This window comes from Malus sylvestris, chromosome 16 (genome assembly GCF_916048215.2).
Source record: "Malus sylvestris chromosome 16, drMalSylv7.2, whole genome shotgun sequence".
Classification (NCBI taxonomy): domain Eukaryota; kingdom Viridiplantae; phylum Streptophyta; class Magnoliopsida; order Rosales; family Rosaceae; genus Malus; species Malus sylvestris.
The window spans coordinates 31687937-31760025 of record NC_062275.1 but is presented as its reverse complement, the minus strand read 5'-3'; the positions used below and the strand labels follow the sequence as shown (position 1 = coordinate 31760025).

Below are 72089 nucleotides of genomic sequence, written 5' to 3'. Positions count from 1 at the left end.
ATGCATAAATAAAATAGGCAGATACTTTGTATGGTATTTCAAAACGTATAATCATTCAAATTCATTTTCTGGGAAAAATCTCAAGTACATAGGTATATACAGAAAAACCAAAAGCCCACTCACTGATATGTCAAAGGGTCGTAGCCCCCGAGCCTCGATTGATGGTACTCGTCCTCAGGATAGGTCTCACCTATATGCGAAATAACTGAATAAACGTTATTTAAGGCATATATACAAAACTAGGAAATAACTTCTCAAACAAAGCTCAAATGGGGTATTTGAATATACCACCATGACCTACTCAACGTTAGGAACATCCCCATATTTTTAGAAAAAAATTTCTTGACCCCACGCACCCTCACGAGCCTGCCAAACTCGAGGTTCACGCGCAAGCACATGCCTGGCACACCAAACTGATTCCCTAATGGCGTTAGGGAATATTCCATCAAAAATCAGAATATACCGTTATGTTTACCTGATGGCGTCAGAATACTACGTCAACTTTGACGGAATATTCTTCTCCTTCTTCCTTAGTTCGTCGAAGTCCGGTGCCGATCACCGCTGTGATCGACGGAAACTGGAAAAAAATTTAAAACTTCATATCATCTTCAATTCTCAACCAAAATTCACGAATTTAGTACCAAAATGAAGCTTAAGATGAGAAGAACATGATCATACCACTTTGGGGACCTAAAACCAAAGGAAAGTCGCCTGAAAAACCTTCAATAGTCCTACCAAGCCTGCAACTCGCTAAACCTGGGCTTCCCGATGTCCAAATCACTTCAAAATTACTCCCCGAGCTTCATGAAGATGTTTTTAGGCTCCCAATGACCTTAAAACTCCTTGAAAACTTCACGATTATGAGTGCATGAACAGTACTCCAAATCGGGGTTCTTGAGTTCCTGGGTTTTTGAGGGTTTCACGTACCAAAGATGGTATAGAACAACTCCTAAGCTTACTAAGAGTTCAAAGGTGCCAACTACAACCTCGATATGTGACTGTAAGTGAAGGTTTGAAGGTTGTCCGTACGTTATATGGAAAATGGATAAAATCCGAGAGAGGGAGGAGAGAGAGAGAGTCAACGAGAGGGTGATAGTGAGGGTGTGTTTGTGTGTGGTCCAGGTTTGGCCAACCAAACGAAAAACAACTAAAACTTTAAGTTCTAATTGGGTCCAAGTACTTAGGAAAGAAAATAATTGGTCCACAACACAACTTAAACCACACAACACCACAAACGTTTAAGGGTAAATTAGACATTTCACACCATCAGAGAAAATCTTTCGGGACGGGCTGTGACACTTAAAGTAGAAGAAGAAGGCTTTCACGTTCAATTTTAAAAGCCTCCCACCCCGTAACGCCATTTGGGAAATTCCCATAAGTCATAAAAATTTAAAGAAAACTAATAAAAATGGCTTGAAAACTTTGAGTTTTAATGATAATGACAAAATAAAGGATAAAGTGAATAGTACCAGGATTGACTTTTTAGTGTAAAAATATTGTTTTTCATTAAAGTGAACAGTACAGGGAGATTTTCGTTCGAGTTCCCAAAAATTTAGTCTTCTATATTTCTGATTTTTTTTTTTCAATTTGGTTTGCATAGGGAGCAAGAAAGAAAGATTAAGAAGCAACCAATTCTGGAATTTCGGTTTACTCAAACAATACAAAGTACACGCTCTCTGCAGTCAAACCTTTTAAAATTTGGTTCATTTGTTTGGTTTTTGTATATTTTTGAATGAATGAATTAATTAATTAAAAAACTGCTTTTTTCTGTATAATATTTTTCCAATTGTGTTCTAAGAGTTTTTCAAAAAAAAACAAAAAAACAAAACTGAAAATAGAAAAACAAAACAAAATGATCGAGACCGGAAGAATCATATAGACCCCTTCAAAAGAGGCTCAGGTTTTTATTTTGTTTTTAATCTTGGACGTTCCCAACCTGTGATCTCATATTGTTTTTGAATTTTGCTTCTCATTTGTCCAATTTTGATTTATTTAAATGTCAGCTGTACAGTTTATTAAGAATTTAATTACACGTTTTTTATTGGGGGAATTTACACGTCTTCTCTCTTGATGTGTTGAGATATGTTCTTAGTTAGTTTGATTTTGCTTCTCATTGTAATTGATATTGTGATTGTAATTATCTCTATCAACGACTACATAATTGTAGTTTAGGAACCATATTTGGTTAATAGCATATTTCTAGGATCTGCGATGTTGTATCTTCATCAGTCCTCCACCATATAAGGACTTAGTAACATTCTGTAAACTATCAAGCAATATTACAATTCACATCAAATTTTATATGATGCAGGTTGGCCTACTTTTCCATTCCATGCAGAATTCAATTTACGATATACCAATTTATTTGTTTTATGAAGTAAATCTTTTGTCAATTCATTTCTTAGTGCTTGCTTCCCTTTCCATGTTTATTTGGTGGCACGGGGTATGCGGTTGGCAGGTGTTTTACTTCTTAGATTATGTCAAGTCTGTGTATTGGATACAAGCCATATTATGATAGAATTGGAATTATTTGTTATTTATTTTACGGTCTCTGCACGTACATATAAGTTCTTCAAAAGAATATGTAATATAATCTTTTTCTTTTATTTAGTATCTACTTATCGTCATATTTATTTATAATGCTTTTTTTATGCTTTCAGTTTTTAGTCTGCAATGTGCATATTCTTAAATCCTAGAAAACAAAAGCTATGGCTCACTCAACTTGTGTTAGGTTCCAATTTGTTCCCTAAAAAAAAAATTCGTTCGGGGCTTTCAAAGTGGTGCGATAAGATATGCTAAATGCCAAATCAATGTTGAAGGAGATTCCAAATTAATTCTACAATTGTGTTTGTATCTTTTGGAATTAGCAAGAGTTGTGTCTTCTAATGTAAAGATGTTATTCGTGCAGTCGTGGGAAGTGCTGCATTTCTTGGCATATTCGTGCAGTCCCGGAAGATATTAAATGGATGGCTTCTTCTTTTGAATCCATAAGTTGGAAGCATATTTTTTTAGATGCGAATTTTGTAACGGATACAGTCACCTCTTGTTGGCATACGTTGCATAATTTTCATGTTTGGTTAGCTTTGTTCCTTTTGCAGCTACCAATGCTTTGTTGTTTGACTTTAAGGGTCTTGGGTGTTCCCGGAATTTTTGTAAAGATGTCTTTATGCATGCAAAAATATTATGGAATGAAAAAAAAAACTCTGTATGCCGTGCGTAGCATGGTGTGATGTAAAAAGGACCCTTCCCAAGGTGCATGCAAAAAAGCTAGTATATATTAAGAGGTATTTGTTGAAATCCCCCCTAAACTTGTGACCTAGTGCCAATTTACACCCTCAACTTTAATTTCAATCAATTACCGCCTAAACTTTTATTTATGGCCAAATTCCCCTTGCCGTTTAAATTTCTCACATTTTATCCATGATTCACAATAAAAATAAGATTTAAAAAAGAAAATAAAAAACCACATCTCTCTTCCTTCCCCTCTTCTACCCGATTGTAACCCTTCTCACCCACCCCAAATCTCAAACCACCAGCCACCCCCAATCTCATATCAAATTCATCCGCCTACCCCTTCCCTCAAATGCAGCCCCAGTACCACCCCGCCATAACCCACTCACCCCACAACCTCCAATGGCAGGTCCCAGATTCCCAATTCAAGCCGTGATCCCCCTTCCCTTCTCCCTGCGAACCCACTTTCTCGCAGCCCACCTATCGCCACACCAATAGCTCCTTGTTGCTCTCTCTCTTTCTCTCTCTCTCTCTGATTGTTTTCGAAGCCCACGCACAGAACCACATCCTCCAATGGCATGCCGCAGGCCCTAGATGTTAATTCAAAAAGGGCAAAATAAATGTTTGCTTCTAAATGACGATTTTGCCCTCCAAACTAACGGAATAATGGATGAAATGTGTGATATTTAACGGAAGATGGGAATTTGGCCATAAATAAAAGTTTAGAAGGATAATTGGCTAAAATTTAAGTTCAAGGGGGTAAATTGGCAGTATGTTACAAGTTGAGGGGGGATTTCAACAAATAGGTCTATATATTAATGCTAAGAGACCAAATATTTATACTATATTATTGTACTATTTCAAGTGTCAAGTAATGCCATTTGACGGTGGTTAGAACAGGTTAAAATGTCTCTAGGCATTCTAAGCCTCACCAAGGATTAGTCCTATCTTTCGAGGTAACCTCAGGCTTGGCTAAAAAAAATGTGGCAAATGATGCATATAACAAACTTCTAATGAGATAAATTCATTAATTGGTGTGATATATATACGTAGACAAACGATGTATAGAGACCATTGGGGATCCAAAGGATTCTCCTAGGACATTACTGCACACTTTCAACTGCACTTCGGTCCAGTGGCTCGTAACTGTGAAAGTGGCGACTTAGGAGGAAGTAAATTAGTAAAAGACAGTCTCAACAAAGAAAAGGAAGGATGGAGTTCTGCTATAGACGAACCACTTGCCAAATAAATTGGGAATGTTGCTCCACGTGGAGATCAAAGTAAAAACAATGGCTTTTCCATTTCTATGCATCAGGGCTTTATCACTTTGGGCTCCGTGAATAAAAATTAGGCCAAACAAGATGGCACTCAACGACATGGCAAAGGTAGGGTATATGTGGTTTCGATTGCGTCAAATCAGTGGATGCGAACCACTTCAAATTAGTGGATGCGAACCACTTTAAATTTTGTGGATGCGGCCCTTTTGCAGCGTTTGCTAACCAATATCAAGTCTCTACGACCATTGGATCAAACACACACACACATCCTCAGAGATCGAATTAGAGGATCATGTTTAGATATTATAATCATAAACATTCATTTAGTACTACTTTCATTTTTTTTACACCTGCTCTTTTGTTATTCGTTGCAGGAAATTTCGTGTTTACAATAACGAAATGGAATAGGCCAAGTATTAAAAGAAGACAACATGTAAGCCGAAGTAGGAATTTTATTAGCAGCAATATTCAATTTGAATTTTCCATCACTAACATATCCCTTTCCTACAAAAAAGCTCATTCTTAGTGAGAGTATCTTCTCCAGCGTTTGAGTAAATCCAATGTTGTTGAAAGCCCGACACTAGATTGTTCTATATTGCCGAGTATCATGGTTTTTCCAAAGGTGAACTTCAACTCTACCTCTCCAGCAACAGGAACATCAGTTGAGTGCGAATCAACAAGCAGCACCTTCCTTCCTTCAACAGCAGAATCGGTCTTGAAAAGGAAACGATCATACCAAACATGCCTTCAAAAGTCGAGTGATCAAGCATTCTAGGGAGAACTCCTCTTCCAGTTCTTGTTCCCTCGCCCCTTCCTTATAGTGAAGTCAAGTGATCAAGCTTTCTAGGGAGAACTCCTTTGTCTTGTGGGGGAAAGAGTTTTTGAAATTTTCCAGGTTGGTGATTATGACAACCTGAAATTGATCAGCTAAAACCATACCTTCAAAAGTAATTTCATGAGCAATTTTATGTAATTCATGAGATTGTGCTTCAACAGATTTATCATCAACCATCTGATATTTCAAATAACGACTAATAGTAAATTTCTTAGCCCCAGTTTGTTCAGTGTCATATTTTTTTTCTTCTGAAGTGTATCCCATAAATCTTTAACAGTGCCATAATCATAATAGTGATAAAAAAGATCGCTAGACAATCCATTTCGAATATAATTCTTAGCAAGAAAATCACTTTCATTCCAAGTTTGTGATGCTTTTGTTTGTGCAGCAATAGGCTTTCAAGGCAAGTTAGTTTGGTAGTGGTGCAAAAGGAAGCCTTTTTTTTTTTTTTGAGAAAAAATAGCATACTGCTTGCAACGCTTAAATTGGAAAAACTCACATTTGGAAGGCTTGTTAAGGTTAGAAGTCGTGTTGTTTTCAAAATCTATGGCAGATTGATTCATGATTCTAAAAAACGTTAGGTACTAGTTAGGCGGCGAGTTGGGGCCTAGCGCCTAGGCGGACTAGGCGGATTTAGATTTATTATATATTATATGACTATATAATTACTTATTTTATGTATATAATATGATAGTCTAAGGAAAAAAACCATATTTAAATAATTCATATAACATATAGATATAGATATAGATATAGATATATATATAGATATATATTTATTTATTTATATCCCCAACTTTTTAAAAGATGACAAGACCATGCAATGCAGTTGGTGGTTTCAAAATTAAAAACTGATTCCCCTCCACCTCTCTCACATTCCCCAATAACAAGACCATGCAGTGTGCCAGTGGGTGGTATCAAAATTAAAAACCGGGTTCCACTCCCCAAGGTGGAGCCCAGATCGAAACCACATTTGACCCATTGGAAAGTGAAAATACCATACCCATTCAACCCTTTCGTTTCTTCTTCTTCATTAGCCATTTCAGAAGCGCAAAACTAAATCTACAAGACTGCAACTCGCGCCGTCGAGGTTCTCTCTCTCTCTCTCTCTCTCTCTCTATTCGCACTCTCTCTTCCCTCATCTGCTCATAGGCAGCAAGCTTCAGAAGCTCTCCGAGGCTCTGCTTCTGCGTACAACATCGAAAGTTGCAGTTTGTTGGGAGAGTTGCAGCGATTTTGGGATTTGCAACCGCCTAGACCGCCTAGAACGCCTAATGAGCGTCTACGCGGCCGCCTAAATCCTCCCCGCCTTGAGTGAACATTTTGGCCGAAATCAAGTCGAGGCACCGCCGCCCAGCGCCTAGGCGGTTGCCTAGGCCGATTTTTAGAACACTTGATTATGTCTTAAACCTATATATATAAAAGGAGAGCCCCATTTTGGTGAAGCATTTAGAAATGCCAAGAAAACCCCTTTGTTTTCTTCACAATCCAAATCCAGAAAATTAGGAAAATGAGGACAAACCCGAAAAAAAACCATAACTAAAAAAATATGTATTAAAAAAATATGTATTAAAAAAATATATCTCTACTTTAGAATTAAAACTAACTATTTTAATTAACAAAAAAAATGATGATAATTATCCATAATGGAGTTTTACGGCTATAGAATGCCCTCATTCGTCCCCCCACGTCCTCTAACTTCTCTTCCATTTTTTAAAGTATTTTTCATGCCAAACCTCTTCTCCATTTTCCTTGGTTTGGTGCAGGGTCCGGGAGGTCAGATCACTCAGGAGGTAAAATGAATTTAACCCAAAAGAAAAAAAATTAGAAAAAAAGGAGATAAAAGTGGAAGACACAAATTCAACCACGTTCGACGTAAATCAGTTTTCAGAGAAAAAAATCCACGGAAGGTCAGATATAATGAATTTAAAAAAAATGAGATAAAATGAATTTAACCCAACCAACCAACACCACTCCTCCTCCATTTTAGGAGAGCGAGAGCGTTTAATATCTCACAGAAAAAAAATCTATATAGATAAAGGGAGAGCCCCTGTTTTGTGAAGCATTCAATAAACCCAATATTATCCTTTGATTCATTCACAATACAAAAACCACAAAAGTTTAGAAAATGAGGACAAAGGCGTAAAAACACCATAACTGAATAGAAAACAAATAAAATAAAAAAAATCTATAACAGACGTGCTTAACAGTTAACCCTCACAAACTGCTAAGCAGTTGTGGGCAATTTAAAAACACAAATTACAAAACAAAAAATTAAAAAAAAAATCTTTACCATATATGTAAAAAAGAAGTATAAAAGGTTATAGTAGAAAGAAAATATAAAAATAAAAAAAAATATCCAAAAAAATATTGGAAAAGAAAACAGAAAATTTTAAAAAAGAAGAAAAACAACCTGCATGCCTCTCAAACTGCTAAGCAGTAGTGGGCAGCTTTCTCCCCCAAAGATTTCCACGCTCTGAGTTTGGTGGGAGGTTGAATACTAACCAGCTGCATACCACCAGTATTTCGAGATGAGTAATCGGAAGGAGACTAATTTTGGTTTTCAAGAGTTTGCTGTGTGGTTTCAGTTCATTCCAAACAAAAAAGGATCGACAAACTCAGTGACAGAAATTAGTAAAAAATTTGAGCTTTCACAACAAATTCTTCTCTCTCTAGCTCTCTTTCTCTCTTTCTCTGTCAGTTTCAGTCGGAGCTCCGGATAACCAATCTGATTCTCATCGGCGTTTGCTATCGGATTTGGATTTGGTGACTGCATCGCCTTTGTGTCGCAGCCGTTTGAAAGTTCGTTATTCTTTAAGAAGTTCATATAATTTGTAATTTGTTTTGTTTTGAATTGAATTGGCTTTGGTTTTGCGTTAATTGATTATAATTGTAGGTAATTTGGTTCAGAAATTTCTAAATTCTGCAGATTGTGTTTAATCTTTAGCTTTATTTGGCGTGTTATTGCATGAATTTTGAAACTTTTGATCGTATTTGCAAGCTCTTTGTGTGAATTTATGGTGCAGTGCATGTTCTGTGGTGGATTTGATTTGATGAATTGTTGGTTGGATTAAACATGTTGTAGTTTTTAATTTTGTGGTAATTTTTGGCTGATTGACTGTCATGTAATTTAGTGGTTTTTGCTAATGACGATAATGGTTATGTTTGGTTTAGCTAATGTTTTAGAGAAATGTGATTCTGGCCCTAGAAAGTTGTGTTTGTAGAAATTGTTAGTCCTGCCCTTGCATGAGATGTTTGTATAGTGATGACATGTGTGTGTGTGTGTGCGCGCGTGTGACTGCTGAGTTTACATTGGCCGATGACATATCCCATTTAAAATTTTATTTGTTTTCATTCTCAGGATATTTACAAGAATACCCACAAAAATGAAGAAGGAACTACCTATTGATAAGATCCCAAATAGACGTGTTTATATTTTTACACCTATTTGGGAGATATCTGTCGGAGTAAAAATTACTGATCTAAGCCAACTGATTCTCAAAGAGTGGAAAAAAGAAGCATGAGCAGTATGTGTAAGATCTCACATTGCCCAGGGAAGTGATCATTATATGTATATTCCCATCCTTACCTAACATGAGGCCTTTTGGGAGCTCACTAGCTTCGGGTTCCATTGGAACTTCGAAGTTAAGCGAGTAGCGCGTGAGAGCAATCCCATGATGGGTGATCCACTTGGAAGTTCTCATGTAAGTTCCTAGAAACAAAACCGTGAGGGCGTAGTTGGGGCCCAAAGCGGACAATATAGTGATACAATGGTGGAGCGGGCCCGGGATGTGGTGGACCTTGGGCCGGGATGTGACAATTTGGTATCAGAGCCTAACCCTGGCCGTGGTGTGCGGACGAGGTCGTCGGACCCCTTGAGAGGGGTGGATTGTAAGATCCCACATCGCACAGGGGAGTGATCCTTATATGTATATTCTCATCCCTACCTAGCACGAGGCATTGGGAGCTCACTGGTTTCGGATTCCATCGAAACTTCGAAGTTAAGCGAGTAGCGCGCGAGAGCAATCCCATGATGGGTGTCTCATTGGGAAGTTCTCGTGTGAGTTCCCAGAAACAAAACCGTGAGAGCGTAGTCGGGGCCCAAAGCGGACAATATCGTGCTAAAATGGTAGAGCGGGCCCGGGATGTGGTGGACCCCGGGCGGGGATGTGACAGTATGTATTCTAAATTCTTTATTAAATTTGTTATAAGAAATCTAACATTATATATACTTTTAATATATAGGTGGCGCATGAAAAAATGTTGTAGAAGAATTAAAACCTTCAAAAACTCCTCACATCATACGCATTTGGAATAAAGTCCAAAAAATTAGGTACAACACCATTTGTTACCTATTTATTTTTAATTGCATTCTCCATATCATTCTACAAATTAATTATCTCAAATTAAAAATATTAAACAAAAAACAATTTATGGGTGCAGGAAAAAGATTAATAGTGATCAAACAACTTTTCTAAATACGGTAACTCTTCTCTTATTTTCATATGAATGTATACTATAAATTCAAATTGCATTCGATTTTCAAATAGATATAAAATTGCATTTTTCTATCAGTTTTACAAGCATCACACCCGTCTCAAAATACAAAGGGTTGAAGTACAAGATTAAGGTAACATTTCTTACTATTTAATTTTGTAAACATGATTACAATTTGTTACCTCAAACTTGACAATATATTTATCATTCACTATTCTAAAAGTAACTGGAGTAAAAGTATTGCTATGGGAAAATTAACAAAGTTAAAGGTATTTACGTTAAATTGCTTACAACCTTTATATTTGGAATTGTGCATTATAGTGCATTATTCACATCTTAATCAGTTAGACTTCTTATTTTATCATCATTGCTTGTAGATTAACCATGAAAATCTAAAGCATAAAGTGCAAGCAAATGGGTGGGAAGCATGGCGGAATGACGAGAATGTGCGTATGGAAGCATTTTGGCAGAAGCAGAGAGAAAATAAAAACCGAAAATAAAGAACATAGGAAAAAAATTGTCAAACTTCAACCTCCAACAATTGAAAACATCGACAAAGTAGGGGCTACAATGAAAATCAATTGATGAAGATTTTGCGAAGGTCCACGATTTGACTGGGTGGAGACTTGGAGGGAGAATTTGTCAACTGTGCTCTTAATCTTAATTTTACATTTAGGTTATAATTTTCTGCTTTCAATTTTTTCCTGTCCTTTTTCAGTTTGAGTTTTTGTTTAACTATTCAATTTTTGCATCTGTGGCCTTTTATCTACATGCTGCTACTTGGTTCAAGCTCTTTGTTTGAATAGTTTAACGTTTTTTTTTTTTGTGTTCATTGGGTCCTGATCTTCCATGATTCAAATGAACTTGATCTCACATATATTGAGTTTGTGTAATGACTATCCCAAATATGTAGCTTGCATAGTTGCATGTCAATTTCATTCAATGCAAGTGAAAAGCAAAAAATAAAATGTCCATGGCAAGTGACCCTTTACCATAATTGACATGCAAATGATTAAAATGGTAATTCATTTCTTAAGTGATTAAACAAAATTGTAAAATTGCAGGTTTTTGCATTTTTGTTTTAATTTTAATTTTGTGGGTGAATCAGAAATATGGGGATTTTGCTCATGTTTCTGAACATGAGGGCAAAAATGCCACTCACACCACCATCAGGAAAATGTAATAATGAAAGCTAAAAAGCATCACAGGGACGCTGAATTATCATTTTGACCATCTTGAAGATATCACTTTCCTCAGCAGCCTTGCCCATGATCAAACCCTTATGCCACTTGCCATTGTCCTTCTTCTTAGCACTATCGGTAAGGGGAGCAAGAGCATTTAGAGCCTTTTGTAAGCTGTCCTCGCGAAATTTTTCCACAGTTCTTATAATTAGGGAAATTGCATCTAAAACTATAAATTTTTCCATATGGAAACATTGGAGCTCATGAGTAAAATCCTTATGAGGGCACTGACAATTATATAAGAACTTGTTGTATCTTTCATCCATTTTTGTTTTATATAATAGCATGGAGAATCAGAAACATGGGTTATGCATGCCATGTCCTGATGGTGGTGTGAGCGGAGAAGGGTAGTCGCGGTCACCGTGTTTGAAGAAGAATATGAGGATTGCAGACGATGATGATTGAGAATTAAAGCTGCATCTAATTGTTTAATTTTAATTGGTTGAGGATTGAGGATTGAGGATTGAAGCTGCATCTAATTGTCAGTGTCCTCATGGGGATTTTATATAAGAACTTAAGAAAAATGGAAACATGCGCCCTCATGAACATTGGATGTTTTTTGTATGTTTTTCAATGGCCATCTCCTTTTCATATCAAGAAATATATAACTAATTAGTTCTAATTGAAATGTAACTAATTAGTTCAGGATACTAATGAACGTAACTTTTTGCACTTTTAGCGATTAACTAGAGATATTCATTGTGTAAAACTAAATTATTGTTCCTATCAGTTGTGTCCATTCTTGATTTGATGAAATCCACTTTATTTTTTTTTTCATACTCCTACATAAACCCAAAAAAGAAAGAGAACGCAATAATTTTTTTGACAAAAGAAAAGATAACATGAGGAAAAAATATATGCAATAACAGTAACTTGCATATTAATATCGGTGCAGAGAAGAGCTACTTAATGTTTTCATCTACTCTTTTTTTATTTACATCTACTTACTATTGTTCATGAACTTTAGGTAAAAACTTGCATCCAAAATCCCATGTTGTTTGACAATTGCATGAATAACATTTAAATCATTACTTTACGCAAAGTGAAAACGAAAAACTTGACAACTTTTTAGGGCATGCCTGATAAAGAAAAAGTTCTTCTTTGCACAATACATTTAAAATATATCTTAACAATTACAATGAAAAAGAATAATACAATACACCTTTAAGGGCGCGTAGTGCCCGTGATGCAAAAATGCCTCTTGCACGCACGTTAGTGCGTGCGGAGAGGCTAGTTTAATGAAAACCGAAAGATAAAGGGACAAAATTTTCCAAAAAATATAGAAGCCTTGAGTGATAAATCATTCTTGGAATGAGTCGTGGACAAAGTTGTTCTCCTTATGACGTTTTGCGGCTCTACCCAAACTATACAAGCAATTCGCAAACACTACGTCGTCCCCAAGATTAAACAGCTGAAAACCTTTTTCTGATTAGATTCTCCCCTGCACAAAGCAAAAACCTATAAACTCACTCTTTCGATATGTTGCTATCAAACTCAATTTCATATAAACTTGTAGCCGTTATATGTTTATTCGATACTAGGGACTTTATCTATATAGAGAGAAAAAAAGACGTTGAGGGGTTGAGAGTTTGGAGGCTACAAAATTTGATAAAAAAAAAAGACAAAAAAAGAAAGAAAAAAACCATCGATGATGGATTGTGAAGGAGGACATGGTCTTCCTCTCTATCCAAAGAAGGCATCTCAATTTTCAAACTGAAGATAAATATATAACATTTAAATAAAAGCAAAACATAAATGTATAACATTTAAATAAAAACATCAAAGGATGCATCATCTGACTAGTTTGTCGGTAAAAATGGTTCAAAAAAGCAAGGGTTCTAAAAAACGCTAGGCTCTAGTCAGGCGGCGGGCTGGCGCTAGTCAGGCGGCGGGCTGGCGCTAGGCGTCCAGGCAGCTATGCGGGGTTTAGGCAGGCACTTAGATAGCCTAAGCGGATTTAGGTAAATTTCTTGTATATCTTGTAAATAAGTGCATATTGACACTTACAAAAAATTATACTTGTATGAAATCCATGGATAAGATAATAAAAGAATGATAAAATGCAAAAAGAGTATCCAACAAGTCCAAAATTTAAAAACACATTAAGCATATAGGCCATATAATCATAGTGAGGAGTATTGTAGGATGACATATGTACAACAAGTTCACAATTTAAAACCACATAAAATGCAAAATAGGAGGAAAATAAGGAAATATAGTAATGTAAGATACCTGTAAAGTTACGAAGCTAGGCATCAAACTCTTCTTCACCATATCCCTCCAAGACTCTCTTTGTGTCAGACTCAAACTCAATTTCGTCATCATCTCCTTCTTCTTCTTCCGTGTCCTCATCCGATATAAAATCTTCTTCATGAAGTTCTCTTACTTCAACATTTTTAGAACTCCCCTTAGGCTCTAGGGAACTACCTACCTCTGATGTCTCTCCAATTCCCGAACCAAGCTCAAGTTCTTCATCAACGCTCTCCACAATCCATCATTGAGCCATACTAGCTTCACTTGCAAGTAGTATGTCCACTTAGGCTTAGCTAGGATTTTTTTTTAATTAAAAAAAAACTGCCTAGCCGCCTAGAGCCCAACGGATTTTTCCAACCGATTTGCAAGAAAACACCTCGGGTCATTATCACCCAGCACCTAGGTCCTTTTTTAGAACATTACAAAAAAGTCGAAGCCTTTTGTACCCAAGGAAGCTTTAGCCTTGCATTGTTTCAATGTGTTTGTTTTTAATAAATAACCAATCTTCCTCGTGCCTCTAACACAATGAGCAAGTCCCCCGACGGTGAAAAATATATGCCTTACATTAAAGGATAAAATTGATATATAAGAAAATGCTCGTAGACCTAAATCAACAGAATTTGAAAATTGGACTAACATTAAACTTTTGGACCGTAAATTAAATTATTTGACCTCACTTTTGGGACAAGTCAACTTATATTCTACGTTAGTTGATGGGTCGTTTTTATATTATATATTTTATCATATTCTTAGTATGCTTTGGTAATTATATTAGTGAGATTTTGATAATTTGATTAATATTTCCAATGTAGAACTTGTGATTTCCTCTTGAGCAAAATGTGATCAACGAATGAATTTTGAAGTAATTCCAATTGGATCGCTTCCACAAGTCTTTCAACTTGTTCTTGTCAAAGTTTCAAATGTTTCTACCAAGCGGTTATTTTATGACGATTAAATAAAGAACAAGCACGCGAAGCTGTCAAAATGACGTTTTGATCTTAATGAGAAGAGAATGCTCTTTTGGAATAATTGTGTATTCTATTCATCTCTCAAGGAGGGTTTTATAAGATGTTACAATCCTATCAATAAAGAAAGAAATAATTTACATAAAAACATATTAAACTAAGAATCCCAAGATTACAAGAATATATACAAAAAAATCAACACTCCCCATCAAGTTGGTGCATATATGTCACACATGCCCAACTTGTGTAGGAAACTTGAAAACTTATGACTTGAAACAATCTTTGTGAGGATAACTGCCAACTGATCTTCCGTTCTTATTTCCGGTACCTCAATTATCTTCCCTTCCAATTTTTCTTTGATGAAGAATCGGTCAACCTCAACATGCTTTCTTCTATCGTGTTGTACTGGATTATGTGCAATGTCACGAGCAGCTTTATTATCACAAAACAATTTCATAGGCTGATCATGTTTTATACCCAAATCCTTTAGCAGAAGCTTAAGCCATAAAATTTCACAAATCCCTAAGGCCATACCTCTGTATTCAGCTTCTGCACTAGACCGGGCAACCACATTTTGTTTCTTACTCCTCCATGTGACCAAGTTACCCCCAATGAATGTAAAGTAACCTGATGTTGAGCGTCTGTCATCCGTTGATCCTGCCCAATCTGCATCAGTGTAACCTTCAACTCTAAGATGATTATTCTTTTTAAACAATATTCCTTTGCCTGGGCTTCCCTTCAAATATCTCAAAATCCTCATCACTGCATTCATATGGTGTTTTCCATAATCATGCATGTATTGACTCACTACACTCAAGGCATATGCAAGGTCTGGTCTTGTGTGTGCTAAGTACATTAAACGGCCTACTAATCTTTGGTATCTCCATTTGTCAACTGGTACTTGATTAGGATCAACACTAAGCTTCAATCCTTCCTCTAATAGTGTAGCTACTAGCTGACATGCCGGTTTTATGTAGCAAATCAATAATATACTTCCTTTGAGATAAGTAAATTCCAAAATTGCTTCTCGACACCTCAATCCTTAGAAAATATTTTAGGGATCCAAGATCTTTCATCTCAAATTCTGTAGACAAGTATCCTTGCAAAGATGCACGTTCTTCTGGATCATCCCCTGTTACAACCATATCATCTACATACACAATAAGTGCAGTAAGCTTCCTATTTCGTCTTTTCAAAAAACAGAGTATGATCGGAATTATTTTGTGTGTAACCAAATGCTCTCATAAATTTTGTGAATCTTCCAAACCATGCTCGAGGGGATTGCTTCAAACCATACAAGGATTTCTTCAACTTGCACACTTTTCTTTTGTATTTATCCAGAGCACTACATCATGGTGGAAGATCCATATAAATTTCTTCTGTCAAATCTCCATGCAAGAAAGCATTCTTACATCAAACTACTCTAAAAGCCAATTAAGATTTGTAGCCAAAGACAACAAAACACGAACTATGTTAATCTTAGCCACAGGGGTAAATGTATCTGCATAATCGATTCCATATTTTTTAGTGTACCCTTTTGCTACCAGTCGTGCCTTGAAACAATCCACTGTCCCATTAGCTTTGTACTTGAGAGTATAGACCCATTTGCATCCCACAGGTTTCTTGCCAGTTGGCAAGTTCGTGATCTTCCAGGTAGCATTCTTCTTCAACGACTTTAATTCTTCATTCATTGCTGCTTGCCAATGTAGATAAGCTAAAGCCTCATGCACACTGTTAGGAATAAATACAGTAGATAATTGAAACACAAATGACTTATTTGATTCTGATAGGTGGTTGGTAGACACATAATTACCTAAAGGGTATAACACATTAGATTCTTGGTTGGGTCTATTCACCAGGTACCTAGTTTTGCATTTAGGGTCAACTTCAAAAAGTAATTTTATGAATACCTCAGTTGACACGGTTAGGGAGACGATGTGGTGGTGGTGTATCCGGGATCGAAGACGATTGATTATGGTTATTGGGGCTCAAAGGTGGTGAGATCGCCTATGAGGTAGCTGGCGATAATAAGTTGTCCAATGATGAGGAGGCTGGAAGTGAGTTGCCCATCAGTGAGGAAGGCAATGAATTTTTCGGCGGTGTCGACTCATCAACATTGTTTTCATGTGAATGATCACCACTTAACTCCAAGGCATTACCACTTAATTCCAAGTCATTCACATCAGGAATAGTATAATCAAGAGTTTGAACTTCTGTCTGATTCTCCCCCTGAAGTGCAGACTTAGAATGGGCAAAGTACATATCGTTTTCATGAAATGCAACATCTACAGTGACAAACAACTTTTTTGTCAGAGGATGATAGTAGCGATATCCTTTCTGATTAGAGGCATACCCCACAAACACGCACCGTAAGGCTCGAGGTTCAAGCTTACATCGCTGTTGTTTATGGAGATGAACGAAAGCCATACATCCAAACATGTGAGGTGGAAAATTTGGAATTGCAAGAGCATCAACATGTGAGGAGAAAACCTAAAAAGGCGTTTGAAAATCAACTGATCGGGATGGAACGCGATTAATGAGATATGTAGCCGAGGTGAGAGCTTCTCCCCAGTAAGATAACGGGAGACGCCCCTCGAGTAAGGAAGCACAGACAACCTCTAGAAGGTGACGGTTCTTGCGCTCGCAACCCCATTTTGTTGTGGAGTGTATGGACATGTAGTTTGATGAACAATACCATGATGATCCAAAAGGCACGAAGTTCAGAGTTCACATACTTGCCACCATTATCACTCCTGAGAACCTGTATTCGGGACTTCCACTGTACTTGCACCATTTTGTGAAATTGCTGGAACAAGGAAGTAACTTCACTTTTTGACTTCATCAAACAAACCCAAGTCATACGTGTGCAATCATCAACAAAAGTAACGAACCAATAAGCACCACCAAATGTAGTAGTTTTAGATGGTCCCCAAACATCAGAATTGATTATCATAAATGGAACATAACTTTTTGTTAAACTGGACATAAACGAAGTACGATGACTTTTAGCTAGTTCATAAACACCACATTTAAAGCTAGAAACATCATTCCTAACAAATAAGCTAGGAAACAACCTTTGTAAATAACCGAAAGAAGCATGTCCAAGTCGACGATGCCACAACCAAACCTCCGAAGCTTTATTCCACTCCCTATGAGATCCTTCCACTGTAAGAGCTTGAGTTAACATCTAGGTATTGTTCGATGTCAGCTCCAAGTAGTAAAGCCTCCCTTTTCTAATACCATAACCAATCGTCATGCGAGTCTGAATATCCTTAAAAACACAAACAGAAAGCCAAAAAAATAACAAGACAATGTAGGGCGACAATTATTTGAGCAACATATAATAAATTATTATCAAGAGAAGGAACAACAAGCACGGTATCAAGATTAAAGGTATCTAAAAGGGAGACAGCACCTTCCCCAATAATGGGGGCAGGATTACCATTGGCAACACTTACAACAGTTTTGGTGGATGGTTTTAGAGTTTGTACCTATCTAGAATCACAAGTCATATGTTCAGTAGTACCGGAATCAATTATCCATGTATTATTCGTAACAGATGCAGAAACCTTTAAAGCCTTACCATCGTTAACTGTATGTTCAGAATGTATCTTAGTTTCAGCAATCAATACACGCGGCTTATTACACCAGGGATCATGAGTCTTGTCCCAATTAACAGGGTAGCCAATAAGTTCGAAACAACGATTTTTGGAATGTCCTCTCAAGCCACAATAAGGACAATTGCTGGGTGGATGATAGCAAGAACCACTGGTTTGAGCAGTAATGATTTCATCGCGAGCCATTTTAATTGTAGCGTGTGGGCCATAAAAAATAAAAAAAACAAACAGCAACTGAAAAACAATGCTTTTCCCCTTTTTTTTTTTTCTCTTTTTTTTTCTTTTTTATTTTTTTTTCTTTTTTGTCCTTTTATCTTTTTCTTTTCTTCTTTTCCAACGTAGCAACGCTTTTGCATTTTCCTTTTTAATTGTTTCCTTTCTTCAGTACGCACAAATACGAAGGGATTGCAGCGGATGGGATTTGTGCAAGCAAAAAAAAACTTGCAGCAAATGGTTCGTGGACTGGTGCAATGGTGGGTGTGAGCAAGTTCAGTGGTGGATCAGACGTGGCTGGTTGGTTTAGGCAAGGAGGTTCGGCAGCGGAAACGATCGTTGGGTTCGGATTTCGGATTACATCAGGCGGCAACCAGCAGCGGCAGCTATGAGGGTCTGAGTTCTAGACTTCAACACAATGCGTATAGACTCCGGTGCGACGAAGCAAATGAACATGAGGGTTCGATCCAGCAACGATGGCGTCGCTCGTTGGTTATACGGTGCACAGCACAACTGGTGGTGCAGCTGATGATCGGACGGCGCGCTGCACAATCTGGCCACGCGGCTTGGTGATCTAGATTTTGCACACAGCAGCAGGGTTTTTTTTCCCTTAACCTAGGCTCTGGTGAGAAGTCTTTTGGAATAATTGTGTATTCTATTCATCTCTCAAGGAGGGTTTTATAAGATGTTACAATCCTATCAATAAGGAAAGAAATAATTTACATAAAAACATATTAAACTAAGAATCCCAAGATTACAGGAATATATACAAAAAAGTCAAATAATGTGCCAGCCTTTTGAGCAACTTAATGTGCCAGCCAAAGCATCTTGGGAGATTGCACTTGAAAAATTGGCTCAATCTATTGAAAGCAGCAACAAGCCTTTTGAGTAGCCTAATGTGCCAGCCAAAGCACCATGGGAGATTGCTCTTGAAAAATTGGATGAAACCATTGAAAGCACCAACCATGTGATGTAGAATACCATGGCTCACTAAAGAATCTGGAGCAGCAAGTTGGGCAGTTTGTGCATCAATTGGCACAAAGGGAGAAAAACAAGATTCCTAGTCAACCAAATGGGAATCAAGGTTTAGAGGAATGTTGCGTAATTCAAACATCTTAATGTGCGGAAAGTTATAATAACATGCTGGATGACGCTGAAATTGAAGCGTCGGTGACTATTTCGCAAAGAAGGATATAGCCCCAAGTGACCCTGAAATCTCCCCTAAACTTCTTGTACCCAACTTTATGTGCCATCAATCCCTTTTTCACAAAGATGCACATTAATCTGCTGAGCTTGACACGACTAAGAAAACCCAAGAGCAAACATTAAATTTCAATTTATTTAAGGCTGCAAAGCAACCCACGAAGCTGCAAGAATGCATTAAAACTGACGTCTTGGAAGGAGTTGTTAATACGAAGTCAAAGTCTAATACACAACATGGTCAGCTCTTGAGCACCACAAATATGGATACAGCTGATGAAAAATTTTAGTTGTTGTATTGGACAGTGGACCAGCATAATAGGGCAGTCTCTAAGATTTTGGGGGCATGTACAAAATTTATAAAAGAGTCCCTTTTTAAGATAGTTTTTATTTTTAAAAAAGTAGGACAATATATTGGTACTAGAAAATAATAACTTAAATCAAAACAGCCCTTAGGACTCACTGATTGTAATCACAAATGTCATTCAATAAGTAAAAAGAGTTACAAACATAACTTTCACTAAATAATAAAAAACAGTTCAATCTTAAGCAACCAAATAAAGAAAAAAAAAGCTTCAAAAACTCTAACTTTAAAGTTTCATTTGAATATATAACATTATTATATAATAAAATTGAAAAGAAAATCGTTTTTAAATGTGTTGTTACTGGCACTCCTACTATCTCATTGTGGACTCCAAATTTGTGTTTAGAAAGAAAAAAATTTACACTTATAAAAAGTACACTAAGATTTTAAAGTGCTAATAAAAGTATATTTTAATATATAACATTATTACATATAAATATAAGATACCAAAATTTTTTGGGGGCACTGTGCAATTGCACCTTTCGCTCCCCCTCAACGCCGCCTCTACAACATAACTGTTCATACTTGAAGAAATCCGGGGTGAGCCCTACAAGCACGCCAAGATTAAGACCTACAAGGAGAAGAAGAAAAAGTTTCAAGTCAGCCAAATTCTTTGTAGAAGTTGTGAGTATTAAATACAAGGTTGGGGTTAGTTCAATGGAGACGTAAGCCTTGTTGGAAATGACACCATTACAAAGATTCATTCAAATAGAAGGGTGGTTAAGAAGGATTCAACCACTGAATTTAAATGCATAGTTGATAAACATCGACTCACTCCGTACCTACTATTGCCCTGTGACATTGCTAATGAGTAGTTGATTCTGAAAGTACAAGTGACTTGATCGCCAGCATTCCATTGTGTCTACCTATAAATGTTAACTAAGGTGCTGATTGGGAAGAACCCATTTTTCTAAACTCTTTTAATTCCACTCCTCTCCTCTTAAGCTTCATTTTAGATAATCCCTATGGAGAATGATCTTACTTTAGCCGTTTATACTACAAGTATTTTTAAGTGTTTATCACTACTTTTGCAGGTAGTCAAAATCCTCACATGAGTTTACTTTCATTTCAATATTTAATTTACTGTTTTTATTATACCTTAAATTTAAGATTTGCATTTTCTTCAATTATTATGACAATTATCTCCCTATTTTGTGATAATAAGAATCTCCTAATTTTTCATGTGACCTATATATAAAGTCTTTGATCCTTCTCATCATCGATCGTCTATGCAAAAGCCAAGCCTTCTCAAATCCAAAATCTTCAATTTTCCACAACATCGTTACATATCCTCTCAAGTTCATCGATTAATTATGTGGCTACTACTTAGCCTTCTTCTCATTCTCTTCCCTCGATATCACCATGTCACAATACATTTTCAATTGGACCTTCAACAACTCTCGGGTACACGTCCAGTCGTGCAAAATTGTCAATTACCAATTTGTTTGGCTTAAAGCTAGGTAGACTCAATTGTTGTGATATACTTGCTTATAGGTATATTTCTGTTTTTTACCTCTTAGTTAAGTTATATATGTTACAAAGTGAGTTCATGTACCTATTAGTAGATATATTTTTCATATATATATATATATATGTGTGTGTGTGTGTGTGTGTATTTACATCATTTGATCAATATGTCTTGCTTATATGTATGTTTATGTATTTCTACCTTTCAGTTATGTTGTATATTTTGTAAGTGGGTTTTATATACCTATCAGCTAGATAAATTTCGTACAATACTTTTCCTTGTTTTGATTTATATCTTGCTTACATGTGTAATTATGTATTTTTATTATGTTATACTTGTTTCGACGCTTTTGTGTACTTATTGGTTAGATAAATTCAATAAAGGTTAAGGAAGACTATTTTTGAATCATTTTACGAGATATTAGACAGATTAAGAATGTTGAAATATTTCAAATTTAAAATTTAAAATAGGTATGGAAGATTAATAAAATTAAGAAATTTTAATTTGTAGATCAGATAGATTAGGGATGTTCAAATATTTACATTAAAATTTGTATATATGAAAAGTTAGTGGACCTAAATCAACAGAATTTGAAAATTGAACTAAACCTTATATAGGTTGACTATTTGAACCCGAATCAGAATACCCCAATTTTAAATATCTATATCCAACTTACCTGAGGTATTGGAAGAGGAGACGATCCTCTCACCTGTAGCATAAACAGCAACTCGCAAGCTTTCTGGGCCTCCGTTATTCAACAAATCTACAGCTCCATGTCTCTTTCCATGATTGTCAAAAATTGAACTCGTAACTTTAGTTCCTTAAATATGATCCACAGTCAGTCCATTATCCGAGCTAACACCCGCTTTCAAGGGCGTTTCTAAGGTGCGGCCTTTGCGTGTGGACCAGAATTTAGTGGTCGTGATATGACGAGCTCACACGTAGTGAAATTCAAAACTTTAATTTTCTTATATTTACGGGGTATGTTTTTGTCAGAGAAAAAGGGGGAGCTGAGAGATTCTTCAGGCATTCAAGAGGGAAAGAGGGGCACAGAAAGGGAGGGTGGTGTGCATAATCGATTTGAAGTGGATTAAAGCTCCGTTTTCAACTATGATTCTGTAATCCTATATATTTTTTTATTTTTTTTGTTCATTGGGTATTGTTTTGTCGGATAGAGAAGGAGAGATTAGGGTGTAAGAATGTGAGTGTCCAAGGGTATAGTTGATGTATTCTTGATGTACAAGTAACTTGGTAACAAGTTATTTGGTTGAGAAGTTCTTGGGATCTCGTTTTGGTCAAGATTAGAAGTCCTTGTTTTATGCAATTAATTTAGAGACCACATTTTGGTGACAAGAATTCAAATCAATCATGTGATTTGTGTAATCCCTAGTAATTAGTTGATGGGGCATGATTATAGGGATTCTCATCACCGTATATATTAGGAGGTCCTTGCACTCACAGTCAGTGGAGGATCCAGGAGATAATGTTAGGGGGGTCAGTAATTTTTTTTACCAGAAATAACATATCACCATTTCATCAAGTCTTGGTAGGTAAGTCATTTGGAAATGCATACTGCACACCTGTTAATGCCTCATTTGTGAGGGTAACTAACATGTTCCTAGACTGCTTCCATATGAATGCTTAACAAAGAAACACACTTATCTTAAACACACTAATAATGTTTGATATCATTGCATCTCATTAATATGTTTGTCCAAGAATGATGATGCTTTGTTATTCACTGAGATCATCATTTCATTTTTATCAAATCGTTGGAGGGAATGTATGAAGCTAACTCTAATATTCAAAAGGGCAACACCCAAGGTATCCATGAACATTCATCGAAGTTTGTAGGGTTAGCACTCCAAGGTATCCATGGACATTTATTGAAGTTCGGGGGTTCAGCTGACCCCTGCCCCTTAATGCATCCGCCACTAATCACAGCAATCAACCTAATTCAACACCAAGAACCTTATCCAGGCTAGGTCTAAAGGCTGCTGAGTGTGGAAGACTTTGTAACCCTAGCTACCATGGTTGCCTTTTCTTCAGGTAAGTCTTCCATTGATCTACTCCACTGGTGGTGCTGCTACATTTCGCTTGACATCATACTTTCACTCTAGGTAACGCCTCTTAGATATATCATCGATGAACTTCATCAAGTTCATGTCCATTTCATCAATAATCTAATTAGCTTGTTATGCAAAATATTAAACATTATAGAATATTATATAACAAAGTAGTTATTAATTTATTATTTCGTACTTGCTGATAAGTCATCCAACATAGACTTCTTCAGATCCTCGACACCTTTTTCTAAGATGCCCACTCCGTAGGACATTTGTTCTGCAATATAACCCCAAGGTTGTGTACAACAACATGCGACTCCCTCTTAGATCCCTTGAAATCACCATAGTTGATTCATCTAGGCTAACCATCAATCACCCTTCTAGCCTGCCCAAATATTTTTTATTTTGTACTTTTTTAGGAAAATTGAAAAACTTCATAAGCAAACTAAGTAATTCATCCAGTAAATAAAAAAAACTATTAAATCCACACAAAATTTGGTATTACCTTTCTAAGATCTTTCTCCCTCACATCCCTTATGATGTGGGGGACAAGATGCAACTAAAGCTTTGAAACGATCATAATACGCTGGAAAGGACTCTTCTTCGCCTTGTTGGATTCCACTAATTCTCTTCCTTAAAAGAATGACTCTTGACGTTGGGAAGAATTTCTCTAAGAACGCTTTCTTCATACTTTCCCAAGAAGTGACAGTTCCAGGTGCTAATTCAAAGAGCCAATCCTGAGCATTTTCCAAAAGAGAGAATGGAAAGGCTTTCATCTTCAGAATATTGTCATCCACGTTGATTGGTGTCATACTTGAGCACACCACTTCAAATTCCTTCAAATGCTTGTTTGGATCTTCCATGGACAGCCCATGGTATTTGGGAATGTGATGCAGCAAACTGGACTTCAATTCAAACTCATCGGTCTTGCCTTAAGCTAGTATAGGGTATTGAATACAAAGAGGGACAACATTGTCCAATCCCGAGGCTGAAAGTTCCTTAATTGTTTGATTGTCTACAGCTATGTCTTGTTCCTGTTCCTGTTCCTTTTCTTCAAATTTGGATTTAGAACTAGAACTAGGTGGATTGGGTTCTGGCTGCTTCCTCTTCCTTCTCAAAGTTTGTTCAAAATTGTCGTCAAACTCCAATATATGCCCACGAACTGGTTGAGAACTTTTAGTCATAAACTAGTACCTAAAACAAAGAAAACTAAACTCAACTAAATTAGAAACACAAGAAAAATAAAAACAGAAACAAAGGGAAGATTAGCAATTTTACTAATCCCCGGCAACGGCGCCAAAATTTGATGTGGTAAAAACTAACACACAAATTAAACCCTATAAATTATACAATTGTAGTATGGATAAGTAGGGATTGTTCTAGGTTGGGGATTAGAAGGGATGCTAATAAACACAAATTAGACTTAAAAACTGAAAACTAGACAAAACTAACACAAAACACTAAGGGGCGGGGAGGTTTTTGGACGAAATTTTGATTTAAAACAAGTAAATTGCAGAAACAAAGTAGGTTTGGATGAAAATTGGGTGAAAGGCTAGCTAGAGGATTTTTCTCCACACATAAAACATATGCATACAAATCGATTTCCGGTTATTCTTTCTATAAACCATAAATGACAATGCCCCAAATTAATTGTGAATAGCACTAATTAATTCTTAGATTTTCCTAAGTTCATTGAATTGGACTCAGCGACGCAACCAAATTATCTTTCTCAAGTTCCCTAAGACACATATCAAGGGTCATTAAGTTTTGTCAAAATCATAAGCATTGACAAGGCATTCGTAACTATGAACTGCATAATACTCCTGCCAGGAATTTACTTAACTCAATCATGACTAATGACTTTTACTACTTATAAATATAAGTTCATAACAATTAGGTGAAATTCCCCTATATTCTAGCATCAAATCCCTGCATGCAAACTAAGTGTGCACCCTTAATCAACACACAAGAACAAGTTCTTAATAAAACAGATAAGTAAATCACATTCATGTTTTATGAAACAATAACTGGATGTAATCAATTCATATAAAACATATGTTCATAGCTTCGAATTCATCTCTAGCTAAAAAGAAACTTAACTACACATGTTCATCATAATTGAAAAGCAATCTAAAATAAACATCGAAACTAAACAAGGATAGAAAGAACTCTATAAACTCCAATGGATGAACGGTAGGTTATGGCACTCTTTGTATTTTTCTTCTCTCTCTCCCCTGAAAGTTGCGGCAATAAGTAGTATTTATAGGCAGGGGGCACGACACAATTTGTGGAGGAAAAGGATTTGGTTATTTGCATTGTTTTAGGACTCCTTAAATCAGATAGGAAGTGGTTTAATGTGATAAGGAATCCCCCTTGCAACTGGAGATAAGGTAAAGTAGGATTAGGATAAGATAAGATAAGGTTTGTTAAGGATAAGGTTGGATAAGATAATATTGGATAAGGTTTCCCTTTAATTTCTAATTCCTTGTATTCCGAGCCTCAATCCTAATTCTTCTAGATTGTAGCACATTCCTAACCTCATTTGACCACCAAAAACGTCCATCCCAAGTGCTCCCTACGCATGCTATCCAATCGAAGTCCAAAACTGCTCCAAATTGCTCCATTTTGCCCTTTTTTGTCACCCTTGCCAATTGGACCTACAACACACGAAAATAGCTTAAATCACTATAATAAATAGAAACTAACTAAGTAAATGCAAAGAAATAAGATAACAAAGTCGTATAAATATGCTCCTATCACCTTACTTGGAGCACCAACGAAAACGTCCATCGTATAATAAAATAAAACAAGAATTGGGATATGAGAGGTTTGGGAAAGAAGAAAACGAGGGGAACTTGAGAGTTTTGGGAAAAAGTATGTGAGGAAAAAGGAGAGTGGATCTGTGATTTTATAGAACCCTTGGGACCTTTGTGCGACGAAGCTTGCGTCATGTAAAGCTTGTAGTAATTACTTCGCCTTAAATGGCTCACTGACCATTTCAGATCACTTTGCGTGACGATGCCTTCGTCGCACAGGTTTTCACGGGAAAATGTCCGTCACGCGAGATGTTGGTGCCAATTTTCCCTACCTACGCTTTTTCTTAGTCTTCGCACAACAAACATATGGTGTCATTGTGCAAATTCCTTTTGCACGACGAAACTCTTCATCACATAAGGTTTTTAATAAATTTTTGGTTTTTTAGCCAAAATGGTTTCTAAGATTTGCATAACTCATCACTTTGATCCCTAAGATTTGAAATCAATAGAAGTGATCCCTGAGTTTGTCCATCATCAATCATTTTGGTCCTTCCTAGAAAAATTATGTTAAACAAGGACCAAATGATAAAAATACCCTCAATTTAATAAATAATGAGCCAAAATGATTTGACAAAAAATGAGGGTCTTTTTGTTATTTTTTTCCTTATTTAATGGAGATTTTTCAAGGAATGACCAAAATGATTGATGGTGGACAAACTTAGGGACCACTTCTATTGATTTCAAATTTCAGGGACCAAAGTGATGAGTTATGCAAATATTAGAGATCATTTTGGCTAAAAAACCTAATTTTTTTTGTGTGTAGATGTTTTTGCACGATGATACCCTTCTTTCATCGCACAATTAATCATTGCACGACAAAATTACATGTTTCACGTAAACTTTCGTCACGCAAATAGTTTTTCCTACTAGTGACCACACTCAAAAGTATTCTACCGCCTGACTTCGGCAGAGAATTGGCCCTCCTGCATAAGCAATCAACCACCATGGAACGTAATTAGCTCATTAAGTTACTCGACTTACGCCACTCAAATTGTGTAATTTTTCGGCTCCAAAGGTGTTTGTTTGGAAAGCTTGTTGGGATACACTTCCTGCCAAGTCAAACTTAACAAAAAAGGGAGTCAGGTTAGACGAAGTCTATGCAATGTGTAGTAGTGGGGAAACTTAATTAGCGATGTTATCAAGTATATGAGACTTATACTTGTGATCTCATTATTTAACAGTTAATTTGACAATTGGACTAACTAAAGTATAACATTCAAAGAAACACCACTTTATGTTTCAAATTGTAATGTTTTATAGATGAACCATAAAAAGTGATACGTTGACCAAGCTTGAGGCTATAAAATTGTATTTTACAAAGGTAATCAGAGCATGCATGTTCACCTGTTCAGCTTAATATGCTCAACCAACTATATATTTACATTGAAGAATGAGCGATTTTTTTGTAGCTACCTACCTTTTGAGATTGAGATCTAATATAATATGGTCAATCATTTTATTTATCCTGTATTTAAGGATGGGCAATGGTTATGCGGGCGGGTAACCGCGGTTAATTTACTCATAACCGTTTATGTTCATACCCGTATAACCGTTTACCCATTGGGTAATTGCCTAAACGTTTATACTCATACCCATAACCGTTTATAAACGGTTAACCATACCCATAACCGCATACCCATTTAACCGTAACCGTTTAATACCCATTTACCCATTTATCATTTTTAACCCGTTTATCTTCTTTTTTTTACCATTACCCTTTTTCACCCGTCTACATGTTTTTTAACAACTTGAAAATTAAAAAAAAATTGTCATAATTTTTTTTTTACAATTAAGCACCGTTATAGGTACATTCATCATACATTTTCATATTTTAATTTTTTAACTCCTTGTACCATTCCAATAATTGAAATAATAGTTTACGGACGATATTTTTAACTGTTACCAATGAAGGTAAATATAATATTTGCTAAGTATTATTGGGTTACAAAAATTGTTTAGAAGACATTTCTGGCAAAACATTTTTGTCAATTTCACGGTTACCCACAAAGAATTTAAATTAATTTGGCCAATTTCTTGATGATGAGAATCATCATTCCTGTAGTAATGTTATTCAGAGAAGGATCGATGAATTCCTTGCTAATTTATTGGGTGCTAAGTATTATTGGATCGAGAATATGGTTTGTGTTAATTTTACATATATAAAATAAATGGGTAAACGGTTACCCGTTTATAACCGTGGTTAATACCCATAACCGTCCATTTAAATTTCGCGGGTAAACGGTTATACCCATAACCGTTTATTTATCTAAACGGTTACCCATAACCGTAACCGTTTAATTTAAATGGGCGGGTAACCGCGGTTACCCATAACCAATGGATATTTGCCCATCCCTACCTGTATTGTTAGTACTTTATGCGTAATCTATTTGTACTTGGTTGTGTATGTCGAATACAATACGATGAATTGAATTAAGAAAGAAAATCTCATCCCAAATTGTAATTAATATAAGGAGATCAACTGTAAATTGTAATGCATGAACATCTCAAATTGTAGAGGAAGTCCTTTCGAATAAAACGGAAAACCTATATTTTTTACCAAATAAAAAGGGAAAGAGATTTAGAAAATTTAGCTAAAACAAGAAGAAGAAATTCATGTTGAAAAGCCAGCTTTGAAGCTCTCTTTCCCATTGTAAATTACAATGGGCGCCATTATCCCTTATTTCTGCAGTCTGTCTTTCCTTAAAAGTTCGATTTTCTGCATAAATATCAAACGGTTGTTAATTGTCTAATTAAAGCTAAGTGGGAAAAGAAACAAGAAAAAGAAAGAAATATAAACAAAGGCCAAATTTTTTCGTGGTCCTTGTAGTGGCACAGCACTACTAATGTGACTCTTGTGGTGAAAAAGTTGTTAATTAAGCCCTGTGATGAGTCTTGTTAGCAACTGAAGTTTAAACCCACACTTTTGTTAGTTTTCCGTTAAACAAACTCACGTGAGTTTTGTTAACAATTGAAGTTGAAACCCAAACTTTTATCAGTTTTCTGTTAAACAAACTCATATGACTATCACATGAAAGAGTTGAATTTGTCATTTCAATTCAAATTACATTTTATGCTTGATTTGGTGATTGCTCCACCAGCGAAACATATTTTGGTATTAAAAAACGAAAAACTGAATACATGTTTAGATATAGGAGATACAATTGCCATGGGATCCATCGCCAAGTGATGGGGGAGAAGAAATGGGCCGTCTACCAAATTTCTATGGGATCAATCACCAAATCAAACATAATGAGTAATTTGGATTGAAATGACGAATTTGAAATGTTCACGTTATAGTTAAATAAGTTTGTTTAACGAAAGACTATTAGAAATTTGGGTTTGGACTTTCAATGGTTAACAAAGCTCACCACAGAAATTTAATTAATAATTTTTTGATTACAAAGATCACATTAAAAATGCTATGTCACCACAAAAACCATTAAAAAAATTTGGCCAATAAAGAAACTTGGAAGGACACGTTTTGTATAAATCTCCAACTGGACCTGATTCAAGTTTCGTACTTTCATGCAATTAAGTTAAAACCCCTCCTTTATGGTTAAGGAAGCCAACTTTCTGTAAAGAAAAATTTTCGTTTAGGCGGAAAAAAGTGTTACTAATTTACTCAAATTATAATACATATTCTACTAATTCAATAATATACTTTGAGATGCAAAATATTCGTCACTCGTCTAAAATACTATTACACGAACTAGAAGCGCCAAATTATATCTCAAATTTCGAGTAATACTAAGTGTCAATTTTTAAAATAAATCAATCTCGTTGGTTTTACCCAAAAAAATAAAAAAATTCAATCTCATTTGTTCATTATTGGATTCCAGCCTTCCTTTTTGAGCAGAAGTTTTTTATTGTTTTCGAAATATGAATAATAATAAAATTCACCAGCTATTCATTCTTTCATCCAATAAAATTTGAACACGTATTTAATTTGTTTGCAATTTCAATTGGGGGTGTGCTATTCACACACCCTTTTTTTACTTCTTACACATCTTTGTTAGTTTCTGTCCGTTGATATTCTTTAATTTATTCGATCCGACGATCGAAAACCAAAAATATGTCGAAGAAATAAAAAAGGGTGTGTGGGCATCCCATCCCTTTCAATTATTTGGACATGTGTCCAAATCTAATTAGATAAAAGCAAGGGTGGCTACTGAATTTTTAGGAACCAAGTATTGTTCCTTATACAAATGAAGAGAATTTTTAATTTTTAAACCGTAAATTTTTTAACATAAATATTTCATTACTTGTATATATGCACGTAGTGTGTGTGTCATCTTATTTTCCGGTCCAAAAATCTTTCTGGTCGGCACAGACAAATGACAACTACTCACTGTCGATTATTATTTGAAATACTAACATCAGGGATCAATTGCCAAACTTGTCTTGAGATTTTTTCTGTGTGGCTCAGAACCACCCACGTATAGCCCTCTCACTGGTGTACACCTCCCTCTCCCTAGATAGATAACATCACCACTCGCCATTAGGCCTCTGACAGAAACTCCACGCACACAACGCTACTCGCTTCTCTCTGACAGAAACTCCACGCACTGCCAACAAAGCTGCTCCCTCCGACCTCGTTTTGAAGATATCCATGGGCCTCCAAGGCGGGTGGAGCGCGGCGGCCGTCGGCTTAGTCGCGAAGCTCTGCGACTCCTGCAAGAACTCGACGGCGGCCTTGTTCTGCAGAGCCGACTTGGTCTTTCTCTGCCTGCCTTGCGACGCCAGGATCCACGCCGCCAACAAGCTCACCACGCGCCACGAGCGCGTCTGGATGTGCGAGGTCTGCGACCAGGCCCCTGCCGCCGTCACCTGCAAGGCGGACGCCGCCGCACTCTGCGTCGCCTGCGACGCCGACATCCATTCCGCCAACCCCCTCGCCCGGCGCCACGAGCGGGTCCCGGTCGAGCCGTTTTACGACTCCGCCGAGTCTATCATCGTCAAGTCAACAGCTGCTGCCCCATCATCCGCCGGCGCGGCCATCAACTACCTCGTCCCAAACGGCGACGTTTTATCCAACACTAAAGACGTTAATAACGACCCCGCGTCGAACTGGCTGATCCCCAACCCGAATTTCAACTCGAAGCTCCAAATGGATATTGCTCCGGACATTACAAAATCCTCCGGCGACCTCTTCTTCCCCGAAATGGATTTGCTGCTGGAGTTAGATTACCCCAACTCAATCCACACCATTTCGGGGCCGGGAACGGATAGTGTCGTTCCGGTTCAAACCGACCCGATTCCACCTCCTTCGTTGAAGATGAACCATAACATTTCTGGTCCCGCCGATCAAAATTGCTTCGACATGGACTTTTGCAGTAGCAAGTTCTCGTCTTCCTTCAGCTATCCGACTCAGTCCCTCAGCCAAAGCGTACGTAATCCGAATTAAATTAAATTAAATTATCTTCCTTCGGAGTTTCGGTGCAAAATTAATAGACTAATGTTTTTCATACTACGATTTTGAACCATATTTTCATATTATTTTTGTGGCAATTCACGTGATAGTTCCATCATTTGAAATAATTATATTTTAAATTTAATTTATTATTTAATAAATTATTAATTAAAAAAATTAATTAATTAAATGATAATTATGATATCCGTAATGAATTTTTTTTTTAATTTTATAAATTTTTCAAATAATATCACTATTCGAAATTTTAGAATTGTTTACTGGGTATTAGGGACTTTTACTTATTTTTCAGGTTTCGTCCTCTTCCTTAGATGTCGGAGTTGTTCCCGACCAAAACTCCCTATCCGATATATCGTATACTTTCGGCCGAACCGCCTGCAACGGTGTTTCTGAACCGGGCTATGTATCGTACTCTTTCGGGCAAAAAGTCAGCAACAACGTTTCAGAACCGGGCGATATATCGTACCCTTTCGGCCGGAAAGCCAGCAAGAACGTTTCGGAACCCGGCGCACGGGTCTCGGCAACCCCTGCGAGTCAACCAGCGACTCAGCTCTGCGGACTGAACAGGGAGGCGAGGGTGCTGAGGTACAGAGAGAGGAGGAAGAACCGCAAGTTCCAGAAGACCATCCGATACGCTTCCCGGAAAGCGTATGCTGAAACTCGCCCCAGAATCAAAGGCCGGTTTGCGAAACGCACCAAAACCGAAACTGAGACATTCGATCTCATCTATGGCTCCGGCTCGGCGACTTTCATCTCGGACCCACAATTCGGCGTCGTTCCGACGTTTTGACAATGAGGATAATCTATTTTATTTTCAACTGTCGTTTATTGATTGGCCGGTGAAAGCACCCAAAAGCCCTTTATTTAATTATTTGGTTCGTTTGGTTTTTTAACATTTCATAGGGCCTTGCCTTGGAAACTCTCTGCTTTCGTTTTCACCCGAAGAAAACAAAATAATAATAAAAATAAAATGATCTATTATTATGTATCTGTTTTTAATGTATATTTTCTTGTGCAGCTTTGCACTCTTAAGCAGGGGCAACTCGGCAGGTTAGATGGTCAATCCAATTCAAACCCAACATCGTTAATTTGGGCTTGGGTTGGATTCAAGTTTGTGTGGATTTATTTGGATAAGTGTTTAAATTGGGTTTGGGCAAACTCAGGTTGGGTTTGGGTTTGTCTGATTTATCAAATTCAATCTTGTAACACATTAGTTTATAAAATAAATCCTAAATTTTGAACCAAATGATGCAAAACTATTTAAAATTCAATTTTACACATCACTATCCTTACAAAAATAAACCAACTAGTGTGGGACACTGTTTGGGCCCAAAAATATTGGTTTGGGCCGAGTTTATAATTGTTTTGGGCCCAATATTGGTCGGGTCGAGTTTAGAATTGTGCTCGGCCCAGAGGCCGTGTTAAGGTGTCATTAGGGGTTATCCAGCTCATGGGCCGTGCAATCGAAGCTGGCCATATCCCGTCAGGAACCTATGGGATGTGGGTGAGTCCTATTACAAGAAGGAGTTTCGATAGGATAAGGATGCTGGAGTTTGAGATTTAATGTGGCCTGATAACGAGTAAAGTTCAAAGTCTTGGTAGGAGTATGATTGGCTGAGATAAGGTTGGATCGGGCAAAGGAGTTTTAATCCGAGAATGATTGGGATTCAATGCAGGTTGGCTACTATAAATAGGGAGGGAGGACATCGAACAAAGCCCATCCAATTCAACATACAAACTACCCTGTGCAAACTCTCGCTTTACGCAAAACCTCTTAACAACTTTGAGATTTTTACTTTCTTTTTCCGCCGACATACCTTCAGTTTGGATAAACAGCACTGTGGAGGCAACCGGCGAACATCTTCAGTTTGGATAAACAACACTGTTGCTGTAGAATTAGTCGACCGTGAAGCACATTCAGTTTGGATAAACAGCACTGCAACAGGGTCGACCGAGCTCGGCTGACGAGTTGGCACGCCCCGCATACAACCGAAGGACGTAGTTAGCTTACTAATTACTTGGCCTACGTGCCACATAGGTTTAATAGTTTTTAGGGTCAACAGACACATTTCTAAAGTTTCAAACATCCAAAGTTGAAATTAAATGACAAGATAACACCAATGTTTTAACTAAAAGAAGTTAAAGCAACATTATTGTTCATTGTTCAAATGAAAGACAAACAACAAACTTCATGTATAGCCCTCCCAAACTTGTATCTAGCTTATATAATATGAAGTTGGATAGGTGATACATGCAAGAGCAATTCAGACTAGAAATCGAGTTGGGCTTGGATTGACATGGACGGGTAAAGCATCAACCCAACCTAACATAATAAATAATCGAGTCGAGGTTGGGTTGGATTTGGACGGGTTTTTACTTCGTTTAACCCCCTCGATCGGGTATAAAATCTGGTTGGGCATGAGTGGATTCGAGTTGACCTAACCCAAGTTGCAAACCTACACCTAAGATCCACATTTTGAAGAACTGTAAGGATCAAATGTATATCAGCCACAAGATTTTATTAATTTATATTCAAAGGCTTAAAATATTTGACTGCTTAATAAAACAAAAGCAAATTAAAATCTATCAACGATTAAAAAATTCATTTTCTTGTTTTGCTTCATTAAGTTGTAAAATATTTTAAATCTTTGAATTTAAATTAATATAATCTTATGGCTAACATGCATTTCGTCCTCATAAATTTTCAAAATGAGGATATTAGGTGAGGACTCTTTTATTGGGTAAGAATTTGTTGTGGTGTTTTGGGCAGTGGATGGTTCGAAGGGTTTTGCTTAAATTAGTAAAACGTCCAACCAATGGCATGTATGCATACGTTTTGAAGTCTTTTTTTTTTTTCCTCTTTTCAATTCTTCTATTTTTTAAGGTGTAAGATAAACAATCCAATAGTTCCATGACAAAGCCATGTCACCACAACGAGGCTAATCCAAATTATGTATCAAATTTATAAGAAATGTGTGTGTGTGGGTACGCCTATATATGTTATATCTTCAATTCATTCATGAGAGTCCAATTTTAGATTTCCGCCACCTAATTATAGACATATACCACTTCATCAAAGGGTAATTAGTGTATATTTTACAAGTAAAACGGTGCAGAAGTTGAATATAAATAAGAAATTAGGTGTAACAAGCCGTTCCTAATTTTATGTATAAATTTTAGAAGTATGAATTGACGAAAATGCCCCTAGAGACAAGGATCTTAACTTTCGTTGACCATCGTTTAGAGGGATATATGACCCGTTATTTTAGCTTACCCTTATAGTAATCAACGTTACAAACGCGTAGGTGCAAGCGAAATCGAATTCAGAGTTCCAACGAAGATTTTACGGATTTACGAATCCAAAAGATTTTTTTTTTTAGAAATTACTATTTAATTATTTTTTATTATTTTTATATTATTTATATTATAATTTTAATGTTTTCTAATTAGATATTTTTAATATTTTAATTATTTTTCTTGATTGGGAGGCCCACATCCACACTAAACTCTCCACTCTTTCCTTGCCACGTGTTTTATTTTCTCCCACACTTTTGGGGACACTCTCTACCCTCTTCCCTCAGACTCACTCTCGTCCCTTTCATCCTTTCTGGCTCTCTCTCTCTCTCTCACTCCAACTCCCCCTCTCCGTGAGATTTGCCGGACAACCACACCCACCATCCTATCCAACGAGTATCATTGCCACGAACCTGAAGCCCACCTCGTCTCTTGGCTGTGAAATTGAATTGTCACGCCCCGAACCTAGGGTTGGTAATAAAAACTCAAACCCGAATCCAAAACGTGAGTTAAAAGCTCAATAAATAAAAGAAAATTGACACGGGTTGGAAAATAAATTCCTCTTATTAAAATAATTCATGATTCTTTCACATTTATCACAGTATATTCTCAACGAATAGTAATTCCATAACCAATAACAAGTAAACACTTAACTTAAGCAATTAGCCAATTAATATCCAACCACATTAACCAACCAAAAAGATCAAAAATATTATAACACTTCACGAAATTTAATAAAATCAATTTTATTAAAGGTCTGCCTTATTTCTCCTACCTGGATTGTCACAGCCCGTCCCGAACTTCTATTATCGATGATGTAAAATGATGAAATTGTCCTCGGACGTTAATTGATGTGTGTGAATTATTATTGGGTTAAATTGTTTTAGATTGGTGACCCAATTAGGACTAAGACTTTTCTTAGTTTTGATTGGTGGCTTTTGGACCACACATACACACACCCATCTTTTCTCTCTCTCCTTCCCGTGCTCTCTCTCTCTCTCAGACTCTCACTCTCTCTCTCTCCCTTCTTCGTACGGACCAACCCAGAAACCCTCTCAAACCTTGTAGATTGAAGGTTTTAAGATCACCATTGTGTTCGTGAGGACCATACGAGTTCAAAGGTACCATTTTCAGGTAAGGAAACCTTCGATTTCACGTGGAAACCCTAGCTCCGATTTTGTCACTATTCATCCATATGTGAAATCTTGTGTTTCAGGGAATTTGAAGCTTATAGGAAGCTTAAGGAGGTCCTCACGAGTCTCGGGGTACTTTGTTGGAAGGAATTGGACGTCGGAGGGAGGAGATCGACATATATCTAGGTAAGCCGAACTATCGAGCTTTCTCGGGGAAAACCTAGTAGATTTTAAACCTTGAAACTTATATAACGTGATTCTACATGTTATTAGCTTCATTTTGGTACCAATTTTGCGGAAAATGGTGAAGAAACGAAAGAGAATAAGCGATTTAAAGTTTTACCCAGAAACCGGTGAAGTCACCGGCAACTCGCCGGAGAAGAAAGGAGTATATTCCATCAAGGTTGACGGAATATGCTAACGCCGTCAGTCATCTTTAACTGTTACCGTTGAGTTTTAACGGAATATTCCCTAGAATATTCCTGACGGCGTTGACTGACGCCGTCAGTATGCTTGTCACGTGGTCGTGCGTGGGGACGCGTAGGGCCGTGCCCTTGGCGGCGCGTGGCTGAGCGTGAGGGGTCTAAAAATTATTCTAAAAATTTGGGGATGATCCTGAGGTTGTGTAGGTCACTATGGTATATTCATATACCCAATTTGACCTACGTATGAGAAGTTATTAGCTAGTTTTGTGTATGTGCTCTAAAATAACGTTTTTATAGTTATATAGATGAGACTTATCTCGAGGACGAGCGTGTTCAAGGGCGACTCGGGGGCTACGACCCTTCGACATACCAGTGAGTGGCCTTTTGGTTTTCAATATATATATACTTGATATTTTCCCAGAAATATGTGTTTAAACGAAAGTATGCCTTAGATGCCATGCATATGAATTTATATTTCGTATATGAATTGATATATGATGCATTATATATAATTGTGGTGATGTGGACGCTCAGGTAAGCTCAGGTAAGTTATGTTTGCTTATATGAATTATCAATGGTGCGATATGTGATTGAATAATGTTGAGCTCATAAAACTGCACCTAGGGTGATTGTGATTTAGCCAGAGATATGGCACATGCCTGTTTATTATGTCACATCCCGCACCATATGCTCATATTGGATCCAATTTAGGTGCACAGTCTTGTCGCATAGACCATCTTAGGTGGTTTCGACTCGTAGGTGACTAGCGATTTGTCGCCCAACTATTATGTGTGAGTAGTATTGAGCATGATTATATTACACCCATTATTGTCGTACAGACCTTTTCATTTGGTTCCAACTCTTGTGTAGTATAATGCTGTATAAGTTATTGTAGTGTGACTCCGGCTGGATTGATTTTGAGCTATGAATTCAGCCATACAGACTACCACAGGGGTTCCGACTAACATGTTATATTTATATGAAATTATTCTTACATGAATTGCTTACTCTGTGATATCTTGGCATGACATACTGTAGACATTGAAATTTCGTTGAAATAAATGTTAGCCATCACATTAAAATTACATTTGTAAACATTGAAATTTTAGTGAAATAAATGTTGACCATTGCATTAAAACTACAACCTTCACCCAAATTCACCTACAACATACACCCAAATTCACCTACAACAATCCATCCAAATTCACCTACAACCTTCACCCAAATTCACCTACAACATACACCCAAATTCACCTACAACAATCCATCCAAATTCACCTACAACCTCCACCCAAATTCACCTACAACCTCCACCCAAATTCACCTACAACAATCCACCAATTCACCTACAACATCCACCAAAACAAATGGATGGTGGTGGTTCATTCCCAAAGCCTATAAATAGGCTCCTCCATCAAAGAATCAAGGGAGGATTTTTTTTACATACACTTTCTCTACTCCCAAATTGGAAGAGAAGTCATACCACACCAAAGCCTTGAAGCCTCGAAACTTAGAAGCTCTCAAGCAAATCCCGAAGGATCAAGAAAGCCCTCTTCGTTCTTCGTGAAATCCTCCTTCAAGATCAAGCCCCAACGCCCCTTGAAGAACTTCCACCCATTCAAGATCAAGCCCCGACGGCCCTTGAAGAAGGTGTTCATCATTCATCAACTGTTCGTCCAAGATCAAGCCTCGACGGCCCCTGGATCAACAACACTACATCTACACGTTTCAAAGATAGAATCAGAGGCCAAATTCGTAGAAGAGATTGTAACCCCTAAATCATTAATACAAATATTATTTTGTACACGTGTTCTTGTCTCTTTCGTTTTAGGAATTTCCGTGTTTACAAATTTGGCACGCCCAGTGGGACTAATCTCTGCCTCTCATCTCTTTCTCCGTTCAAGAAATTCAAGCGCACTTCCAAAATTAATGGCGTCAAAAAAGGCCCGAGTTGTTCCCGTTGCCGATGCAAGAAACAAAAGCGTCATCACGGCAGGGGGCATCACTTCAGGCATCATAACTCGAAGCAAGGCAAAAGCTCTTTCCGCCGCCTCTTTCGCCCCTTCATCAACTCCGCCGAAGGCACAAGAGCACCCGAGGTTCGAACCGGTGATCACCTTGGCCTCGCTCAGGGCGCCAAGAGAGGAAAGCCAGAGGAAGTACTCTGAATCCTTACTTTCCGATACCGACTCGAGCAGCGGCATAGCTATGCAAGTCATGGTTACTGGAACAACTTCAATTGAGGAGCAGCTGGCTCAGATGAATGAAGCAATCGCAAAGCTCACAAGGACTGTGGAGGAAAAAGACCTGCAAATCGCAGCACTCGTTAACCAACTAGATGCAAAGCCCGATGAAAAAGTCAGGCAAGGGGATAATCCAGTAAAGAAGGAAAACGACGAGGATGAGGAACCTCCATTGGAGAACGTCGAAGAGACGCTGAAGCCAGACCAAGCGGCAACACTCATGGGGTCTCTCTCTATCCAGCAGCTGCAGGAGATGATCGCCGACACCATCAAAGCGCAGTATGAAGGAAGCTCACATGATTCCGTACTATACTCAAAGCCCTACTCCAAGAAGATTGACGCTTTGAAGATGCCGAGGGGTTATCAACCACCAAAGTTTATGCAGTTCGATGGAAAGGGGAACCCGAAGCAACATATCGCCCACTTCATTGAAACCTGCAGCAATGCTGGAACAGAGGGAGACTACCTCGTCAAGCAGTTCGTGCGCTCGCTGAAAAGAAACGCCTTTGACTGGTACACCGACCTCGAGCCCGAGTCTATCAACAGTTGGGATCAGCTAGAAAAGGAATTCCTCAACCACTTCTACAGCACGCGCCGCACCGTAAGCATGCTGGAGCTGACCAGTACGAAACAGTGGAAGGAGGAACCCGTCATCGACTACATCAATAGATGGCGTTCATTAAGTCTGGATTGCAAAGATCGGCTTTCTGAAACCTCTGCCATTGAGATGTGTGTTCAAGGCATGCACTGGGGGTTACATTACATTCTCCAAGGCATAAAACCAAGAACGTTTGAGGAGCTGGCAACGCGTTCCCACGACATGGAGCTGAGTATCGCCAATCACGGAAAGAATGAGCCGATCACCCATTTCAAGAAGGATAAGGTGTTCGCCCCGAGTGTGGACAAGACTGGAAAAAAACCTGCCAAGGAAACTTTTATTGTCAACACTACCCCCATCAAAACCTCATCCGCGCCTATCAAGACCACCTCTGCGCCTATCAAGATTTCCTCCAAGACCAAGGCAAAGGAGACAAAGAGAAGTGAGCCTCCTCGCACCCAAGACAAGTATAAAAACACCTTGAGAGAGTTGGAGCAAAAGACGTACCCTTTTCCTGACTCAGACGTGGATGCGATGTTAGATGACTTGCTGGAAAAGAAGGTAATTGAGTTACCAGAGTGCAAGCGCCCTGAAGAAATGAATCGAACGAACGATCCTAGGTACTGCAAGTACCATCGTATCGTAAGCCATCACGTGGGCAAGTGCTTCGTCCTCAAAGAACTCATTATGAAGCTAGCGCAACAAGGGAGAATCGAGCTAGACCTTGAGGACACAGCCGCAACACATACTACTACGGTGGCGTTCGGATCCTTCGATCCCGTGCCTCTCCAAGCGACACACGACCATTCCCATCAATGTGCAAGCTACACGGCGCCTTCTACACAACCATCGCCGGGGGCAAACGAACAAGATGCGTATACCGATGATGATGAAGGATGGACATTGGTGACCTACAAAAAAACAAGGAAACCAAAACCACAAGCCACAAGACCAAAGGTGGAACAAGTGAGAAAATACCGTCGCCGCAACAGTAGGAAGCCTAAAAGAAACGTAAAAGTCAATAAGCCAACGTATGCTGGGGAACCTATGGAGCAAGAACCACGCATTCCTATCTCCTTGTACGAGTACTTCCCAAATGACTTCTTCCAACAGTGCACTATCGCTGCATGCCACATGGTCGAAGTGGAAATGGAAGAACTTTCAAAAGGCAAAGATATAACCACTGAGGGAGAAAAAACTTTCACGCTCGAAGAAGGTCTGCCAACACACTTTAGCATTGAGGAAGCGTTACGATTACCAAAGAAGATGCGAATAGCATTAGCAGCTGTCTTGGAAAGTCCCAATGAACACGAAGGGCAAGAAAGCAAGAACGAAGGCTTGAAGCCTCGGCCACATGAATGTGCCACATGTTGTGCCATCGAGGACGCAATCCATTTCACCGATGAAGACTTGCTGCTAGGATCCAAGCCTCACAACCGTCCTCTCTTCGTCTCTGGGTATGTAAAGGGGCACAAAGTCAACCGCATGCTTGTGGATGGTGGATCAGCCATAAACATCATGCCAAAGTCGACAATGACTACAATCGGCATCAAGGCGGATGAACTGTCCCTAAGTCGTCTACTAATCCAAGGTTTTAATCAAGGAGGACAAAGAGCGATGGGCATGATCCGAGTGGAGATGACTATTGGTGAACTCAAGTCGAGCACGATATTCCACGTGATTGATGCAAGAACTTCCTACGGCTTACTCTTAGGAAGGCCTTGGATCCATGCGAATGGAGTAGTACCGTCCACCCTTCACCAATGCTTAAAATTCTACCGAGAAGGAGTGAAGGTGATCTATGGCGACGCCAAACCATTCACTGAAGCCGAATCACATTTCGCAGACGCCAAGTTCTACATGGATGAAGACATGGTGCCCGAAGCTCTTCCAAAAGAGATCAAATCCACGGGCAAAGCAACACCTAAAAAGCAGGAGCGACAAGCCATGCCCAAGAAGCAAGAAGAAGAAGTTACGCCGTCTTCAAGCAAGAACGATAATGAGCTGGCTAAACGTGCAACAACAAAGGGGAGTAGGACGCCCTCAAATGGACCAAACACACCCGTCTTCCGATACATCCCGATGTCGAGAAGAAAGAATGGTCAATCTCCGTTCGAAACTGGAGCAAACAAAGCCGATGCACAGAGGCATATGGATAATGTAAAGTTGCTCAAGACGAATGCAGTTTTACCTCTGACACAGCTAGGCGGCACTAAGGTCGCAAGACTACCACAAGGCTTCATAAAAGCTTTACCAAAGGGGGTGGAACCAAGCTTTCTCCCAACCCAGAGGACCGAAGAAGGTTTTGATCCAAACGCCTATAAACTCATGTCGAAAGCTGGCTACGACTTCGCTTCTTCTTTGAATCATGGAAAGAAGGTTTCAAACACCGTTAACAATAAAGAACGTGACCTCACCGAGACTCAAAAGAAGTTGAAGAAGCACGGTTACAGAGTTGATAACAACAAAGCTGGACTAGGCTTCACATCAAATGCACCTGTGAAGATTTCAAGCAAAGCGAAAAATGCTAGCACTCAACACATCAGCGTGAGTATTGAACAAGATCATGATGAGCCTAAATCCACCCCTTGGACGTCAGTCCTCGATAGGATGAATCGTTCAAGACCCAGAATGTCAGCACTTAACCGCATTGATGGTCAAAACCGAACCTCCGTCTTCAAGAGACTTAACATGCCAGCATCCCAAAGCTCTGTTTTTGAAAGGTTGTCAAAACCTAAGAAGCAAAGCAACACGACTAGCTCTCTTCCTCGTCAGTCAGCTTTGGAAAGACTTGAAGACAACAAGAAATTTTCTAGAAATAGGAAGACAACGTCAAAGGAAGAAAAGCTCGACATGATAGCAGAAAAATGTGATATTCAAAGCTCAATTCCTTCAAGGATGAAGCGCCAAGCAATCTTGGAGGTGGACACAAATGGACCACTAAAAGTAAGAAGGCGCACCATCATCCACACTGGACAATCTTCATGCCGACCAGCCCAAGAGGACGACACCGAAGAGGAATTCCAAGATGTCTTCCACATCACGATCCAAGAAAGCGAAGAAGATGAGATCCCCGAAGAAGATGTCACTGCTGCGCCACCACAACTGGAGGATGGGGGGCAATCCACGGTCGATGATCTCAAGGAGCTCAACTTAGGCACAAAAGAGGAGCAGAGACCTATCTTCGTGAGTGCGCTGCTAAGTGCGGACGAGGTAGACGAGTATTACCAACTGTTATCAGAGTACAAAGACGTCTTTGCTTGGACTTACAAGGAAATGCCCGGCCTTGACCCTGTCATCGCTGTACATCATCTTGCAGTTAAGCCTGGAACGAGACCGATAAAGCAAACTCAAAGGCGCTATCGATCCGAGCTCATTCCACAAATCGAGGTAGAGATTGACAAGCTAATCGAAGCAGGCTTCATTCGAGAGGTGCAATACCCCAAGTGGATCTCCAACATCGTCATCGTCCTTAAGAAATCTGGACAAATACGTGTTTGTGTAGACTTTCGGGACCTCAATGACGCTTGCCCGAAAGATGACTTTCCCTTGCCGATCATCGAAATCATGGTGGATGCAACCACTGGCCATGAGGCACTCTCATTTATGGACGGCTCTTCTGGATACAATCAAATTCGTATGGCTCTCGAAGATGAGGAACTAACAGCATTCCGCACTCCAAAAGGTATCTACTGCTACAAGGTGATGCCCTTTGGTCTAAAGAACGCTGGAGCCACATATCAGCGAGCAATGCAGAAAATCTTCAATGACATGCTACACAAAAACGTAGAATGTTATGTGGATGACGTGGTGGTCAAAACAAAGAGAAGATCAGATCACTTGAAGGATTTGCGAGTAGTGTTCCAAAGGCTGCGAAAATACAACCTCAAGATGAACCCGTTAAAGTGTGCGTTTGGCGTCACCTCTGGAAAGTTTCTCGGCTTCATTGTCAAGCACCGTGGCATTGAAGTGGACCAATCGAAGATCAAGGCCATTCAAAACATGCCTGAGCCAAGAAACCTGCACGAGCTGAAAAGTCTACAAGGACGACTAGCCTTCATCAGACGCTTCATCTCCAACCTTGCAGGGCGTTGTCAACCGTTTAGCCGACTCATGAAAAAGGATGTTCCGTTCGTATGGGACGAAGCGTGCCACAATGCTTTTGAAAGCATAAAAAAATATTTATCAAGTCCACCCGTCCTAGGGGCGCCTGTGCCCGGGAAACCGCTCATATTGTACATCGCCGCTCAGGAAGGTTCAGTGGGAGCACTCTTGGCACAGGAAAACGAATTCCAGAAAGAAGGAGCGCTTTACTACCTGAGTCGAACACTCACCGGCGTTGAGTTGAACTACTCCCCAATAGAAAAAATGTGCCTTGCCCTGGTGTTTGCCATCCAGAAGCTCAGACATTACATGCATGCTTACACCATCCACTTGGTTGCTAAAGCTGACCCGGTTAAATACGTCATGTCCAAGCCAGTTTTGACAGGGCGACTAGCTAAATGGGCGTTGATTCTCAATCAATACGAGATCATTTACGTCCCAGCTAAAGCCGTCAAGGGACAAGCATTAGCGGACTTCCTTGCCGATCATCCAATCCCAGCCGATTGGAAAATCTCAGACGACTTGCCTGACGAGGAGGTATTCTACATTGACGTATTCCCGAGATGGACGATGTTCTTCGACGGATCCGCACGAGCAGACGGAGTGGGGGCAGGAGTAGTATTCATGTCGCCACAAAGGCAAATACTACCTTATTCATTCCAACTAAGCGAATTATGTTCCAACAACGTCGCTGAGTACCAAGCACTAATCATCGGGCTCCAAATGGCGATCAACATGGAAATCACAACCCTTGAGGTATATGGCGACTCCAAGCTCATAATTAGTCAACTCTTGACTGAATACGAGGTGAGGAAAGATGATCTCGTTCCGTACTTCCGACTGGCAACTCAGCTGCTACAAAAGTTCGAGGCCGTAACACTAGAACATGTGCCGAGAAAAGAAAATCAAATGGCAGACGTTCTCGCTAACCTGGCCTCGAGTATGACACTAGGAGAAGACGAAGCTGCAGATGTGCCAGTTTGCCAAAGATGGGTCATCCCCCTCGCCACCGAAATGCTACTAGATGATACAAATGTCATCTCGGTACTTCCGGTCAATGTTGAAGAATGGAGACAACCATTGATTGACTACTTGGAGTATGGGAAACTTCCAAATGATCCTAGACACCGCCCTGAAATACGTCGACGAGCACCTCGCTTCCTCTACTACAAAGAAACACTCTACCGGCGCTCTTTCGAAGGAGTACTTCTGAGATGCCTAGGTGAGGAAGAAGCCAATCAAGCCATGGAAGAAGCACATTCAGGCGTGTGTGGGGCGCATCAATCTGGACCAAAGCTACATTTCCAGCTCAAAAGAATGGGTTACTACTGGCCAAGCATGGTGAAGGATTGCCTGGAACATGCCAAAAGGTGCCAAGCCTGCCAATTCCACGCCAACTTCATACATCAACCACCTGAACCGTTACACCCTACAGCTGCTTCATGGCCATTCGATGCATGGGGATTGGACGTTGTGGGACCAATTACTCCAAAGTCATCTGCAGGAGAAGCTTACATCCTAGCTGCAACAGATTACTTCTCCAAGTGGGCTGAAGCCATACCCCTAAGGGAAGTAAAAAAGGAAACTGTTGTCCGTTTCATCAAAGAGCATATCATCCACAGATATGGTGTGCCTCGTTACATTATCACTGACAATGGAAAACAGTTCTCCAACCGACTTGTAGACGAGCTTTGTGAGAAATACAAGTTCAAGCAGCACAAGTCTTCCATGTATCATGCTCCGGCCAACGGTCTTGCAGAAGCCTTCAACAAAACATTGTGCAACCTCTTAAAGAAGGTGATCGGCCGAACAAAGAGAGACTGGCACGAAAGAATAAGCGAAGCACTTTGGGCATATAGGACGACGCATAGGACTCCTACCCAAGCTACCCCTTATTCTCTCGTATATGGCGTGGAAGCTGTTCTACCGCTAGAAAGTCAAATCCCCTCACTTAGGATGGCTATACAAGAAGGCTTGACTGATGAAGAGAATGCAAAGTTGCGCCTTCAAGAGTTGGAATCACTCGACGAAAGAAGGCTCGAAGCTCAACAACACTTGGAATGCTACCAAGCGCGGCTATCCAAGACATTCAACAAGAAGGTCCGCCCAAGGTCTTTCCAAACTGGAGATCTCGTCCTTGCATTACGAAGGCCTATCATCACGACTCACAAGACAAAAAGCAAGTTCACATCAAAGTGGGATGGACCGTACGTAATACAAGAGGTCTACACGAATGGCGCCTACTTAATCATGGCAGAAAACGGCTTGAAGATCGGTCCCATCAATGGTAGATTCTTGAAGCGCTACTACCCCTAAAAAGGCGACGACCAGACTCCTTGCCTGCATGAGCCTAAACTGCACACGGCACAAAGCTCCTGGCCCGCAAGAGCATAAACTGTGTACGGCAAAATCATCATCAAAATCACTATAAAAAAAAATCATCGTTCATTTGAACTACGTTATGACTTGATCCCTCATCAACCGGGGGTACGTAGGCAACTTGAAACTTCAAAACTTCAAGTACAGTCACATCACCAACAAAAACACAAACACTTTGAAGAATAAATAGCAATTCAAGATATGAATATTTTATTTCTTTAAAGAAATGATTTGGTTACAAAGCCATATTACAAAGGTGAGCACTACGCCAACGTCACCACCAAGGGAAAACTGTGACCAAAAGGCATTACACAGCAAAACCCCACCTGCAACACATGGTGCGCACACCCGAAGCAAGTGGACCTCCAAGTCAGCCACGCGACCTCGTCTGCAAACACCTTCTTTTCCGCTGACTCTTCTTCTTCCTCTCATAAAAGTTGCACAGTCACCCACAAACGAAAGGAAGACCTGCAGATGCACAAAATCTGAATCCAGATGTGGTGTTTCTCTCTCTCTCCTTTGCAGCGACGTCTCTCTCTCCAAGCCACAGCAAAGACGAACCTGTAGCAACAAGAATGAAGCTGCAGCGGTTGAAGACGGGGAAAGCAACTCGGCCTTGTCATTCGAACCTGCACTCGCATTCACTTTCTCTGACCGAGTCAAGCAGAGCAGACTTTTGATGCCTTCCTAGGTTCTTCGCCGGTTTAGCAACCTCAGCCTGACAGAGCACTATATAAAAAATAAAAAATATATATATATATATGCGGTAAACCGTCCTCAGCAATAAAACATACCTCACAGAGTGAAGGCAGCGCCCTCCTTCCTCTTCTCCATTGGTGGAAACATTTGCAGCGCCATCGAGGACGATAAACGGAAGCCCGAGCGGTTGTAGCAACCATGCTGCAGTCCTTCATCCTTCCGTCCTCATACTCTCATGCAACTCTCTCTGAAGCTTGCAGGATAATGAAGTTTGTTGTTGCTGCCCTAATTTTGATGATGGTGAGCTTTTCCTCTGCCGCAGTGAAGACTTCGGATGAACACGATGAACATAGACGTGACCGACTGCAGGGTGATGGGGTTGAAGAAGTTGCACCACTTTTTGTCCAACACCGAGCTCACCACACGGCAGACGAGAAGAGCACGTCGCAGCAAAGAAACAGGAGAGTGCAATTAAGATTCAGGGCAGTAAGCTGGTGCAGTGTCTATGTAAAGACTACGCAATGCCCTATGTATGTATGCATGTGTGTATGAATGCGTGTGTATATATATATTGGTCTCAACAAGCTGCAAATAAAACCGGTTTGCATGTAGTGCAGTGACTGTGCAAACAGTGATCCGCATGCGATACAGTGACTGTGTAAAAAAGCAATCCGCATCCAATGAAGATTGTGATAAGGTGATTGTGCAAGTGAAAAGATGGTCCGCATGCGAGAAGAACGCAATGCAGTGAGGAAGGCCACAAAAAAAAAAAAAAAAAAAAAAAAAAAACCAACTGTGCTATCGTCAAGCCACTCACGAGTGTGTATTACTATTCGCAAGTCAATAATGGAAAAGGAAATGGGTGGTGATGACAAAATGATGCTTCCAGTCACCATCTAAAAAAAAATGGGTGCACTAGTCACCATCTAAAAGGAAGTGGGTGCATAGGAAAGTAATGCATCTTAGTCAGATATGCGTTTTGTTTGCATTTCAACACAACATACTGAATAAAATAAGGCATGTCCATTAATATCTCCGAGAAATTACACGAAAAAAAAAAAAAAAAAAAAAAAAAAAGCCTTCACGAATGTCACTTGTGTGAAGCCTCAGTACTTGGAGCCTTGGTACTCGGTGGAACCCTAAAGGAGGGAGGCACTGAAGATAGCTTATTCGGAGCCTCAATACTTGGTCGAATTCCAGATGACGAAGGCAAAAAGTGCCTCCGGAATACATCCACAAACTTCCGATGGTCACTTTGAATTCGACCTTCGGAGTCCGTCAGCTGATCAAGCTTCCTCTTCATGCTCGTCGAATAACTATTTGCAAGCACATGCAACTCTCTATTCTCACGCTTGAGCTGCCTAATCTCTTGACTAAGAGCCGCCACCTCGGCTGTCAATGATTCAACCTGGCGAGTTCGAGCAAGTAAGCGTTGGCCCATGTTGGAAACAGAGTTCGCACACTGGACACTGAGAGCTTGGGACTCTTGAACAGCTAACTCATCGGACCGTCGTGAAAGTATCCTATTATCTTTAGGAGTGATGAGGTTTCTAGCTACAACCGTAGCCGTGGTTGCATCCCTCATCACAGAGTCCTCAACTGTAAGAGGGCTATTAGAAGAAAAAAAAGACGGGCGCCATACATTACCCTGACGCGGTGCACCTGTGTCACTGCTAAGACTCAAATCTAAGCAAATGTTAAAAGGGGAAGCCATTTTCAAAAAATACTAAAAGAAAAAAGGTTGGATGAAGCAAAGAGTAGCAGAGATAATTTTTCACGGGCAGGCAATCTTCAAATTGTGCGTGTTGAATACAATTGACACCTCTTAAAAATGAGAGGCAGCACAACCATTCGTTCGTAAATCGAAGAGACACCACTCTCCGAATTTCAAAACCCGGATTTTCCTGCGTAAAGTCCGTCGACACTTTTCAGACACAATCTCAGCTTTCGGCTATCACGTGCAACTTTGTCAGATATCACTGACAAAGTTGAAAACGCGTGAGGTCCATTATGCCAACTACCGCACTTCTGCCGACAAGCGTGGGTGACAAGGCCACGCTCACCCTGCCACTTGATGTTGAGAGCTCACCATATAATTCGACCTCCATCCCATAGCAAGACACACATCCAGCCTGACCCCTTTCTTCCTTGCCGAAGACATCTGCTACCAAAACTCAGTTTCTTTCTCCCTGAAAACACATCCAGCCTGACCTTTCTTCCTCGCCGAGGGCATCTGCAACCAAAACTCAGTTTTCTTCCTCCCTAGAAATGCCTCTTCAACCAAGCCACACCAGAGTAAAGGTATCTCATATCATTGGGGTTGAGAGCAAGAGTATCTCATAGCATGCTTTCTCCCTATCCTTTTCTTTGTCCTCCCTCTTCACTGCGAAGACAAGGATAAAGAAAGCAATATGTCGGAACCTCCACTCAAGCTCCTGGTAAGGAACCGACTGCTTGGAACCTTGCCTGATTGCTCACCTAGCCGTGCTCTCGAGTACTCATCCTCAACATCTTTTGCTTCCTCTTCGTATACCACGTCTGCCTGGAAAACAGATGATGCAGGTGAAGATGATGCAGATGAAGATGATGCATCGAAGCATATGGAGACAAGCACGACGAATGCATGTGCTGATCGTCCGCTACTTCTTCAAAAGCAAAAGTATCTCATATCACTGGGGTCGAAAGCAAAGGTATCTCATATCATGCTCTTCCCCCATCTTCTCCTTTGCCCTTGCTCTTGCCTGCTGAACAAGGAGAAAGGATGCAATCAGTCGGAACCTGAAATTAAATGTCCAACCAGGAACTGATTGCCCGGAACCTTTGCCTGGTTACTTACCTAGCGTTGCTCTCGAGTGCTCATCTTCAACTGCTGATATGTCCCGAATTCCCTCAGCAAATGCTTCAGGAGTGTGGATCTGTTAACATCGGCGCTTTGCACTGAAGCTGCCAAGCATGGGTGAGTCGCTGAGAGATTGTGCTCCGAAGAACCATTTAAAGGCAAAAGGTTGCACACCGCTTCAGCTATGCAAAAGAAACAAGCAGAGAAGAATGCAATACAACGAGCTGGAATAAATCATGAAGCATGAAGCCCTTCCCTGCATAACCACACAATCCAGACGGAAGAGTTCAAGTAAAGATCCAAGCTGGACAGCGTTGCTCTAACCAAAAGGCTCGAGAAGCTTTAACAACCCTTCGCTGGCACTGTCACCGAAGAGCAAAGCCTCGATAATCCTTAAAGATCAAGTCACCAACTGGAAGAAGAGCCCATCAATCTTGAAGATCATACTGTTGACCAAACTGCTCAGGGTTCATATGAAAATGCTGCGAACTTCCTTGATCTTTCAAAGCATGCATGTCCTGAAACTGCTCGTGGTCATGTTTAAGTTCGAAATCAAGCCTCAACGACCCTGACTCAAGATCAAGTGTCCACCACCCTTGAGTCAAATCCAGTTCAAGATTAAGTCTGTGGAAAGTCCTTTGGAGGAAACCAGAAAACTCCTCCAGCCTAGTTCAAGATCAAAGCTGTGGAAAGTCAACAAGCACAACAAAATACGTGCCGATTCATCCATTATCAAAGCCAAGGATCGTCTACTACGTGAAGCTCCTTGTGGTCCAATTTCATCCAAGATCAAGCCTCAACGGCCCTTGAAGAAATTTCAAACAAAATTCAAGAACAAGCTTTAACGGCACTTGAAGAAACTCCCAGACCAGTTCAAGATCAAGCCTCAACGGCCCTTGGATCGACATCTACATTAAGGGACTTCAAAACGCATCTTCTACACGTGACAAGCACATGTATACTACGCGCCTTGAAGTGGGGGCATTTGTAGACATTGAAATTTCGTTGAAATAAATGTTAGCCATCACATTAAAATTACATTTGTAAACATTGAAATTTTAGTGAAATAAATGTTGACCATTGCATTAAAACTACAACCTTCACCCAAATTCACCTACAACATACACCCAAATTCACCTACAACAATCCATCCAAATTCACCTACAACCTTCACCCAAATTCACCTACAACATACACCCAAATTCACCTACAACAATCCATCCAAATTCACCTACAACCTCCACCCAAATTCACCTACAACCTCCACCCAAATTCACCTACAACAATCCACCAATTCACCTACAACATCCACCAAAACAAATGGATGGTGGTGGTTCATTCCCAAAGCCTATAAATAGGCTCCTCCATCAAAGAATCAAGGGAGGATTTTTTTTACATACACTTTCTCTACTCCCAAATTGGAAGAGAAGTCATACCACACCAAAGCCTTGAAGCCTCGAAACTTAGAAGCTCTCAAGCAAATCCCGAAGGATCAAGAAAGCCCTCTTCGTTCTTCGTGAAATCCTCCTTCAAGATCAAGCCCCAACGCCCCTTGAAGAACTTCCACCCATTCAAGATCAAGCCCCGACGGCCCTTGAAGAAGGTGTTCATCATTCATCAACTGTTCGTCCAAGATCAAGCCTCGACGGCCCCTGGATCAACAACACTACATCTACACGTTTCAAAGATAGAATCAGAGGCCAAATTCGTAGAAGAGATTGTAACCCCTAAATCATTAATACAAATATTATTTTGTACACGTGTTCTTGTCTCTTTCGTTTCAGGAATTTCCGTGTTTACACATACATATGAATATGATTATATGGAGCATGATTTGAATTGATATAATTTCATATATATATTTATATATATGCATATATCTTGATTCTGGGAAAAATTATACATGTTTTATAGCGAGGGGTTAGATATGTTGATAAATGAAATGGTTTTGTAAAACATTTGTTTTTGCCCACTCACGTTTTCTGTTTTGCGCCCCTCCAGGTTTTAGGTAAGCTTGATGTCGGTAGCCTTGGGGATTTCGGCGGTTCTGACATATCTAAATAATAGTAGGACATTCCTGGTACTGTATAACTAGTACTTGTCCTACTGGACTGCCCCTAGACTTTTTATGCTCTGATTAGGAGTAATTACTTTTGTAATTGACTCCTACGTCACCTTCACGTGACGGCCACCGTGCCTTGATCTCGGTTGGGGTGTGTCAATTTAGCATCAGAGCCTAGGTTTAGCAGTCCTATATAGTTCTTGAATATTCTAATCCTTGTGATGTCTTCTATCAGAACTATGTCGTCTCGTAGAGAGCTCCGGTACTCAGCAGAGCATAGTTTCCCTGATATTGCTCAGTTAGGGGAAGCTATAGTTACTGCTATTCAGTCTGCATTCCGTCATCCTCAAAGCACACCTCTTAAGACTGTGTATAATCTGAAGCTGAATCACTTCATAGGAAATGAAGGACATGAGGGAGTGGAAAAAATAGCTTAATCATATCGAGAAGACCTTTCTTGTGATGCAGAGTCAAGGGAATCTTCCTCCTGATAGGTGGGTCGAGACGACTACCTGGTTTTTAGGAGAGCAGCCTACATCCTGGTGGAGACAAGAGTCTTACCAGTTGACTTCAGCGAAGATTGCGGACTAGGGAGTGTTTAAAGAGTTGTTTCGAAAAAGGTTCATTCCTCTTGAGTACATTGATCATAAGAAACAAGAGTTTACTCAGAGAATTGCGGATTGAGGACTCAGAGAACATGCCTAGTGAAAGTGAGGATGATGAAGAAAAGAATGGGAACTAGAGGCGAGATGATAAGGGAAAAGGGCAAGCATCTCAGGGATCTCGTAAGGCCTAGAATTTTAAGAGAAGCGGTGGCAGTTCCAGCTCTTCTAGTGGAGGATTAAGTTATAATATGCAGAAGATAGGTGGTAGATTTACTGGTGGCCTTGGATTTTAGAGACAGAGAGACTTTGGTGGTTCATGTGCTCCTTTATGCCGCATGTGTAATATTAGGCACTTTGGGGAGTGTTGGAGAGGCAGCGGTGGATGCTACACTTGTGGAAAGATGGGTCATAGAGAGCTGCTCAATGCCCTTAGAATCATCAAAGACCCCAACAGTCTTTTTTCCCACCACCTGTATCGACCCAGCAAGCTTCAAGATCTAGTAGTTATGCCCAGACCGGTCGTGGATGTGCCTATCATTATCAGGGCGATGCCGCTCCATATACTTCAGGGCAGCATCAGTACTCTCAAGACCCTCAGTATTAAGGAGGTTCTATGTCGTATAAGCCACGTTCAGCGAGTGGATCACAGTGGTACCAAGGGGGACAGTCTCAGCAGGTCGAGATTACTGCTAGTAGTACAGGATCTTCGAGGCAGTTGGGTCAGCCGAGATAGGGACGTGGTGTTCATGCTAACAGAGGTCGTGGTGGACGACAGCAGAACCAGGGACGTATTCATAACATGTCACTGCAAGATGCTCAGAACAGTCCTGATTTAATCATGGGTACGTTAAATATTCTTGGTCATTTTGCTAGAGTATTGATTGATTGTGGTGCTACGCATTTTGTTATTTCTCATACATTTTCTCAAGTAACGCAACCCCATCCTACACCTCTAGGATATGATTTAGAGTTTTCTATGCCTAGAGAGGATAGATGTTTTGTGGACCAGTGATAGTAGATGATGTTATTATGCCAGCTAATCTTATGCCATTGGATATTATGGATTTTGATGTGATTTTGGGCACTGATTGGTTGCACTATAATCGTGCCAAGATAGATTGTTATGGAAAGATAGTCACATTTCATTGTCCTGGATTACCTGAAGTTACATTTGAAGGAGAGCCTAGTGGGGTGAGGCATGGTGTTATTTCTGCCATGAAAGCCAAAAGATTGTTGTCGAAAGGTTGTCAGGGATATTTGGCACATGTGGTGTTGCATGATGATGCTCCTAGTAGTGTGGAGGAAGTACGTGTGGTCAGATACTTTCCGGATGTATTCCCGGAGATTTGCCTGGATTACCGCCAGATAGAGATGTGGAGTTTGTTATTGATCTGCTTCCAGGTACGAATCCTATATCTTTGACTCCTTATAGAATGGCTCATGCTGAATTAAGGGAATTGAAAGTTTAGTTGCAAGAATTAGTGTATAAAGGTTTTATTCAGCCTAGTACTTCCCCTTGGGGAGCTCTAGTCTTATTTGTGAGGAAGAAAGATGGAACTTTGAGGTTGTGCATTGATTACAGGCAATTGAATCAGGTAACCATTAAGAACCGTTATCCGTTACCTCGTATAGATGATTTGTTTGATCAACTCAGAGGTGCCTGTGTATTTTCTAAGATTGACTTAAGGTTGGGTTACTACCAGTTGAAGATTTAAAATGAAGATGTCCCTAAAATCGCATTCAGGACTCGATATGGTCATTATGAGTTTCTTGTGATGCCATTCGGGTTAACTAATGCACGGATAGCTTTTATAGATTTGATGAATTGAGTATTCCAGCCATATTTGGATAGGTTTGTTATTGTCTTCATTGATGATATTCGGGTATACTCTAAGTCTAAGGCTGAGCATGCTAGACATCTGAATTGGTGTTGAGCAGTTTGAGGGAACACTAGTTATATGCCAAATTTAACAAATGTGAATTTTGGTTGAATCAAGTGGCATTTTTGGGACATGTCATTTCTGCTCAAGGCATTCAAGTGGATTTTCAGAAAGTGGCAGCTGTGGAGAATTGGGAGCAACCTCGAACCGTCACTGAGGTATGGAGTTTTCTTGGCCTAGCAGGCTATTATAAACGGTTCGTTAAGGATGTTTCAGAGATTGCTTTGCCATTGACAAGGTTGACTCGAAATGATGTTAAGTTTGAGTGGGACAATAATTGCAAGTTTTTAGCAGTTGATGTATTATCTCAGTCATGCACCTGTTCTAGCACTCCCAAATGATAGCGGAAATTTTGAGGTTTATAGTGATGCTTTTTTGAATGGTTTGGGTTGTGTATTGATGCAACATGGTAGGGTAATTGCTTATGCTTCGAGACAGTTGAAACCTCATGAGAAGAATTACCCTACACATGATTTGGAGTTAGCAGCTATCATCTTTGCTTTGAAGATTTGGAGACATTATCTTTATGGTGAGAAATGTAAGATCTTCACAGATCATAAGAGTCTTCAGTATCTTTTTACTCAGGGAGATCTTAATCTTCGGAAGCGGAGGTGGATTGAGTTACTTAGTGACTATGATTGCATGATTGAGTATCATCCTGGTTGTGCAAATGCAGTGGCGGATGTGCTTAGTAGGAAGACTCCAGCTAGACTTAATGCCATTTATGATTGTCATGTTCCTCTTCTAGCAGATTTGAGATCCACTGGAGCGGAGTTAGGAGTGGACGATCGAGAAGAAGCCTTGCTTGCTAATTTTCAAGTCAGGCCAATTTTAATTGATCGTGTGCTCGAGGCTCAGATGAATGATGAAGAGACCTAAGAAATAATTCAAGCAAGGAATCAAGGCAAAAAGAAAAATTTCGGGATTCGAGAAACTGATGGTATGCTTATGCAGGAAAGCAGAATGTAAATGCCGAATAATGCAGAGTTAAAGAAAGAAATTTTGGATGAAGCACATATTTCGGCATATGCGATGCATCTAGGGGGCATTAAGATGTATCATACCATTAGGCCATTTTATTATTGGCCGGGTATGAAAAGAGAAATTGCCGAATATGTGAGTAGGTGTACCATTTGTCAACAGGTTAAAGCTGAAAGGAAGAAGTCGTTTGGGTTGATGCAGCCAGTTAGCTAAGTTATTCATATCACAAATTGTGAAGTACCATGGCGTTCTAGTTACTATTATCTCGGATCGGGATCTTAGATTTACTTCCAAGTTGTGGGTAGCATTTCAGGAAGCTCTTGGTACGAGATTACTTTACTTTATAGTACGACATATCACCCTCAGACAGATGGACAATCTGAGAGGACTATTTAGATATTAGAGGATATGTTGAGATCTTCAGTGCTGCAGTTTAGAGATAGTTGGCATGATTGTTTGGATTTGATGGAGTTCACCTATAACAACAGTTATCATTCGAGTATTGGTATGGCACCATCTGAGGCACTTTATGGGAAATCTTGTCGCACGCCTCTATATTGGTCAGAGGTTGGCGAAAGAGTTTTAGTGGGCCTTGAGATTGTGGATGAGACTACTCAAAATGTTCAGGTAATTAAGTCTAACCTGAAAGTGGCCTAGGATTGACAAAAGAGCTTAGCAGACAAGCATGCCACTGATCGGAAGTATAATGTAGGTGATTGGGTATTTTTGAAGCTATCACCTTGGAAAGGTGTTGTACAATTTGGAAAGAAAGGAAAGTTGAGTCCTAGGTACATTGGACCATATATGATCACCGAACGAGTCGGTGAGGTTGCTTACAGGCTTGGGTTGCCTCCAAAGTTGTCCAAAGTGCACGATGTGTTTCATGTTTCGATGCTTCGACATTATGTTTCAGATCCTTCACATGTGATTCCTCCTCAACCTTTGGAAATTAATCCGGATTTGACTTATGATGAGGAACCAGTGACTCTGCTAGATTGGAAGGATAAGGAACTAAGGAATAAGAAAGTGCGTTTGGTAAAAGTGTTATGGAGAAATCATTCAGTGGAAGAAGCTACTTGGGAGATAGAGGATCGGATGAGAGAAATGTACCCACGCTTGTTTTATGATTATTAGTGGATGTAGTGATTGTATGTAATTTCAAGGATGAAATTTTATAAGGTAGGGAGATTGTCATAGCCCATCCCGAACTTCTATTATCGATGATGTAAAATGACGAAATTGTCCTCGAACGTTAATTGATGTGTGTGAATTATTATTGGATTAAATTGTTTTAGATTGGTGACCCAATTAGGACTAAGACTTTTCTTAGTTTTGATTGGTGGCTTTTGGACCACACACACACATACACACACACCCATCTTTTCTCTCTCTCTTTCCTGTGCTCTCTCTCTCTTAGACTCTCACTCTCTCTCTCCTTTCTTAGTACGGACCAACCCAGAAACCCTCTCAAACCTTGTAGATCGAAGGTTTTAAGATCACCATTGTGTTCGTGAGGACCATACGAGTTCAAAGGTACCATTTTCAGGTAAGGAAACCTTCAATTTCATGTGGAAACCTTAGCTCCGATTTTGTCACTGTTCATGCATACGTGAAATCTTGTGTTTCAGGGAATTTGAAGCTTATAGAAAGCTTAAGGAGGTTCTTATAAGTCTCAGGGTACTTCGTTGGAAGGAATTGGACTTCGGAGGGCGAAGATCGATGTATATCTAGGTAAGCTGAACTATCGAGCTTTCTCGGGGAAAACCTAGTAGATTTTAAGCCTTGAAACTTATATAACGTGATTCTAAATGTTATTAGCTTCATTTTGGTACCAATTTTGTGAAAATGGTGAAGAAACGAAAGAGAATAAGCGATTTAAAGTTTTAACTAGAAACCGGCGAAGTCACCGGCGACTCTCCAGAGAAGAAAGGAGTATATTCCGTCAAGGTTGACGGAATATGCTAACGCCGTCAGTCATATTTAACTGTTACCGTTGGGTTTTAATCGAATATTCCCTAGAATATTCCTGACGGTGTTGACTGACGTCGTCAGTATGCTTGTCACGTGGCCGTGCGTGGGGGTGCGTAGGGCCGTGCCCTTGGCGGAGCGTGACGGGTCCAAAAATTAGCTAGTTTTGTATGAGAAGTTATTAGCTAGTTTTGTGTATGTGCTCTAAAATAACGTTTTTATAGTTAATTCGCACATATGTGAGACTTATCCCAAGGATGAGTGTGTTCAAGGGCGACTCGGGGGCTATGACCCTTCGACATACCAGTGAGTAGGCTTTTGGTTTTTAGTATATATATATATATATATATATGTATAGACACACACACACATACACACTTGACATTTTCCCAGAAATATGAGTTTAAACGAAAGTATGCCTTAGATGCCATGCATATTAATTTATATTTCGTATATGAATTGATATATGATGCATTATATATATAATTGTGGTGCTGTGGACGCTCATGTAAGCTTAGGTAAGTTATGTTTGGTTATATGAATTATCAATGGTGCGATATGTGATTAAATAATGTTGAGCTCACAAAACTGCACCTAGGGTGATTGTGATTTAGCCAGAGATGACACATGCCTGTTTATTATGTCGCCTCCCGAACCATATGCTCATATTGGATCCAATTTAGGTGCATAGTCTTGTTGCATAGACCATCTTAGGTGGTTTCGACTCGTAGGTGACTAGCGATTTATCGCCCAGCTATTATGTGTGAGTAGTATTGAGCATCATTATATTATACCCATTATTGTTGTACAGACCTTTTCATTTGGTTCCGACTCTTGTGCAGTATAATGCCGTATAGGTCATTGTAGTGACTTCAGCTGGATTGATTTTGAGTTATGAATTTAGCCATACAGACTACCACAGGGGTTTCGGCTAACATGTTATATTTATATGAAATTATTCTTACCTGAATTGCTTACTCTGTGATATCTTGGCATGGCATACATATGAATATGATTATATGGAGCATGATTTGAATTGATATAATTTCATATGTATATTTATGTATATGCATATATCTTGATTCTGGGAAAAATTATACATGTGTTATAGGGAGGGGTTAGATATGTTGATAAATGAAATGGTTTTGTAAAACATTTGTTTTTGCCCACTCACGTTTTCTGTTTTGCGCCCCTCCAGGTTTTAGGTAAGCTTGTTGTCGGTGGCCTTGGGGATTTCGGCGGTTCTGACATATCTAAATAATAGTAGGACATTCCTGGTACTGTATAACTAGTACTTGTCCTACCGGACTGCACCTAGACTTATTATGCTCTGATTAAGAGTATTTACTTTTGTAATTGACTCATAACACTTCCTATTCTCTAGTGCACTCTAGTAGTTTCGGTTTTTAAATATTTGTATATTTCTTATCTTAATTGCTTCCGCATTGTACACATGGCTACGTCACTCTCACGTGACGGCCAGCATGCCTTGATATTGGTCGGGGTGTGTCATGGATTCCAAAGCTAAAACATAGATCCACGTCACCACCGGAATAGCTAAGCTCCACGTACTTATCCACATCACTGCCGAAATAGTTAAGCTATATGTACTTAAGCAAGTTCCTTGATCGCTCCTAATGCCATGTATTTCTTCCACTCTATTTCTTTTCTAAACTCTCTCCACATAAACACACACGCACGCACATATGTGCATTTTATTTAATGTCTCCCATTAAATATTTATATTTATTAATATACAAATTTTAATTTATTTTTTGACCAAAAAAGAGTTTTTTAATTTATTAATTTTATTTAACATTCTTCAAACTTGAAAGACTTAATTAATGTACCTAAATGCTAGTACCGAAATGTATTATATTGAACTAATGTATTTAAATGTTATTACCGAAATGTATGTATTGAAATATATGCATCAAATGTATTATATTAAATTAATGTACCTAAATGTGTACCGAAATATACTCACCGAAATGTTCGTATCGAAATGTATTATATTGAATTAATGTACCTAAATGTTTATATCGAAATGTATGCACCGAAATGTGTGTACCTAAATGTATGCACCGAAATGTATTATATTGAATTTAATGTACCTAAAAGAAGAAGACAAAGTATATCGAAATATATTGTATAATAAAAATTAGTTTATCTAAATGTTTACAACAAAATATATTACGATAAATGAAATAAAAAATGAAAATTATAATGAAATAAAATTAATACATTAAAAATTAGGAAGAAAAAGAGAAATAATTAAAAAATCAAAATATAATTAATAAATAAGGTTTTTAATGTTTCAAGGGACTAAAATTAGATTTTGATCTTACTCATGCTTTTAATCTAAAAGTTATCTTTTCCAAGGATTAAAATGAAGTTTCTATTTATTTTTTTAAGTTATTATAAGTTATTAGATTTTTAGCACACATATCCTACCATTTGTATAGTGACATGTGATGTACTACTCTGTGTACCGATCACATTGAAAAATTTCTTTTAATCCTAGTGCATGCAATATAGCTCCTGCGACTAGCTATAACTAGTTAGCAACAATAGAGTGCTCGTGGAGCACGTGGGAGTTCTAAACAATGCCACCTTCACCTTAAAAAAAAAGAAGAAGAAATAGATGAGAATGCCACCACCTGGCTAGTGACAGCTCCACCATTCTTCCTCCTACCCGCACCTCATGCTAAGCCAAATATGCTGAGTCAACAACATATACTAAAACTTCAATATGATCAATATATACGTAAATAGATTGTAAACTTATTGGCTAAGTATAAGTACATTTGAAATACTGGTTATAGTATATCATGTGGAAACCCTAAGTCAAAACTAAAAATAATAGTATATATTTATTTTTTTAAAATAGGGGTTCTCACACGAATACCTAGGCCTTGATTTGCAAACGCAAACCCCAGACTGTCAACACCATGTTTCCCGGCGAAAACCACTCTACATTTTCATGGATCGTGTTTAGGAGTACGATTAGAATATTTTTAAGACTTTTTGGTGGCTTTTGGTGATGGGGAAAACTCTCCCTAGTTTTCCTGTGCGAACCTAATGGCTTTTGAGCCGTTTTTCGACCAACTATGGTCATGACCGAAGAACCTAATGGTATATTTCGATTCCTTGTTTCTTGGGCTTCAATTTGATATATTGGGTTGCTAGTTTTAGTTGAGATTTGAAGCTAAAGGGAGCCGAGGAAGTTTCTCAGCCAAATTTCCCAATGTCCAGTCTTCTTTTTCATTGGGAGAAAAAGGGGCCCAAATCGGATTCATTGGCTGGTCCAAACATTTGGCCCATAATCCGATCCGGCCAATTTCTGAAATGGACTAGAACATTCTCTAGAATATTCCTTGTGTTGACTTTTTTGAAATTTTCTTGAAAGCCCTCTTGGGCTAATTTCGACATCCCAAGTCCATTTTTGGCATCCATTTAGTGAAATTCCAAAGTTTTAACATAGTTCACCGACTTGGCGTCTCAGTTGACTTTTTATAAAATTTGCCGGGACACTTCTTAGGGTATTTCAACGACCTGATTCTGATTTTGAATCCGCTATCTGTTTCTCCAAATTCAAACGTTTAATTGAGTTTTACTAATAGGTCCCAATTATGCTTAGGTGCGATTACTATTGGAGACTCCAGCTTCGCTCATTTGAACGGCTACGACTTTGTAAGTATCTGTGAGGGGGTCTTTTCTTTTATAAACTATAAATACTTGTTTAGTTTCCATATATACATCTAATAACGAAGTTCCTACATGATTGCCATAATTAAATTAACGTTTATAAGAAATGTTGTATTGTTGGGGAGTTATGAAATAATCCTACATGATGCACATGTAAGCTTACTATAAGGCGATGCCTTAATTAGATTTAGGGTTATGAACTGTTTTATGTTGACTAGAACTATTGAATCACTATGGCATGAGTATATTTACGTTATCTGCTAATCGTGTGCAACACTAGTGTTTGTACTCGCCCAGGCCAGGGCCAGTCTTTCACGTGTATGTTCACATTGCACCGTACGTTTTAGGTCCATTGTAGGTGCCAATCCTGTCCTAGATTACTATAGGTAGTTAGGACTCGTACATGATGCGCATAGCACCATTCTTCATATGATTGTAGTACTAGAGCGTAAATCATGATTACACCCAGTCATGTTCATATCAGAATATCTCTGCATGAACTCGTGTGTCAACATATGCCGATGAGCACTCGATATGATATATTTGTTATGCGAGATTATGTGATTATCGGAAGTTAGGCGTTTATTTACGAAATATTATGGTGTATGTAATTCTTGAAATATTGTTGGCTATGGTAAGTACTTTCATACTATATGTAGTATGTATATTTTGGAAACTATACTTGTTTTACAGTAAGGGGTTATTATGTTTTCGAAAAGGTTTTTACAAAACTTTATTTTTAGGCCCACTCATCCTTGTTTTTCGACCCTCCAGGTTCTATTAGCAAAGCTTTCATATGGACGAGGATTCTTGGCAATTATTGGTATAGGTGTTCACCTTCGATGGTATAATTCCTATCCTACCTTTACTATACTTTACTTATACTCTGACATCACGTGTGAATTGGGTTAATTCTTGCTCACTAGTGCACTCTTACATATAGGCACTTTTAGTTTTAAATTTACTCACATTTTCCACATCACTACATTTTTTGGCTCTGTCACCTTCCAGGTGTCGGCCAGCACAACTCGATTCAGAGTCCAAATAGACATTCCAAATTGGAATGTGTCATTAGGTGAACAATGCTTATAACGAATTTGGTTAATTACAACCCATATTAATTACAAATTGACTTTATAGTTGGACTTAACTTTCTTCTTGCTGTTGAAAAAAAAAAAAACTTTCTTTTTGCTATATCAAAGCATGCTAACTCATGTGTTTAACATAACTGTCCGCATGTTTTTCCGTAACTAAATATGTGTGTTGTCTACGTATGAAACTTAAAGGAACTCACACTTGAAAAAAGACATTAAAGAATTAATTCACAGAATTACTTATAAGTAATTAACTATGCTTCATATTTTCAATTGCTTTTGTAGTAAAACCTCAGTTTCCATCGATTTTTTTCAAAATTCAGCCCATGCATGTGCTGGCATCTACGTGGGAAGGTTGCCCTATGGAGGCAGCCATACGTAGAATACTTCCCCTTTCCTCCTTCATGCTTTGCAACCTGGAAAAAGCATGTAGTCAGCAGTCAGCTAATTAAGAAACAATATCATATCATATGATACTTGTGGACAAGACTCATGGGGAAGTGGAAAACGCTAGAAGAAAATCCTGGGTGTTCTGGCAGTTTCGGAGACTAAGGGACAGTCCTTACGTTTGAGGTTTGACAGGTTGTGACACACCATGATCCAGATATTTAAGTAGACACTAAAATTGAGACATTTTGGTTGACATTTGAAAGGCGATAAAACCATAATATGAAAATAGTGTGTAATATTCTTTGATTGAAACCTTGTTAGTTTTTAGTTTTTGATTGAGGTCCCTGACATTAATGTAATAATGTAAGTTACTATATTCTTTAAATTAAAAATTAAAAATTGAAATTTGTAATTGTTTATATTAATGAGATTTTAAATAAAACCCATAATTTATGGGATTAAAAATAATAAAATATAAATTATACTCTCTATTATATTGTGTGTGTGTACATATATGTATGGGTACATTAACCAAAATTAACAAAAAAAATTATTGTGCCAAAACATGGATACATTCTCAAATCAACGAAAAAGAATGTACCCATATAAGTTTAAACATGGATTAAAAAATTTGAAAGGATTTTATATTAAAAAAGGATACATTTTACATATAACAAATTGATATATTTGAGAATGGGTACATTTAAGATTAAAAAAATTGAAAAATTATATGAATGGGTACATTTAAGATTAAAAAATTGAGAATCTTTTTATATATATAAAAAAAAACTAATAGGTACAAACTTAATTTAATATAATTTTTTATTATTTTGGAAATGTTTGAATTGAAAATTAATTAGAAGTTTAATAGAGGTGTGAGTATTAAACCCTAAATTAATTACTAATTTTTTATATTAAAAAATTATATAATAAACATGTAAATTTATTATCACATTAATGCTAGGGACTTGAATCAAAATTTGAGAACTAATAAGGTCTTAGTCAATGAACAGTAAAAACTAGGGACCGGATACTAATTTTTCCATAAATTAAAATCAAAGTTTAGAACTAAATGAATTAATAGTGAGAGTCCACAATGTGTGATGAAGCCTTACTACAATCCATGCAATGTCAGAGCAGAAATATATGTACATCACCAAAGAGAATATTCTCATCCTATGTAAGATAGATATTACACAACCAACAGGAAATGAATTTCCTACAATTTCAAAAGTGGGTGTCTAAATCCGCCAATGAATCTTTGTTTGCCATAGAATCTAGCTACTAAGTTTAGGAGAGGCGCAAAACAAAAATCGTAAGTAGGTGAAAATAGGAATTTATTAAAACTTTTGCTTTTCGTAATATAGTATCCCCTTGCTGTAAAACATGTATAGTTTCCAAGATCATACTATGAATAAGTATGAAAAACCAAAGAGAAATATTCAAAAGTAGTTGTGCTAGGATACATGTAAATCATAAATATCTCAATATATAACACAATGTGCTCATCAAAAATCCAGAGACACAAGTCTATCTAGAAAGTTGCTACATGAACAAGTTGGGTGTAGTAATGTATGCTTGAGTACTACATACACGCTGATGCTATCATATACGAGTCCTAGGTGCGGTACCTACAATCGATCCAATTGCACAAAATAATATGATGTAAACATACACATAAAACCGATTCTGATCTAGATGAGTATTATAGACACTAATGTAAGCATGCATGATCATCAGATAAAAAATCTGATGATCATGCCATCAAAATTTCATCTCGACCACAATTTGGCATCATTCCGACATTTTGACGATGGGGTTAATCTATTTTATTTTCAACTGTCGTTTAATGAATGGTCGCTGAAAGCCGCAGTGCCCCCCAAAAGCCCTTTATTTAATTATACGGTTCGTTTTTGCTTTTTTAAGTTTTCATAGGACCTTGCCTTGTAATTTGTAAACTCTCTGCTTTCGATTTCACCCGAAGAAAAATAAGAAAAATAAAATGATCTATTATTATGTATCTGCTTCTGAATGTATATTTTCTTGTGCAGTTTTGCACTCCTAACTTTTCATTTTGAGAAACTGTAAGGATCAAATGTTATTAGCAATAAGATTTTATTAATTTATATTTAAAGGTTTAAAATATTTGACTACTTAATAAAATAAAAGCAACTTAAAATCTACAAACCATTAAAAAATTCATTTCCTTGTTTTGCTCACTATTTTAGAAATCTCTGTTAGGCCACCGCCCCAGTTAATCCATAGGCATTTGAAAATTAAGAAATGGTGTCTGAACCTGCTTAGCCACCTGCCTAGGATGCCTAGGTGCCCGCCTAGCCTGTCCAGACCCGCCTAGCGCCCGCCTAGATCGCGTATCTCACTTAGACGGAAACTAGATGTGGAGCCAAAAACAATTAAGAAGAATATGGAGGTGATACGTGGATTTTAGGGTAAAAAGGACAAAACTACCCTCGAGGAACACCGGAACTCCTACTCACGAGCAGTGGACAACCGTCCCTCAATCAAGTCAAAAGTGCCCAAAATAGGTATTTATTTAAAACCTATTTCATCAATCCTCATCAATTATTCTTCACAAGGTAACCCCCAAATCTTTCCTTTCAAAATATATTAATTAGCTAACTAATTGATTTATTATTCAATTAATTTATTAATTAGCTACAAATCATGAATATCACCCAAAAAAACCATCCAAGTGGCCGATCCATCTCTTTCCAAACGGGCTGGCCACATCCCTATATAAACACCCTCATTTTCTCCAAAACCTAAGTTCTACACTCTTGCTAAATTCTCTAAATTCTCTGTACACTTTTCCCTCAAAATTCTAACTTTGGCATCGGAAGTTCTTCGGCCAAAGCCCCCCCCCCCCAATTTATCATGGGCGCATGAGGCTCTTGGCCTTGACCAAAGGTGTTATTTGTTTTGTAGGTGCAATTTTGTCCAAGAACAAGGAGGAAGAAATTTGCATCCACAAATTGGTGCTTTCATTGAGAGTTGAGTCACACGCTCGTAGAAGACTGTCACATCTAAGGTTTTTTGTTTCCTTGCTTATTTGTAGATTTTTCGTACGTTCTTATTCTTGGAAATTTTATTTCTAAAAATTCTTTGATAAAACGTAAAAGAAAAGTACAATAGCAAGAGATTCGGAAACCTCGACAAATGGAAATTCTAACGTTCAAGGATTAGGACCGCAACGATCTACAAGGCTTAACATAACAGTGAGTGGAGCGGCAACACCCCCATGGGGCACCACCGTGGCAACCACCACGGCAGCCACCTACGACAAAGCCCACGGCGCCACAACCAGGGTTCAAGTTATGCCATTCAAGCCCACATGAGCGCAAGCCCAAGGTGAGGCGGCCAAAGCCACTCAAGCCCGACGCGAACCCAACGCGTTGCCAAGCTGAGCTCTAGCCTCGCACCTATGTGCTCCACACACCGAGTAGCCTACTCTCATGGCCCAGCTTGCTCCGGCGGCCCAGCCCATTTCCGTGGCCCAGCCTGCTCTAGTGGCTTAGCCTCCTCCTATAGCCTAGCCTGCTTATGTGGTCCAGTTTGCTCTCGCGGCCCAACCTGCTTCTGCGGCCCAGCCTGCTCCCGTGGCACAACCTACTTCTGCGGTCTTCCAAGCAACTTCAAATTTATGGGCCTACAATCGAACCAAGGCATTTTCACCACATTTCTTCGTGGATTTGACAATTCCCAACTTAAATCTTGTGCCTGGAGTCTGCCACACTTCCACTGCTCAAGGGGACGCATTCCTTCCAAGCTCTTCCAACCCAAATGGAGAACAACATTATCTTGACAAGTCATAGAAGGCGACCTTGGTGAATCAGCTCTTGTAGCGTACCGAGATGCAACGCGCCCCAAACGAGGTGTTCCGAAGTAGGACAAGGGCATATGAAGAACCTCTCCAGTAGTGTCCTGGTAAGCAGCCACTCGACTAACCATGAACAGAGCGTTTGGGCAGTGTATACTCCCTATTGGGCCCCTGAGATAGCGCATACTTTCTTCATAACATGTGGAGGAACGTGTACTCTTAACTAGGCCCACAGACAAGCATACATTCATGGTCGGGGCAACACTTCGATAGTCAACATAAGCAACCTTCTAGGTGAAATGTTCATTCGCGGCTAAGCCCACAAGAAGCATACTTCACCTCACATCGAAGTAGGTAGCACGAAGGATGGGGAGAAGCATACTCAGTCCAGCTTAAGCTTAACTAGTAGCCTGAAAAGAATTCCCTCGCCTGCTAGGAAATAACCATATACACTGCAGTCGTAATAGAGACGAACTGAGCACGTAGAAGAGCAGCCTAGACCAGTAGGTCATGATTGGGGGTAGCCGAGAGCTTCGTTACCCCAACAAAGGCAAATTTAGGAACAAGTAGAAAAGCTTATGATTGAGCGATTGCGTGATTTCCAACGCAACATGGTCATTAACGAGACACTACAATGGGACATGACTAACATAAGCAGGTCACCCTTCATGGACGAGATCGAGCAGGCAGAGCCTCCATATAGGTTCAACATGCCACATTTCACATCATTCAAAAGGGATGTAGACTCAGAAAGACACCTGAAGACGGAATGATCCTCTATCGAAACAACGACAATCTCATATGCAAGATATTTGCCACCACTTGACAAGGTAAGGCGGAAGATTGGTTCTACACCTTGCCACCATAATTCGTCCGAAGTTTCGAAGAATTTTCTTTTGTTTTTACCAAAGAATATTCATCTTATCGCTCGATCAAGAAAAAGTCCTACCATTTGTTCAACGTCAAGAATAACCCAAATAAGTTGCTTCACGATTATGTGAAAAGGTTCAAAGCAGAGAAGGCAAAGATAGTCAGATGCAACGACTCAATAACTAGAGCAGCATTCCAAAATGACTTCTAACAGGCCACCCACTATTTAGAGAATTGATCATGATAGAAAATCTAACTCTGGCAGACTCTTTTGCTTTGGCAGAGAAGCATGCACTTTAGGATGAGGTTCGTCGATGCACATTTAAGGCAAATCTGAGTAATGTTGAGTAGGAAGTCCCCCACTACTCTAAAGGAGATTCAAGGTCTAACTGGACGAGCAGCCGTAGTTGAAGCAGCAATAAGCTCTACCCTCATACGAAAAGAGCTGGGGGCCTAATTATCTGTATTCTATAGTTCAAAAGCTCTCATCGATGCGGAAACCAGCAATTAGAAATTCAAAAGCTAACATTGGCGACAGTTTTTGCAACTTGGAAACTCAAATTATATCTTTAGACGGACGCAGTCATCCTCATGACACACTATTCTGCTCAATCCAGATGCACGACAAAAAAGGGCAAACACTGGTGGTGCAAAGTTTTTTGACAAATGCAACAACTTAGCTCAAAAGGCATGCTAAGGGCAGAGAACACTATCAGGACACTCGGAAGCAAGTTTTGTCCTCGTCACCCCAGAAGATTCTACATATGACCAACATGTACTGGCAAGTTGAGCACCACTTCATGCTGAGTGTCACACGGCCCCAGCAGACACTTGTTCCATAATTCAGCTCTAGAGCGGCCCAATACCGGCAGTTGAGCATCTCCTACTATGTGTAACATGGCCCCAGCTCCATGGCTCCCTATTGCACCTTTAAACCTAGCTTAGGCGATGCAACAGAGTAACCCAACGATGTTCTAGAGGCAGCCAAGCATGCCTTAGCCACACTTGCTTCGCCCGATGAAGACTTCTGGCATTTGCACGTAGACGGCGCATCCAACTACAAAGGCTCAGAAGTAGGCATGGTTCTTGTCACCCCAGACGGTTCGATGTTCGAGCAGGCGATTACTCTAGGCTTCAAGGCATCTAACAACAAAGTAGAGTACGAAGCCCTACTAGCAGGCCTTCTAATGGAAAAAGACTTGGCAGTGAAAAAACTTGCAATTCATTCTGATTCCTAGCTAATCACTAGCCAGACTACTGAGGAGTACACGGCAAAACATCTAAGTATGGTGCAATACTTAGAGAAAGTATGCAAGTAACTTGAGGCATTTTAGACTTACACCCTCACTCAAGTTCCGCTGGCAAACAACACCCATGCAAATGCATTAGCCGGCCTAGGCTCCGCCCTCGACCACCAACTCAAATGCTTTATCCCAGTAGAATATCTAGACAAGCCAAGCATAGAGGCGGAGCCGGTAGCTGAAGTGTCACATGTTAGTACAACTCCAAACTAGTAAAATTCTATTATAGACTACTTGGTCAATGACACACTCCCCACGGAAAGGTTGGAGTCTAAAAAGCTCCAAATAAAGGTAGCACCCTATTACATGTGTAACGACATTCTCGTCCGAAGATCCTACACTGGACCACATCTTTGCTGCCTAGCACATATCGACGACCTCAAGGTTATAAGCTCAATCCACAAAGGTGGTTGTGTAAATCACTTCGGAGGTCGATCTTTAGTGCAAATGGCTCTTAATGCAGGCTATTACTGGCTTACCATGCATCAAGTCGTTAAAGAGTTAGTGCAAAAGTGCGACCACTGCCAACTTCACAAGCCGGTACCAGTACTACCTGCCAGCAAGCTACGCCCACAAACAAGTCCTTGGTCGTTCATGTAGTGGGCAATCGACTTGGTAGGACCAATGTTGCCCGCTCATGGGGGCAAAGGCATGATGATCATGGCAACCAATTACTTCACCAAATGGGTCGAAACAGAACCCATGACAACCACGACTCAGACGGACATAGAGCGTTTCATATGAAGGAACATCATTTTTTGATTTGGCATCCCTCAATCCATCGTCACCAATAACGGCTTGCAATTCGTGAGCAAAGATTTGGCAAAGTTCTTCCAAATATATGCCATGAAGCAGCACATGTCCACACCAAGATATCATGAAGGCAATGGGCGGGCTGAAGCATCAAACAAGATGATTCTCGACTGTCTCAAGAAATCCCTCACCAACAAGAAGGAAAAATGACAAGACGAACTCCCCGGATGTCTATGGGTATATCGCACCACTTAAAGACGAGCAACCGGTGAAACTCCTTTCTCTTTGGCATTTGGCTTAGAAGTAATCATTCATCCCAATGTCATCGAGCCAAGTATCAGCGCTCTACTGCCAAGCATTGAACAAAACAGTAAGGAGATGGCCACAAGCTTAGATCTGGCAGAGGAGAAGTGCAAGCAGACCATCATCCGCATTGCAGCCTACCAGTAACAGTTCCTCTCCAGCTACAACAAAAGGGCCAAGATTCAGCAGTCCAGCCTGGAGATCTAGTCCTAAGAAAAGCTTTCATCATTGCCCATAAAGAAGGCTCCAAAACGATGAATCCCATCTAGGAAGGTTCGTACAAGGTCAGCAAAGTTGGCGGCAAGATTAGCTACACCCATGCCACCATGAACGACAAAGAGATCGAAAAGTAGTGGAACACCTACAATTTGAGGAAGTACCATGCGTGACCTCCCACTACATCAAAGCTCGAAGACTTAAGCAGCTTGATAGGCACCAACTCGTAAGCTGATGAATATCTAGTTGTTATGCAGTTCCTACCTTACATCTAAGTTTTAGTTCGTTTCACTCATTTTTCAATGAGGAATTCAAAAGTAATCTACAACTTGGCTTGACTGTATGCCTACAACAATTGATCACTCCTGCACTTCAAAAGAAGACCGTGCCATTTTTAGGGACTTATCGCAGGAATTGCACCCCCTAAGGGACCAACCATGCTCTCTAGTACGAGAAGATAAACTAATTGCTTTCTAGTGGGAGAGGATAAACCAATTCCTCGACACCCACATGGGTCTGTTTGCCAAGGCAGGAGGATAAACTTGCACTTTGAATATCCAGACGTGGATGAGCTGGGTTGCCCTGGTATAACTAGGTGCACAATGGCTTGTGCAGGGATTCTGATAGGAGCATATTTATGCGACTGAGTTAGCTTGTTCTCATGCATTTATGTTGTTATTTCTTAGTTAATTATGTATTTTAAGCTATTTTCGTGTGTTTGTAGGTCCATAGGCCTTATGAAGCAATAAGATGCATTTTGGTGCATTTTGGAGAATTTTTGGGCTTGGAATGAATAACACATGCATGGAGCAAGGTGGATGGACGAAATTGAAGACTAAAGAGGCTAGGAATGTGTTAAAGAGAAAGAAGAATTAATGTAAAAAGGACAAAGAGCTCAGCCACAAAGGGGTGTCACTTCACCATTCACCTTTCCATCATTGCCGTGCATCATCATCCATGTTCCCTCCATTGACTTCTTTGTTGCATCATTCCACCTCTCTTTCCTTTCTCTACCATGTGCACAATCATTCATGTTCCCTAGCTGCAACACCACTCCATTTTACTCCCATGCTTTGCAACATCACTTCACTTTCACCTTTGAATCATTTCAAGCACCACTCATTGCACTCAATTGCTACACCATTCCTTGTTCCCTCCATCATTTCAGATTTCATGCATCATTACATTGAATCATTGCACTCAATTGCTACACCATTTCTTGTTCCCTCCATCATTTCAGATTCATGCATCATTACATTGAATCATTGCACTCAATTGCTACACCATTCCTTGTTCCCTCCATCATTTCATATTTCATGCATTATTGCACTCAATTGCTACACCATTCCATGTTCCCCTCAATTGCCATGCACTTCCTCTATAAAAGGAAGTGTGTGTAACATAAATTTAGTTCATACTTTGTTAGATCATTCACTCCCATTTCAACACAACCTTCATCCAAACACATCCATTCATCTTCACATCCATTCCTCCATACAAACAAACCTTCAAACACTCACCAACACCTTGTGCCGTAGCAAGGGAAGCGAAGGAAAGTGCTTGGACGTGCTTGCTGTCCAACTTGGATCGTTGGAGCGTTTAGGTGTTTTCTTTCTTTTGTTTCTAATATTTAAATTCATTTCCTTTCATTTTGTTGTAAATATGAGTGGCCAAACCCCTCTTGGCTAGGGGTGATTTCAAAGCCATGATTATGTGTGCAATATAATTTGATAAATTCTAGTTATGAACTCTTGAATCGTGAATGCAATTAGCTTAACTATTTGATTGATAACTTATTTGTATTTGTTAATTAAGGGTCGACACTTAATTGGCATGCATAAATCCGTTGCTAGAATATAAGGAAGTTTCACATAATCGTTACAAACTTGTATTCACATGTAGTGAATGTCGCTTATAAACGATCGCGTTAAGTTCAATTCCTAGCATAAGCGACGTGATGCCACAGTTGCAAGTGCTTTGTCAATGCTTATGATTTTCATTAAACGTAATGATCTTTGATTGTATCTCTATTATGTTGTCATGTAGGGAACTTTTGAAGAATGTTTTGGGTTGTCGAATGATATCATCCAATCCAATAAAACAAGGAAAATATGAGAGTTAACTAGCGATATCATGGTTAATTTGGAGCATTGTCGTTCATAATTCAATGAAGTAGTAACTGGAAATCAAGTTATTTGCATACATGTCATGTGTGGAGAAAAAACCTCTAGCTATCCCATCCATCATCTTATTTCTCAATTTTATTTTCCAATCTGTCTAGTTTTTCATACTTGTTTGTTTATTACAACTTCCTCCAAATCAAAACCCCCCTTTTAGTTTCTTGTTTCAAAGTGTTTCAAATCTGTTTTAATTTGTGTTTTTAAATATTTTGATTCAAGCAAAAGTCAATTTTCGTCCAAAGTCATTCCTAGTGTCTAGTTTAAGTTTATTTAGTTGTTTTAAGCTGTTTTGAGTATTTTTAGTTTGCTTTGAGTCTTGTGAGTCTTGTTAAGTGTTTTTAACTTTAGTTTTATGTTTTTGTGTCAGTTTAGAGGTTATTAGCAAGCCCTCCTAATCCCCGGTCCATAACGATCCCTACTTATACTTGTACTACAATTGTCAAAAGAGGGTTAAATTTGTGTGTTAAGATAATTTTCGCATCAAGTTTTTGGCGCCGTTGCCGGGGATTAGCAACTTTGCTAATCCCTTGTTATTTCTTTTTGTTTATTTTCATGTGTTTTTGTTCCTAGTTGATGACTTTACTTGTTTTCTTGATTTAGGTGGTTTATGACTCGAAGTTCTCAACCTGTTCATAAGCACATCCTTGACTTTGACGACGATTTTGAACGAACTTTGAGACGAGCAAGGAATCAAC

The 72089-nt window shown here is 39.2% G+C and overlaps 2 protein-coding genes and 3 long non-coding RNA genes across 6 annotated transcripts; 1 reads left to right on the top strand and 4 right to left on the bottom strand.

Annotated features, from left to right (window-relative positions):
- Positions 1-18770: 18770 nt before the first annotated feature.
- Positions 18771-24039, bottom strand: LOC126609287 ((R)-mandelonitrile lyase 3-like). The gene is made up of 5 exons (XM_050277241.1): positions 23919-24039; positions 23424-23504; positions 21838-21981; positions 20141-20264; positions 18771-19189 (listed from the first exon to the last, which is right to left on the bottom strand). The coding sequence occupies exons 1-5, from the start codon at positions 24037-24039 to the stop codon at positions 19120-19122; spliced, it is 540 nt and encodes a 179-aa protein (XP_050133198.1). The 3' UTR covers positions 18771-19119.
- Positions 24040-30436: 6397 nt separating this feature from the next.
- Positions 30437-32459, top strand: LOC126606560 (zinc finger protein CONSTANS-LIKE 5-like). 2 transcript variants are annotated; one of them, XM_050273961.1, is made up of 2 exons: positions 30437-31429; positions 31783-32459. In XM_050273961.1, the coding sequence occupies exons 1-2, from the start codon at positions 30653-30655 to the stop codon at positions 32032-32034; spliced, it is 1029 nt and encodes a 342-aa protein (XP_050129918.1). In that variant the 5' UTR covers positions 30437-30652; the 3' UTR covers positions 32035-32459. The 2 variants fall into 2 exon arrangements, with proteins under 2 accessions (XP_050129918.1, XP_050129916.1); XM_050273959.1 differs by having other exon boundaries at positions 30444-31429; positions 31764-32459.
- A 4911-nt stretch (positions 32460-37370) lies between these two features.
- On the bottom strand, positions 37371-37741 carry LOC126609408 (uncharacterized). The gene is made up of 2 exons (XR_007618143.1): positions 37632-37741; positions 37371-37538 (listed from the first exon to the last, which is right to left on the bottom strand). It is a non-coding gene; the product is annotated as an uncharacterized LOC126609408 (long non-coding RNA).
- An 8093-nt stretch (positions 37742-45834) lies between these two features.
- Positions 45835-46580, bottom strand: LOC126609410 (uncharacterized). The gene is made up of 2 exons (XR_007618145.1): positions 46442-46580; positions 45835-46365 (listed from the first exon to the last, which is right to left on the bottom strand). It is a non-coding gene; the product is annotated as an uncharacterized LOC126609410 (long non-coding RNA).
- Positions 46581-50214: 3634 nt separating this feature from the next.
- Positions 50215-50545, bottom strand: LOC126609409 (uncharacterized). The gene is made up of 2 exons (XR_007618144.1): positions 50470-50545; positions 50215-50423 (listed from the first exon to the last, which is right to left on the bottom strand). It is a non-coding gene; the product is annotated as an uncharacterized LOC126609409 (long non-coding RNA).
- Positions 50546-72089: the final 21544 nt, after the last annotated feature.

Bases quoted from the DNA above. Each gene is read 5' to 3' on its own strand.
- LOC126609287 (XM_050277241.1), bottom strand. From the start codon at position 24,039: ATGACACCAATCAACGTGGATGACAATATTCTGAAGATGAAAGCCTTT. The intron at 23,505-23,918 runs GTATGAAGAAAG...GTTATATTGCAG, and splicing joins AACTGTCACTTCTTGGGAAA to AACAAATGTCCTACGGAGTG. The intron at 19,190-20,140 runs GTATCTTATATT...TTGGTTGACTAG, and splicing joins AGTGCCCCCAAAAAATTTTG to GAATCTTGTTTTTCTCCCTT.
- LOC126606560 (XM_050273959.1), top strand. From the start codon at position 30,653: ATGGGCCTCCAAGGCGGGTGGAGCGCGGCGGCCGTCGGCTTAGTCGCG. The intron at 31,430-31,763 runs GTACGTAATCCG...CTTATTTTTCAG, and splicing joins CTCAGTCCCTCAGCCAAAGC to GTTTCGTCCTCTTCCTTAGA.